Source organism: Mercurialis annua, linkage group LG6 (genome assembly GCF_937616625.2).
Source record: "Mercurialis annua linkage group LG6, ddMerAnnu1.2, whole genome shotgun sequence".
Taxonomy (NCBI): Eukaryota; Viridiplantae; Streptophyta; class Magnoliopsida; order Malpighiales; family Euphorbiaceae; genus Mercurialis; species Mercurialis annua.
In genome coordinates, this window is record NC_065575.1 from 41,947,645 (window position 1) to 42,019,733 (window position 72,089).

The window sequence follows — 72,089 nt, forward strand, 5'->3', positions numbered from 1 at the left end:
CGGAAATATGAAAATGGTTGCATCATTTTCTAAAGAATTGGAAAAGTTTATTGGGCAAACCAATGGTTTTCATATTTTATTTTGAAATTATATACTTTGAAAATATCTATTGTTGTTTTAAAATTATATACTTTGAAAATATCTATTGTTGTTTTAAAATGTTTCACAATTTTTTTTCATAAGTATTTATAATTTATAATTTATAAACCAAAAAAATAAAATTACATTTTGTATAAAATAAAATAAAATTAATGTAATTTTTTAAATTTTAGTACTATTAGTTAAATCTATGTGCTAATTTTTTTTTAGTTTCTGTTGGTCTCTATGATATGGAAATTTTTAAATAAATAATGTAGGGACTACTTACTAACATAACATAAATATAAGGGTATGTTAGAATAAAAAAATAAAACGTCTAAATGAGTTGTCCATTTGCTAACGTTCATGGTCATGTTGTCTTATTTTTTGTGTCAAAGCTGCAGTAATAATTAAAACACTTAAAAATCCGTGTATATTTAATTATCAATAAAGAATGAAGGAGAGGTTATATGTGCAAATAGGAAATTAAGCATAAATCAGCAAAAGGACTCACTTGTAAATTCGGGCCAATTTATGTTCAAGATTTCGGGCCATTTAGCACTGCCCTTTTTTTATTACTCATGTAAACATTTCACGGTTGATGTATATTTTTATCTTTTCGGACAAGCTATATATATGTAGGGTGATATAATATTGTTGGAGACTATTTAAGAGACAATCCCTTAATATTAATAATTTTAAGAATTAATTATCATGAAACAAATAATACAAATATTCTAAGTGTATGTAAGTCAAAAGAAAGAATCCTAACTACTTTGTGACAAAAGTTTTTCACTCTTGAGAAGAATGAGAACTTTGTGGGGAGAAATTTTCAATTTGTGAGGTGAATTTAATTAAATTAATCATAGCTAGCGGGTGAGCTTTAAACTGAAAAAAATCCGTAGGTGTTAACTTTAAGTTCATAAGGAGAACTTTATCTGTTTTTCAACATTCATTTTCAACAATCAATTTATAACAAATGAGCTATATTTTAAATGGTATAAACGCTATGAAACAAACTGTTAGTTGGTGGGTTCAATTTCTCCTAAAAGCGCTCTCTCATTTTCAATTATCAAAACAAAAACAATCAATTAATCAATTTTGTAAATTTTCAAAAACCTGAAATTTACAAAATTTATATTTCTTGATCATCTGGAATCATTTTTTCTTGATCATCTATATTTGGATTCAGCAAAAGGTCTGGTGAGTGAGCTTAAAACACCATTGTTAATGAGTTTGAGTGAATCATTTAAAACGCTTGTTAGGTTTTTGAGTAAACTTGAAAAAACTTTTGTGTAATATGTGAGTTCGCTTAGAAATTTCATTAGATTGTTTTACCAATTTTATAAAATTTATATAAATTTTCAAATGTTTATTTTACACCAATCATTTTTGTTTAGTTCCATCCTGTTATGCCTACTATAGCGATTTTTACTGAATATTATAATACAAATGATAATATATCAGACAATCAATCAATATATATTACTGGACAGTGAGCAAATAATGGCTAAGGTTTTTTTGTCAATGCCTGTAAAATACTGAACATAAGCAGATGAAGGTCGCAAAGAGACACTCCGATGCCCATAACTGTTAATTGTATTTGTATATATTAATTCATGAAGTTGTTATATATTAATGTAAATGAAGAGCATCCGAGAAACACTAGTAAAGCAAAACAAAATACTCACATTACATTTAGATCCACTCGTACTTCTTTTTTTTTTTTTTTTACTCAGTACATGGGACAGTACGACGTGCATGTTCAATGAAAATAATAGGGCTAATTGCAAAAAAAAAAGAAGGCGGATTTGGCTTGGATTGTAATTTTAACAAAAAATATTAACTTTTTTTTTTTAAAAAAGATATCAAATAATTTTTCGTTTAAAAAATATCGATGTGAAGGATGAAACGATGTATATTCTAAAGTCGCCAAATGATCAAAAAAAGATAAATCTTTCATGAAAGTTTCATAAAAATTTAAACCTTTCAATTTTATCAAATTTATCCTGAAATGCATGATTCCGTTTCAATAATGTCCAACTATGTAATTTTGCTCATGTGTCGCCACATAAGTAAAATTATATAGTTGGACATAATTGAAACGAAATCATGCGTTTCAGGACAAATTGAAAAATTTAGACTTTTGTGAAACTTTCATAAAAGGTTTGGCCTTTTTAATCGTTGACATATTTTTTAATTACAAATTTACACATTGTTTGAATTAAAAAAAAAATAAGTATTGTAAATTACTAAAGTTGAAAATTTATGTTATAATTGCAAAATTCGATATGAAATTCATAATTTATTTTACATTTAACCCAAAATCATATTACCATCATTAAACTTTAATATATTTTTTTACTAGTTATAAATATTTCTAATAAAAAATTTGAAAGAATTCGTGCATTCATTTCTGATCATCTTCAAATACTAGATGAGGAAACACCTAAGATTCTCCTTAAAGTAAATATTGAAAAAACAGTGCCACAATAGTAAAAGCAAAATTGTACTATTTCCATGTTTATTTATAACTTTATTACTATCTTTAACACAATTAATAAACATTATGCAAGTTTAATTAATTAATTAATTCTATAAAGATTCAAAAATGAAACGAAGCATCTTCTTTTACTAGCTTGACCATCGCATATTACAAATTGCTTTCTTATCAATGCTTACTTTAGGAGAGTAATGTTTCCACTTTAAAAGTTTCATTTCTTCTGCATAAACATTAAGCTAACTAATTAATAATTAGACCTACTAAATTTTAAAACTTCAAATATTTTTATCATTATTAATTTAACTATAACTTTATAGTTTTTATAATCTTAATTTTTTACGTTTAGTCCACTTCTCTTATTTGTTTAATTCGATATATTTGTTTCAGAATTATTTTTTTAATGTATTTGTTCCATGACAATTAAGTAAATTTTCAAATTGCACTAGAATTACTATTAACTTCTAAAAATGAATTAAAATTACTGATATTAAAATTTTTTGTTGGATTAATTTGTAAAATTTCAAAAAAAAATTGATTTTTAATTACCAAATAATGAGAAAAATACTTTAATCAGAAAAGAGAGTGTTAAACAAGGTTTAATCAAATTTGAAGTTAGTTATGGTAATGAGTAAAAATTAAGTCCAAGTGAAGAGTGTGGAGTGAGTGGTTGGTGGGCAAAAGTAGGTTAGCTAGCCCTTTTGATGATGAGCAAGTGTAGTGTTTAGTGGAACTGAGATTAAGACCCTAACTTAATTAGCATGCAAGATTAAGACCCAGGTTAATTAACATGAAAGATTTGGGGACTTTGGTGTAAGGGTTAAGTGATAATAAAAGAAAATTGGTGGGGTTTAAGTCAAGAACCGTCTTAGATTAGTTACCAAGTTATGCTCTCTAATTATACCATTTCCACCAAATCACGCATTTAGACTTCTTTAATCTTCTAATTATCACCCTAATTAAATGTCTCTCTCTCTTTAATTTACATACACTATGATGTCCGTTCGGTTCAAACTGAAGTGAATCGAACAAGTCGAAAATAATTTAATCATTTAATAATTTAAAATTAAAATTGAACTAAAGTTTTAGAATTAATTGCTTTAAATTCGCTAAGGTTAAGTAAAAATAATTAAGCCTCTCCTAATCTTTTAAAAATTATAATTTTTTCTCATAACTTTTGATATTAAATTCAAAATAATCCAATCTTTCGATAAAGTCAACAAACATAGTTAACTGCATAATGAGATAGCAGTAAATTTGATAGAATATATTTTCCAAAAATAATAAAAATTTAGTTATTTTAATCCAACATTATGGGATTTTAAGTAATGATACCTTAAATTTACTGGTTCAAACTGATAAAAATATTTTAATTTGGTTCGATGCATCACTCTTTAAGTACTTTTGTCGGGCATGTTTTAATTTAATTTGTTCAAAATTAAAAAATATTTAACTTTTAAATCTATTATTTAAATACTTTTTTTTTGAAATATCTATTAACTTATTTTTTATATTAATTTTCATAATGGAGGGGCTTATACATTTTTTATAATTTAATTTAAGTTTATATAAAGTGTGACTCTACTAGCTACAAACAAAGTACTGCAAAAAGATAGCAGGAAGGCAGTTTGGCCTCTACTTCTTCTTACGTAGATTGGATGGTCATATTTCGTATCATTAGTATAAAATGATAAATTTAAATTTAAGATAAATATGATGGTGCATTAGCGGAATCATTTACAGATAGAGTCGTTATGTCCGTTTTGGTCGGAGTTGATCGAAAACACAAATTTACTTTTAAAAATTCTGGCAATAAACTCGGCCTTGATTTATACGAAAAAATTATTTTCTTACTTATATTTTGTTCCATCGACTAAATATTATTTTGGCTATGTTCCTGTGACGGTGAGGAAGCTCGAGTTGAAAACTTACACAATTCTCATAGAATGAAAATATCAATATGATCTGTTAATTTTGGCTAATTTACGGTATGGTTAGCCATAGAAGATGAGGTTTATTATCTGCAGGTGCAATGCATGCATCTCCACAGTTGACATGTCAAATACATAGCCACATATAATTATGATTTTCACCTCAATTTAATACTTGTCCTCGCCACTGCTAGCTGTATAAATTTCCTTGTTTGTAGCAAGAATAATGTAGTTCAATTATAATATAGGTAGATAAGAGTACGAATTTTGTCTACAAATGATCTGAAACTAGGGGTGTAAACGAGTTGGGCTACTCGTGAGTTATTCGAGATCGACTCGAAAAAAGCTCGAGATCGGCTCGAAAAATTCGAGCCGAGCTTGAGCTCGAGTAGCTTCATCTCGAGCCGAGCTCGAGTATCAATTAGTGAGGCTCGTGAGGCTAGCGAGCCTAAACGAGCTTGTATTAAAATAACAATAATAATCTTTATTATCATTATATTAAATTTTTACACCTTAATATTTAGGTATGCATCATAAAAATTGGTTAAATTGCATAATATATAGTAAAAAAATAATTGAAATACAACAAATTTGATTTTATTAATTTTTTTTATTTTTATTAAATTCAACTCGAGCTCGAGCTTCAAAATTTAAACCCGTTCGAGCTCGAGCTCGAGCTTGTAAAACACACTCGAGCTCGAGCTCGAGCTCGGGCTCGGCTCAGCCGGTTTACACCTCTATCTGAAACTAACTCAACTAGTCACTCATCAAACTGATTCAGTACTTTAAATATTTCACTTCCCTGTTACAATTTTAAACTTATTTTTAAATTTCTCATGAGCATATACATACGTTATCATTTTTTATCAAAAAATTCATCAACATATCGAATTATAAAGAATTAGTAATTATTTATAATTTAATTTACATCTCATATTTGTATAATACGTTTTGTTTATTTTCTTGTAGTTCGTGTCTTCGTGAGATGGGAAATTATTAATTTACTTCGATATAATGAATTTGCAAAATAATAAATAAAAATAATTTAATGTTTACAAGCGAAATTAACACTTTACTGTGATATAACAAACAAATAAAATTTTCATGTTATCTTTTGTTGTGAGATAAGTGATGTACGTAATAAGACACTATAAATATATGTAGTTGAAATATTTGTGTGCGATTTCTATTATCTCTGACTCCAAATTCTATTTTTTTTTTAAATGAAATACTCTATGAATGGATGAAACAAAATAGTTAGGTGAATACGATCGTCGGTGTAAATGTGATTTATTGATTTTAGGTATAAATAAGTGAATGTCGCTCAGCAATTGCTGCCTTTTCAATAAGCACATAAATAAATTCTCAGAAATAGAAAAAGAGTAGTAATTATTTAGCCTCAAGTACGAAGGTGTGTCCTATATGTAAGGTAAAGGGCATCCCTACCCACGAAGCTTCCGAGGACAAATTCAGTTATTAATAGGACTGAATTACTCTTGTGAATATCTCTGAACATAATTGAATACCCTCCAAAGGACAGCTACTAAAATTAATTAAATAAACCACTCTAATTTGCTCCTTATTTATGCCTCTCAACCACAAAATCTAGAGCAATTTAGTATTCCCTCCATCTCAATAGAGTTGTCCACTTAGAAAAATTTTTTTGTCTCAAAACTCTTGTCCACTTGCAAAAAGTAATTAACTTTTACACTTAATTTTCTTATATTATCCCTATTTAAAATCTACTAATGAGTAAATTGAAAATGAACCCTATATTTAATAGGGGTATGACAAAAAAAGTAACGAAAATTTTATAAAAGCTATAAACAATAATTGCTTTTTTTAAACTGTGTGATAAAGACAAAGTGGATAATTTTATTGGGACGGAGGGAGTAGTACTTTTTTTCTAAATTGAATAAGTATAATAATAGTAGTAATAATTGGGTAGAATTTGATTATATTTAATTAATTAGCAATTTATTATCTTGTCTATAAATTCGGAATATTTACGGCAGAATTGGGTTGGAATCATTTAATATTGCTATAAAATCATCTTTATTGCAAAGCATAATTAGAAGTAGAGTGGGACACATCTAATATTGATTTTATTTTATTTTATCATCGGATAGGGGAATTTTTTATCATTGTGGAAAAAATTGGACACGCAACCTTAATAGCTTAGTGCCATAAAAATAAAAAATAAAAATTATCTCTATTTTATGTATACTAATTTCGCATTACGTGCTATGCACGTGGCTCATAACGTATCTTCTCAATGAACATATTAGTAAATTTATTATAATTATCTCAATTTTTTATTTATAATTAATATTTTCGGTTAATAAAATTTTTCCATACTTAATTTATTCTTCTTTTGGTTTTATAATAACCATAATTAAATAATTAACTTAATTTTATTAATAATATCTTTAAAAATAATAAGATAAAAATTTAAATAATAATATATTAACCAAATATAATATTTAATTTTGTAATTCAATCAAAATAAAAGATAGGTACTCCTACTAATTTGAAGACAATTTAGTTATTTTTTACATACTAAAAATTAAATTGGAGATAATTTAGCTACCTATTCTAATTAGGATTTTAATTATAATAATGATTAATTAAATAACTAATTAGTTAATGACTATAAAACCTTTATTTAGTAGTAAACTGAAAAGGATTATTCCGTAAATTTGCCTGTCCCCCCCCTATCCGTGCTTTTATATATAGTACTAGTTTTTCGCCACGTGCTACGCACGTGAGCGATATTTACATGACCCGTTATATTAATAAATATAATTTTTTAATCTTTTTAATTATTTTTTATCTAAATTGAAATTGTAGCACGTTACATGGTCTATTAGATATTAAATAATACTAATTAGTTATTAAATATAATATTTTATTTTTCATAAATTATTAAAAATTCTTTATTTTAATAATCAAGTACCCGTTATTAAAATTAAATAGTAATTAAAATAGTCAAACATTTTTTATTTTAAATACATTATTATAACCTATTTTCATCAAATTAATTCAATTATTATTCGTTTTTATTAATTATTTATATGACCCGTGAACTAATTTTATAATAATTTAATTTTTGGTTGTAATATTTTAATTTTATTTATTATATACTAATAACTCATATAACCCATTATACATTAGATAATAATTAAATTATTAATTATAATATTTAATTTCAACATTCATATGCCATGTAATTTTATTTTTTTATTCTTTGAATTACAATCACCTAGTTACCCGTGTAGTGTAGTGTAATGTTAGACAAACATTGGTTTATATAACTTTAGAATTAGACTTCAATTCAAATTTCTACTCTATTTCCTTGTTAAAGGAAAAACCTTTTATCCTCTCCTTTTAATAATTCAATTTTTCTGAATTCACTTTGTTTTCTCCTTTCATATGCTAATTTAAATAATAAAAATTAAAAAATTCACACTATTTATTTGTGTGCCGTTCTTTTAATTGATCTCTTTAGAGAAATTAAACTCTTATTTAAACTCTTCATTTATATTTCTTTATTAAAACTAAAGTTTTATTAGCTTTGTATTCTAATATTAATTATATCCTTAATGAAGACTATTATTATAATTTTGCCTGTCCTCCCCCTTCCCACATATAAGATAGATTATAGATAGATAGATAGATAGATAAAAAAGGAATAATTATACAACGCAACGGTTGCGCCACGTCATTCATGCAACAAACCAATGAGGCGTTAGCCATGTGCAAATATTTAATGATAAAAAAATAAGCAATAAATAAAGATTCTCTATCGCAAAAATTTATTGGCTTGTTGTAAAAATGACGTGGCACATCCGTTGTATGGGATAAACACTCAAAAAAAAAATTACAGCTTCTAAACTAAACATCAAAATTATTTGGGTTAAATGCAAATTCATACACCAACTTTGACCTAATTTGCAATTACAACATAAACTTTGAAACTTGGCAATGTCAGTAACCAACTTTACACTTTTGGCAAATCGATACACCAAACTCAAAAAACACTAACGTGGACATTGTAATAAACCGCCATTTGTCGTTTTATGATTGGTCGGTGTACCAATTTGCCAAGAAATAAAAGTTGGTTACCGACATTGCCAAGTTTAAAAGTTTATGTTGTAATTACAAATTAGGTCAAAGTTGGTGTATGAATTTGCATTTAACCCAAATTATTTTCATATCATATATAAAAAATGTTGTGGCTTTAGTTTTTTAACTCGTTACTTTATGATAATTAATTTTTAAAAAATTACTAAAAGATTATTATGATAATATTACTATAGTTGACTAATTTCTTAATCCTTATATAATACTACAATTTTTTTTATTTAGTTGGCATGAATAACTGCTAATTTTTATTCACTGCTCTAAATTGATAAACAGTTTATGATAAATTTAAATATTAATAAACTATTTTTTAAATGAAATGAATTGAGTTATCTATAGAATTCTTTATATTTATGTATTTGCTTTTTAATATAGTTTACTATTATTAATGACTTTACAATTAACCGTCCGTACTCGTAAACTATAGCTTTAATGCTATAGACGTTATCAACAATGCAATTAGATCATAATAGTTCTATTTTTTAAAAGCGCTCTTTCTCTCTTAATTATATATATAAAAAAACTAACTCTTCAAATAATAAATAATTTGTCTATAATTTGAGATCAAAGCATGATACTTATCAATTGAGACAAAGGCACTATTTATGTCCCGTAAAAATAAATAAAACTGCTATTTTGTGTGTCTTAGATAGAAAATTTACTATTAACATTCTCGTTACAATATATGAATTTTTGTTATCGTTAAATATTTAAAATCATTAAATATCTATTTAAATAAAACTATTCATTGGATACTCAATAACACATCTAAGGTATGCATAGTCCTTCGATTCAAAACAGGCCATAATCACATGTCACAATTGCAAGAATCTTCATGGTGATTTCTCTTATTCTTATTATTATTTTCTTGGCATTTTTAAAATCCAAGTGGAAACTTCTTACAACTGTTGCAAACAAAACAAAATGTGGAGACAAGATTTAAGTTTCTTAACAATGCCGTAGCAGGATTATAACAACAAATCAGTTCCACCCATTTCGCCATGTCCCCAGATCCATGCACACGTGTTATTTATTTATTTCGTCTTCATTAACACCAATTTATTCAATTTAAAATATATAATTTTGACAAGATCTTGTCTCCGTAGATCTTTTTATTTCCTAAGAAGTTCACTTGGATTTCATTTCATTTCACATTTCTTGTCTTTTCCCTCTACTCTCAATTTTGTTTAATAATTGTTAATGCATATAACATTATATTATGGTTTGATTCGTAGAAAATAACTCATTTTTTGATTTTTTTTTCTTTATGATTTTAATTTTTTAAATCGTCAATTTTAATTAATTTTCCTATTTCAATTATGTTCATTTGTTTAAAATTTAGTAAAAAAATTTAAATGTGTCCATTATATTATTTCATATTGTTTCAATTTATCTTTTAAATATAAAAATTCCAAGCATGATGGGCATATTTTAATATTTTTTTCAATTCATTTTAAATAGTGGCTACAAATAAAACTATGAATTAAAAAAATAATATAAAAATTAACGATTTTAAAAATTTGGCTTAAAAAAAATTGAAAAGATTGAGTATTTTTTTACTTCCTGTTCTGTTAATAATTTAGCCTTACATTATATTAAGCAAAAAATTGAGTAATAATTTAGCCTTACATTATATTAAGCAAAATACATTTTTAGACTTCCTTATATTTTTAATTTATTTTATTTTATTTTAGACAATAAATTGTGTTGTGTTCACTTTAAATTTGTTCAATATTAAATGGAAACCCCATGTAACGTGATAAACTTACAAATTAAAAGAAACAATGTTTATAAAGATAGCTAGGGTTTTGCTTTAAAAAAATTCATGGCATAAAGAGAAAGAGAAAAAAAACTTTTGTTTTCTTATAATACTATATAAAGCTATGGTGGATTTGCAGTATCATGAGTTGGTAGTGTCACGAGATTCTAAAATGAGAAGCATACATAACAAAAACGACGAGTAAAACAAAGAACGTAACACACTAAAACCCACATATATATGTTTTCTTGTGTTAATTGTTGCATCTTCTAGCTACAATCTTTATTAACTTTCTTAATAAATTCATTCACCATGCAATATATTAGTACTTTTTTTATCTTTTTTTGGCTTTTGAGGTGACATTGCCTGCAATTTTCTTTTTTTCCCATTTTTTAATGAAAGTGTATTATATAGGATTCTTTATAGTCTTCATAACATATGCCTGCAGAAAATGCTCTAAGAATCTTTGCCTATCAATAGCATGGTAAATACTTGAAAAAACAAGAGGTAAAACAATGCGAAAATAATCAATACTTTTTCTTATTTATGTGATTTTTTCTTATTAAGAAATCTGATATCTAAAATCAAATTTTAAACTCCAATAATTATTCAAATTTATTAGTCGGGTTTAAAAGTGAATAGATGTATCATGTACTATGACACTTTAAAAATGACCGATGTTCACTTAACAATTTCATTTTTGAAATAAATTAATTATTCTTATACGATATAGAATCTCTATAATCTAAAAGGTTGATATGTTTCACCCGACAACTTTCATGAAATTTATTAAAACATTGACGTTTAAAATAAAATATAATATTCATTTAGATCATACAAAGTACATTTGATATTATGAGATTATTATTGTTGTATCATCAATGAGAGAATAGATTATTTGATATAATCCCTCGGTTCCATAAAGCTAAAAATAGTTGTGTTTTCACGAGAATTAAAAAGCAGTTATTTTAATTAATTTATTAGAATATTTTTCTATTTTTTTAAAATAAATCATTGCGAAACCACTAAATTTAAGGCCTAATCACTCAAAAAACCCTCACCTTTAAACTTTTTTTCAATTCCACCCCGACGTTAAAAATTTGTCAATTTTACCCACTTTTAAATTTTCCGTTTTCAATTGTACCCCAATAATTTAATTTTTGTTAATTTTTTTACTTAAATGATGAAATCATTCAATTAATTAAGTCTAAATATTAAATTAAATTCTTTTTTATTCAAAAAAGTACAAATAAGTCCTTTATTTTTAAAAACTAACTAAAAACCATAATCAAATTAACACTAATTTAAATTCTTAATTAATTTAACTAAATTTTAAAATTATACAATTAATTTATGCGAGACATGGAGAATGTTTTAAACAAATTTCCAAACGCAAAAGACGTTAATTTAATTTTTCAGGGTACAATTGAAACACAAAAATGCAAAATAGGATAAAATTGACAAATTTTCAACGTCAGGATATGATTGAAAAGGGGCTAAAAGGTCGGGGTTTTTTTAAAACATTAGGCCTAAATTAAATACTCATTAAATAAAGTTATAAGGATATTTCTTTGTTAATCACTAAAAAGGAGCACTTTTATTATTTAGATAATATTAATGAGACAATTTTTTTATATTTTTATGGAGTATAAAATATGTTTACTTTTCTACAATTTTTTTGTGATATAAGGTGTATTTATCTATATAAATTGATTAAGACATGGTTTGAATTTAGACATTTTAAAAATTTCAATGTATAAAATATAAAGCATAATGTTATATAATTCAATACTTTTAATCCATTTTTTTGTACTCCCTGACATATCAATTAAAAAGTAGATTGATTAAACTTTGTTTTTTGAGATATACATTTTTGGATGAAAATTGGACGAATGAAATCTTCTCATATAAGGTGAATTAAAATAGTTGAGTTAAAGTGTTGGGTTATACATTATTTTTCAAATATAAATTTGTAGACTTAAAGATTCTACCAGTGTTTTAAAAATCGAACCATAGCCGAACCGGTAATGCCACTGGTTTTCAGTTCAACCGGTTTAATAATCGGTTCAATCGGTTTAACAAATTTTAAAAAAATATAAAAAAACTTAGGTTCACCGGTTTTTTACAGGTTTAATATCCGATTTAGCGGTTTAATATCCGATTTAGCGGTTTAATACCGATTTTTTACCAGTTTAATCCAGTTTGATCCGTTCAACTCGGTCCAACAAAAAAGTCCGGTTTTATTGTTTTAGACCGGACCACCGGTCGGATCCCGGTTCGACCGGTCGGTCCGGTTTTTAAAACACTGGATTTTATAGTCTGCACGTCTTCTTGTTTAGATGTAAATTGAAGATCATAGGGATCTATTGCATACCAATTTTTTTATGAAAAGACGCATGGAAATTATGGCTTGTTCATTAAGGTTTCAACTTTCAACCCTACAGAAAGTGACATCGTCAAGGTCTCGAAAATACAAAGAAACATATGCATGTTATTCTGTTCAAAGAATTTCTTGAAATCCCAGAAAAATTAAAGAGATTCAATAACCTTTTGAGGCGTTGAATTTGATGCTTTGGGTCTTGCGTTAAAAATGATTTACTAACTAAAATCTTTTATTCTCAGGCAGACATAAACACTTGGCACACATGCATGCGAAGTCACCAACTATGTGTCTCTCCTGTAAGATTTATTCATAATATAACAACTTGTTCTAATTTTCTTTTGTTTTTCCTTTAATTTCTTGAAAATAATTGCCTCATAATCAAGAAGAAATTCTGCTAGGTGTTTTCTGTTGGTTTCTTGATATATGTCGCAGTATAAAACAAGATTGTGCTATTTAGTTATAAATGTGTATTGGATTAATTTAAGCTTGATTATAAATCTTTAATCAGGATCTGACCACATTTTAAGTACACCAAAAAAACCTACTCCCTCTGTCCCATTTTAGAAGTCCCATTTGACTTTACACACAGATTAAGAAAACATTAATTATTTTTGTCTTTTCATGTTTTTTTCATGTTTTGCCCCTATTAATGATAGTGGAATTTTCCATAGAGCTCCTCTAAGATAACTAAAATAAGGGTAAAATAGGGTATTCAATAGAAAAACATCCTAAAATAGTAATGGGACTTTTTAAATGGGACATCCCAAAATGAAATATGGGACTTCTTAAACGAGACGGAGGGAGTATATATTATGAGAACAGTACTTGATGAAATTAATTATTTCATTGGCGAGCAGGAAACGTACTAGTAACTAGATCCTACTGCATATTTTTATGCTAATGAGCTTGCAGTACTCTGTCATTTTAGTATATTTTTATTTGGAAAGAGTTGCTAAAATGGTGAAATTAAAATATTTATGCATGCATGGAAGGTTATAAATTATTTGTATAATAGGGGTTTGATGAGTTCGAGACAAATTTGATTGACTTTTTTTGTCATTTATGTCTTGAGAGTGAGAGAAGAGTGAATAAGATACAGTCAAGAAGTGGACTCACGAGTCACAAGAGTGATTGTGAGTAAAATTAAAATATTTTAAGAAAAAAAAGACAAAAATCTTGAGCAGTTAAAAATGGCAGCAAATGCGGTGGTGGCGAGGTGGAGGAATCTAAGCTCTACTACAACCACATGTAGTCTATTAGTAACGCCAGCGAACCTTCTTCTCTTCTGCTTCCTTTTTCAACTCCTGCATGATGCTTCATGTTCTGTTAATGAGTGTGATAATATGAAGTACTACTAGTTCATCATTTAATTTTTTATCTTTTTAGAGATTTATGAATATAATTTATAGTAATTGGTAACCAATTTTTTAATGTACTAATATTTTTAGTAATTTGAGATTTGGTATAATTCTCCTTGTCATCATTCTATAAATATAATATAGTTTGGGGTCATATGAATGTGAGCCAGGTCTCCTGCATTTTAAGTGATATCTAATTTTTTTGGATTGTGTATGTTTTGATATGTTTATTTTCTCGGCCTTTTTAATTAGACAAAATGACATCGTATGTTTAAAAAGTAAACAGAATCGCAAAAATATTAATATTAATATATTTTATTCAATTTTTTATATGACTAAAAATAACGACAAAATTATTTATTGGATTAAACTAATTGGAAAAACTATAAGTTATACTCCCTCCGTCCCAATAGAGTTGTCCACTTTGAGAAATTTTTTTGTCCCAAAATACTTGTCCACTTTCAAAAAGTAACTAACTTTTACACTTAATTTTTCTATATTACCCCTATTTAAAATCCACTAATGAGTAAATTGAAAGTAAATTGCAAGTGGGTCCTATATTAAATAGGGGTATGACAAGAAAAGTAAGTAAAAATTCATAAAACCCACAAACAATAATTGTTTTTCTTAAACTGTGTGATAAAGGTAAAATGGACAACTCTATTGGGACGGAGGGAGTAGTTTATAAGAAGCTGGTCGTTGAAGGTGGTAGGGGCAGTGGCCGATGGTGGTTGGCGGTTTTTAGTGGCGACCAAAAGTGGTGGTGGTCCAGAGGTGGCCGGTAATTTTTCTGGTAACTGATAATGGGGGTCGTGGGCCGGTACATGGTCGCAACTTATTAAAGTTCATGGTTTACTTTATTTATAAAAAAATTGCTCTTTTAAATATTTTTATAATTATTGTTGGTCACATAAGTGCTATCTTAAAAAAATTAAGGCGTATTTTTGTAGCTAGTTTTTTTATAGAATATTTTCAAAAGTCCCTTTTAAGTAGTATGATTTTTCTTGGGCTCATTTTGATGCGGGCTTAGACTTTGGGCCGTTTTGGTGACCCATTAAAATCCTCAGGGCTCGATGGCCCAATAATCTTAGCGCATGTAGCTAGTTTAGTACCTGGAGAACTTGGATCTTATGCTTTTGATCATAAGTCATAGGCCCATGTACTCAGTCCGACCCATTCATATCAATGTTTTGTTTAGTCCTTTGGTTGAGGACTTTCGAGTTGGCCTGTGTTTGAGGGCTTTTGTAGGCCAGTCTGTAGTGCTGTTTTGCCTTTTTTAGGCTTGTGCTGGGTGCATCTCTTGTTGCAATAAAATTACTCTCTTTTTGGTGCTTGACCAAAAAATAAATGACAATATGTGAAATCACGTAATTTGTAGTTAATGTATATTAGTTATGTAGTAAAATTTTGTTAACGATTGTTGTTGACATGTTCACTAATTATATTGATGTCTTTTAATATTTATAATTTTTACATACATATATATTAGTTTAATAATAGTATAAATGTACTTAATCTAGTTTTTAATAAAAATAATTTTTTTTAAAAATAACAATAAATTGTTATATATATTAGTATGATAAATAGCTTAATTAACATAAACATTAAATAAATTACAATCACAATGTATTATTTTTAGTTTTTATTTAATTAATCAATAATAAGCTCATGTATACATAATCTAAAATAAAAAACAATAATAAAATTAATGTTAATGTTAATTGTAATTTTCTTTTTGAATATTAAAAAACATCAAATTTGCTATAAACTGATGATGAGGAAAATAAACAAAACATTATTTTCTATATCACCAATTGTTGGGCATTAAAAAGGATAGTATGAGTAAGGGATGTGCTCTCTTTCTATGTTTCCTAAAAGAGAAACGCCATTTTTGAAAAAAGAAGAGGATTTACTCATCAGGTTTGATCTCCGGGTTTTAGATGGAAATCATCGTCACTTCGTCCCTTTTGAGTTCAATTATTATACACAACATTTTTTATATTTTTGATAACTCCTGAAATAAGCTGAGCTTCTGCGCAAGTAATAATATCATAAGAAACCAAATTAGATTAGCCTGAAAACCATCCTGATGATAAAATCAGTGTGGATTGCCAGAGATTAGAGGTAAAAGGTAAGTAAGCGATAGACCTTCGGCTGGTGCAGAAATCAATGTGTTTATAGCCTTGAGTGATCTCACGATCCCATGTCATGTGACTGTACAGGTGACTCGCCTATTTCTAAAACTGGTCTGGTTGCAAAGAATTAGGCAAACCCTCGTTAGGTTCGCCTAATTCTTCATATTACTCGTTATTACACTGATTGGTAATATTTTAAAAAATTATTTATATAAATACTTGATTTGAACTTTAATTATATTAATAATAATCAATAAAATTATATAATTTATATGAATAATATTTTTAAAACTGTGTAACTTTAATTAAATTTATAAACTCAAATAAATATTATAATTTCATACTACTATAGCATACGACTTATGATTTTGCTAATAATTCATTGTGTAGTCCATATGAATTTTATTTTATTTTAGTCAATTTTTCAATTAAATAAAAGTGATTATAATTCATGTAATATACTACAAACATTTTTTTAAATAATCATAAAAGATTCCATACAAACAATAGTATACAAAACCTTTTGACAGTAATAATTTTCAAAGGACAAAAGATTATTTTACCCCCTAAACACAGAGTATTAAAAAAGTTAAACATAGAAAAAAAGATCACTTTTCTCCTAAATCTAGAAAATTAAAGTCGAAAACCTCCCCTCTTCACTCTTATCTAAGAGAGTGAGACACACTCTTCGGTTTGAATGGTGTTTTTTTTTTCAAACTGATTTTTGATGGGCAAAAATTTAAAATGGTCCCATTTTTTTAAATATTTTAATGGATTTCTTTGGAATAAAAAAACTGTTCCAATTCCAATACTCATGAAGAAAGAGTCGTAATAAATGCAAATTAGAGGGGTCTTTCACCCAATAGAGAAGGATTTGAACCGATTAAATTAATACATAATTTTTTTTAAATAATGTAATCCTTTTAATCTGATATCTTACATATCAAAATAACCCCCATAATTTAACAAACAATAATAATTTTTTTATTTAATTTATATTAATTATTAATTATTTTTTAAAATAAAAAATGAAAAAAATACCTTTTAGACAAAACAAAGACGGTTTGCGTAAAAGACTAAACCTTTTGCCAAGAAAAGAATCAATCCCTCAGAATTGACCCATTGGGTCTGTTCATTGTTTTCTTGATGATCAGACCCATTTGGGTCTATCCATCTTTGGCGAGGAGCATATCCTCGCCTCGGGAGTAAATCGCTCCTCAGACGAGGAATTGTTGTTCCTTCTTTGAGAACAGGAACATTAGCTCCTCTACCCAGGTGATGAAGCTCTTCCTCCTCGCCAAAACTGAAAAAAATTAATTAAAAAAAAGACTTTTAGATTAATTAGAGTTTAGTTATGATTAACTATTATATAAATATGATTAATTAGAGTAAATTATGATTAATTAGAAATTCACTTTCCAATTAAGGTGCCATGTCAGCATGAATTTTTTTTTGAACTGGTTTTTACAAGTTCACGGTATAAGTGATCAGATTTTTCATCTTTGAATTTTTTTAATACTTTATACCAAGTTAAGCGGTTAAAATGATCCTTTGTTCATTTTAAAAAGTTTTAATTTCTTAATATTAATATGGATTAAGGAAAGGGCATAGACAATACTTTGGAGCAGGCCATTGCTATCAAGCCAATCAGAACCACTGATCCAATTCCAACAGAGCGTAAATGGCGCGCACGTTGTAGTTTAAAATTTCATAACCGCCCAAAGGCGGGAACGCAAATTAATAATTACTACAAGAAATCTAAATGGCGGGTCTTACATTTCAATCCCCCTCCACCTCACCCTCCCTAAAACTAAAATCCAATTTTTCAATATTTTTATATTAACAAAAACTTTGCCTTCATTTCCTTAAAAACAGAAGAAAAACAAAATAATATAACTCACTCTCGCTTTCTGTTCTCTCTTCCCCAAATTACCCCTCCCATCACCACATGGATCACCGAACAATCACCACCAGACGAAGCGTCAAGAGGAAGCTTGAGCAGGAATTCCACGAAGAACGAGATCCTGCTCACAAGCGTACTGCTATTTCCATAGATGTGGATGATGTTGTTGATGACGATGTTCGGGAGGATCTCGCGCGTGAAATCCATGCGCATGTTGATGTTCTTAACTCGAATTTCTCGTCTGTTGAAGCCGATCGCGGTGCTGCTAAACGCGCTGTTAATTTGCTCGCTCAGTTGGCAAAAAACGGTAATCATTTCTAAAATATAAATCCCTCGGCTTCCAGTTTGTTTGTAACCGCTGTGAATATTATGTTGAAATTTAGTAAGACTGTTTTTAATTGAATAGATACGTTTTTTTGTGTTTTTAGGTTTGATTTATGTTTTATAGATTGTTTTAACGTTTTTTTTTAATGTGTAGAGGAGGTTGTGAATTTGATTGTTGAGTGTGGTGCTGTGCCTGCTCTAGTAACGCATCTTAAGGCGCCACCGCCGCTGAGAGGTGAAAGCGTACCGAAGCGCTACGAGCATGAAGTGGAGAAAGAGAGTGCTTTCGCGCTTGGACTTCTTGCAGTTAAAGTAACTACATATGCTTAAATTCCTTTTCAAATTTTTATTTTATTTTAAGTTTATGTAAATTTAATTTGTTTCATTTGGTGCAATATCATATATTGCTCTAATGTGACTGATCACATAATTCTGTTATAATTGTTTTTTTGTTATTTATCTGATTTTGACTTCCTTGTTGAATTTCTTTTAGTTCTTGAGTGTTTTTGTTGTTTCATATTTATCATGTACATGCCTATTAATTAAGTGATATGCCTAGATATGTTTTAAATTTAGTGTCTGTTTGAAAAGTTTAAGATGCAAGAAGTAGTTGATTACATCTATTTTCGACAATAGTGTTTGGATCCTTCCAGTTGATATTTAAGGCCTCAAATTATCCCTATGAGTTCTATTTAAATTTTATTATTCATCAATCAGAGTGGCTTTAGGATATTGACAGTTCATCTTGAATCTTGATGTTGATTGTCTCTCTTATGCTTTATTTCTTTCCTTGACTTTACTTATAAATGTTATTTTTTTTAAACTAATGAAAATAGTAATATTTCTCTTATTAGTTCCTAACTTTTTGATTTTTTTTCTATCATTTACTGAATAGCCTGAGCATCAACAACTCATAGTGGATGCTGGAGCTCTATCGCATCTGGTTGACCTGTTGAAGAGAGATAGAAGAAGTGGTAACCCTCGAGCAGTCAATGGTGTTATTAGGAAAGCAGCTGATGCAATCACTAACCTTGCTCATGAAAATCATGCCATTAAAACACGTGTCAGGTTTGTCTACTTCTATATTACACGTTTGCTAGAGCCTTGAGTTTCTTACTATCACAATCTCTGTAATATTGGATTATACATTCAGGATTGAAGGTGGCATCCCTCCTCTTGTTGAACTGCTTGAGTTTGTTGATGCAAAGGTACAGAGAGCAGCTGCAGGGGCCTTGAGGACCCTCGCATTTAAAAACGATGAAAATAAAAGTCAGGTAAATGAGTTTTGTTTCTTCTTTTTACTAATTGCTTATCAGGATTCAGGAATAGTCACGAGGTGGAATGTTGGTGAGCATTATTGCTGATAACGATGTGAACTTGCAGATTGTAGAATGTAATGCTCTACCAACTCTTATACTGATGCTTCAGTCTGAAGATACTACCCTACATTATGAAGCGGTTAGTTCATTTAATTTTTTTTAATATGTATGCAATCTCTTTGTTTTACGTTGTGTTGATTGTTAAGCTTTGGTAGGTTGGTGTGATTGGAAATCTGGTCCACTCATCTCCAAGCATAAAGAGAGATGTTCTTCAGGCTGGAGCTCTACAACCTGTAATAGGTTTGCTGAGGTCAGAATTATGTTTTTAATAGGTTTGCTTAGGCGAGAAAATTTAGTTTTTTAGTTGCCCATTTATGTTTAATATATTTTTTATTGGCTGCTTCATATTTTGGTTATTTTGCTTGTTTTAATTGTTCACTGCAAATGTTTTGGGGACTTTAATATCTGAGGTTCTATGCATTTTGACAGCTCCGACTGTATGGAAAGTCAAAGAGAAGCAGCTCTATTATTGGGTCAATTTGCTGCTGCTGATTCAGATTGCAAGGTAATTTGTTTATAGAAGAGGGTTGTATTTAGGGAGCATTACTTAAGATTGGCATTGCATATATGAATCGATCAGAGAGAGTTGTGCCTTGTGTTTTATTGAGTTCAATTGTTATGACAATGAGGCTAATGCAGGTGCATATTGTTCAAAGAGGAGCAGTCCGACCGTTAATTGACATGCTGGAGTCCTCAGATGCACAACTCAAAGAAATGTCAACTTTTGCACTTGGGAGGTTGGCACAGGTATTAAATCTTTGATCCTTTGCATGACGATGTCTTATCACATGCACACATGCTAATGCTCTGTATTTGATAGATGGAAGCATTTATTTGTGACTGAAAGTTAAATGGTTTTGCCATATGTGTCATTCTATTTTATTTTAGTATTTAGAAGAAATGCTTCACATAGCAAACTATTGATCATTTGCGTGCTGTAAGATATGTTACATTTTAAGAAAAGACTGCCAATGAGAATGTATCTATGAGGATAATTGTTCAAAATATTAGGATTCTCTCAAGTTGATTGAGCATGACCTATCATGTTCAATGAATCTATAATGAATGGTGTAAATTAACTTAACTTAATTTTCCCCTTTCAATCTAGACCATTTATTTTACAAGGGAGTGTGTAGATGGATTGAACATGATGAGTCATATTCAACCAACTTTGATCCGTGTTCAATAGCATGTTCAACAAAAATCTTAAGCATAGGGAACGTATTGATAATTTTAAATCTAAATCCTTAGCATCTTCAGAAAGAGATCGCTGCCTTTTGCTTCCGCTGCTTGTCTGACTTTATTTTGTGACCTTGCATCTCTCTTGATTTTTTTTAATGTTTTTTAGAAGGTAATGGGATGGGTATTAAACACTTGATGTGCTTGTAAGAAAACCTTTTTTCCCGTAATCATTACTTATAATAATAACATTTTTAGGAGACACACAACCAAGCTGGCATTGCTCATGAAGGTGGGATAGGTCCATTACTTAAGCTACTTGAATCAAAGAACGGATCCTTGCAACATAATGCTGCTTTTGCATTATTTGGCCTTGCGGATAATGAGGTAGGGGTTAATTTATTGTTTGGCCAATATACTTTAAAATGCCATTAATAATTTATTGTAATACTAAGTGGTATCTGGGTTATTTCTACAGGATAATGTCACTGAACTTGTCAAGGTTGGCGGTGTTCAGAAACTCCAGGATGGAGAATTCATTATCCAAGTATGTTAACTTTGAAATCAATTGCAGTAGGCTATTAGGCACTTTGTGCTAGAGCTAGCTCATTCACTCAGTTTTGCATATGATAATACTAGAATATTATTGCTGTCTTCCTAGCTGACTCAGTTTATAATATGGTTATGATAATTACAGCAAACAAAGGATTGTGTTGCAAAAACATTGAAAAGGCTCGAGGAGAAACTTCATGGACGAGTAAGTTGTCTAATTTTATTTTGTTTAGTGATATCCAATTCTTCACTTGGCAGTTCAATAACCATAAAATTTGGTATTTGGGCATAACCTTCATTCCTATTACTTTATTTTGTAAAAAAAAATTCCTTTTTTATATAGGTGTTGAGCTACCTCTTATATTTGATGCGGGTTGCTGAGCGAATAGTTCAAAGACAAATTGCTTTGTCCCTTGCTCATCTTTGTGCTCCTGATGATCGAAAAACTGTTTTTCTTGATAACAATGGTAGATTTCTTGCATTGTTTAGAGTTTTTTATTGCTTTCATTTTTCTTATTGATTGCATTTATATGGTATTATAAATTATTTATTATTTCCTTCTCTGTTTCCCTGCAGGTTTGGAGTTACTATTGGATCTTCTGGAGTCTGGAGACATAAAGCAGCAAAAGGAAAGTGCATCAGCTTTATATAAGTTAGCCACCAAAACTACATCATTTTCACCAGTGGATGCTGCTCCTCTCTCCCCAACTCCCCAGGTACTTTACTTTTATGATATCCTTTTGATTCATGCATGTTTTTCATTTTCATTCCTTACAATACTTTGAGAATTCCAGCATATGGCAGTTCAAGCTCTTAATTTATTGTTTGCCTACTTTAATTGGAAGTGCCATTAATATGTCTTACTTATTCTTGTACATGGTATGCTCTTGATGCTCTTGAACAGAGTGTTTCACTCTCTATTCAGATCGAATGCTGGCTCACCAAATGATAGTTTTGCTTGTTTGTTCAGTTCCTCTCTACTGATTAGGGTCTCCTTAGCCTCCCATCCCATGTTTAGGCTAAAAACAGCCACTTGAAAACTGACATTTTCTTATTGTTTTTCTGCAGGTATATTTGGGAGAGCAATATGTCAACAATCCCACTTTGTCTGATGTTACATTTTTGGTTGAAGGTAAGAAGTTCTTTGTACATATAAACTTCCAGATTTCATTATTTTGTGTTATTTTTATTTGTTATCATTTTATTGATTGTCATCATAATTATGTTTACCAGGTAAACGATTCTATGCTCATAGAATTTGTTTGCTTGCTTCTTCGGATGCCTTTCGTGCAATGTTTGATGGGGGTTACAGGGTGAGATTTGTAACTTCTTAAAAGCTCACTTTTGGTGTAAAATGCTATGTATTGAAGTTGCAAATCTATTCATATCTAATTTCCTTTACCGACCTGCCCTCAACAAAATTGCAGGAGAGAGATGCTAAAGATGTAGAGATTCCAAATATCAGATGGGATGTTTTTGAGTTGATGATGAGGTGTGAACTGTGGCCTTTGCTTCATAGTTCTATATTGAGACTTGCCTCTTTTTTTCTCGTGCTTTACTGGTGGCATGTTCTGTTTATAGGTTTATATATACAGGGTCTGTGGATGTTCATATTGACATTGCACAAGATCTCCTTAGAGCTGCTGACCAATATCTTTTGGAAGGTCTAAAGCGTCTTTGTGAGTGCACCATTGCTCAGGTATTGCATATTTTTGTAGCTCTTCAATGGAGAATTGAAGTTTGTCTGATTAAATTATTTCCTTCTCTTTTAGGATATCTCTGTGGATAATGTTTCACTTATGTATGAGTTATCCGAGGGCTTTAATGCTACATCATTAAAAGAAGCATGCACTCTCTTTATCCTTGAGCGATTTGACAAATTGAGTTCCAAGCCATGGTATGTTATATTCTTTCAAGTCGTCCATTATTTCCCCAGGTATATATAGTTTGATTTTTAAAAGGCAAAACTCATCTTAAGGTCTTTGTACTGTACAAATTTTGCTTGGATTTATAATATCCAACTTTGAGTGTTATATAAGCACACATTTTTCACCATCTAGACTAGCGTTAGTTTGATTTGAACTGGTTTAGATTGATCTATAGAGCGATTTGACAAATTGTGTTCTAAGCTGTGGTATACATTAACTCTCAATTTGCCAATGTTTCCCCAGGTTAATACATATAGTTGATTTTTGCAATGTATATTTTCATATTTTAGTTAGTTTCAAATGTTAAATAATAGTTATGTCCTTAAAAGTGAAATTTTATAGTATTATTTTGATTTGAACTGGTTTAGAACGAACATCTGTAAATTGAAAACCTTGGAATTTGCAGGTGTTCTGATTTGATCCAACAAATTCTGCCGGAGATGGAGAACTACTTTACAAAAGCACTTGTGAAGCCCATCAAGCAAACTTGAGGCAAGACAGCTATAGACTAACTAACTACGTGAAGGCAAAGGCGAAAGGATGTACAGAAATTTTTGAAGCTAATGCTGCTAATTTTCTTAGAATATTCATAGTGTAGTGCCCTGCAATAATTCTTCTAAACCAGTTCAAATGGCAGAGTTATTCTTTTAACAGCCAGTGGCGTATCAGGTCAGGTGCTTAATTAGCACTCTCAGTCTCAGCTTCAGTGCGCGGTTGATATGTCTAGCAGATTTATGAGAACACAATGTAACCAACTTTTGATATTAGATTTTTTTTCTTTCCATTAGGACCATCTAATGGTTTTGGTTTTGAAAAGTTTTGAAAGGGAAGTAAAGGAAGTTGCCGCACAATTGTTTTCTGTAACAGACATCTCACAGTATATCCAAATTAAAATGCTGCTCTCTAATCTAATTGTATGATTACATTCTGGTTAGTACCTTTTAAATGTATTCTTATTTGGAATTTGAATTCAACTGAATGATGCCAAAGACTAAAACAACAATTCTAATAATGGAGAAAAAGATAAAAAAAAAACATTTTAAACTTTTTTTTTGTTTATACCATGACCTTGTAAAAAAGTCATTTGTATCCAATTTTGTGTTTTTATGTTTCATTCCTACCCAAAAGTGTACTAAAATTGCCTCTTTTCATTTGGAAAAAAGTTTAAGATATTCCTTCAATTTATATTTATATACTAATTAGATGTATGATATAACTCTTCATTTAATTATTTTTAATGTTTTCATCCTTTAACTTATTAAATTGTCGATTATATTATTGTATTGGGTAGAGATGAAACCTAAAAATCTAAAATTGGGTACAAATGACTTTTTTACAAAGTCAGGGTATAAACGAAAAAAAAATTTAAGGTGGAGTTTTTTTAAGTAATTAAGCCTTTTAAGAAACTAGTTTCGCATTACGTGCTACACACGTGGCTCGTAATGTGACTCGTCAATTTATGTTTTAATAATTAGTATTTAGTAGAAATATTAAGATACTTTAAAATAAATCATTTTCAATTCTTTTATTAATAAAATAAATTTTTCATTAGTACATCAGTTCATTGCTAAAAATTAATAATTTTAAATGTTAGAATATAAATGTTTAGTTTGTTGACTATATTAATGAAAAGAAGTTTGAAGATATTTGTACTTTTTTGGTTGATTTTTTTTAAATTTTTTTTTTAATTGACTTATAAAATGTATTTTATAATTAATTAACATTTTTATTTTTATGTCTGAAAAACAATAGCGTGTTCCAATATTTTTTATAGCTGTGGATATGCTTTTGGTACATATTTTTTATATATATAATAAATTATTACTAATAAAATAATACATTAAATCATGAATATATAAGTAAAAATAATTAAATAGTTTAATTATATATTAAAAAAACTAACTATGTCTAATATACAAAAAAATTAGTGTTACAAATATTTTCTCTATTGTTTTTACTACTATTTTAACTATTAATCTATATGATCGTACAAATAAATTGTCCGTTTAATATTAGAATTAGCTAATTTAAAATACTAAGAGCATCTCCAATTCTAATAAAAATAGAGTCCAATTTTAATTAAAGACAATCTAGTAGGTTTTTTAGGGTTTTCCTTTTTCAAATTTTATAATATTGCTGTTATAATCTCTTTAGGACAGTTTCGCACTCCCAAACTGTTTTCTGCAATCCTCTATAATTTATAGTTGACTATATTACCCTTTCTCACATTAGCAATTGGGTTAATTCCATATAAAATTATCATCTTTACACGTTTTTTCATTTTAATCACGTCCTTTAAAAAGTGTCAAATTAAATCGCCACCTTTTATTTTTTTTTGCAAATCACGAATGTGAAAAATCGGTATCTTTGTTGACTTGACAACCGGAATCAATAAAATAAGAGTAAGAGGAATGTATTTTGTGTGTTATTAGGACATTAGTCAGATTAAAATATTTATTTGGGAGGAAAAAGACATCGAATTTTACTCATCGATGATTGATTTGTAAAAAAATAAAAGATGGTGATTTTATTTGACACTTTTTAAAGGACTTGATTAAAATGAAAAAACGTGTAAATGTGGTAATTTTATATGAAATTAACCTTTAGCAATAATATTTTCCCTATTCTCGTAATTAACCTCTAGAACTAATATGATCATTTTTTTTGCCATTCGCATTTTTTGTCCGACATTACCATTGATGTCTCACCAAACATCGATTTATTTTAAAATTTCAAAATTATTGTTGCAATTGATATTCAACTTGCCTTATATCTTTTAAATAGAGCAATGGATATTTTAAGGGAAAAAATACAAAACAATTTACACATTTTTGAGACACGGAAAATAAAATTTAAATATTTTAATTGTTTGATCTAAAATAAAAATTGTAGAATTAGTTATGAAATTTTCAAAAATTACAATTATTCATGCGGAATTTTAATATTATATCTCTTTCTATTTTATTAAAAAATAACCTTGTTCCTGATAAATTGGGAAAAGAATACTGATCTAATACGTGTCCATTGATTGAATCTCCATCTTTTTTTTTTCTAGATTAACGTTTTCAGTTAGGAAAAAAAGTTTTTAATAGTGATTACGGTGGCTAGTACAACTCATGAATACTTAATTAGCAAAAAAGAAAAACTCAAGTAGAAGAGAAAGACACATGCAATTTAGCTATTAAACAATATAGTGGAGTACAAAAATAAAATTGTGAGTGCTAAAATCCCAACCCAACTCTTTAATGTTAATGGTTTAATGAACAATTTCGTTTAGAAAAGTATATTAGATAGTAAAAGAATAGTGTTAGTTTAGAAAAGTATTTTAATTGTAGTAGTATATAATATTTTTCCTTAATTATCATAACGTCAATTAAGATGAATATTTTTTTTGGCTATAAAATAGAGTGTTTATTTGATAATTATGTCTAGAGTCCTTATTTTAATTTAATTCTTCCACAATAATTAATATACTAATTTAATAGTAAATGATTTTAAAACCTTGACTTATATAGTAATTGGTAATAAAATAGAAAGGGTCATTTAGTAAAAGTGTCTGTCCCCCCTCCATCCGTGCTTTTATATATAGTATTCTAGAGTCCTTATTTTAATTCAATTCTTCCACAATAATTAATATACTAATTTAATAGTAAATGACTTTAAAACCTTGACTTATATAGTAATTGGTAATAAAATAGAAAGGGTCATTTAGTAAAAGTGTCTGTCCCCCCCTCCCCCCATCCGTGCTTTTATATATAGTATAGATATACAATGATACTCTTTTAGAATTTCCCCTCTTTATAGTATATAACATCTATCGTAAAATATAGAATTTAATTTTTAGTTTTCTTTTCTTATAAATTTAATTAACTATTAATCTTATTTCTAGTTTACTTTTTAAAAATTTATGTTGAAAAAGAAAACATGTTATTCTCTTAAAGAAAAATAATCAATTTGTTTTATAAGCTAAAATATTATTAGTTAAATATGAAAATAGAGTGATTTTGATTCTACATGTAGAGAATTAAATTCTCTATCTCCTCTAAATTTATATAATAGAGTCTATTGGAAATGTATCAAAGGATGAAGTTTGATTTTACACCTATTTTTTTTTTCACTTTGTACTAATTTTTTTTAAGCTTCATATCAAAAATATATCAAAGATGTATCGATTATGTTCTTTTAATGTACTAGTTTTTTTGACCACGTGCTACGCACGTTAACGATATCTATATGACCCGTTATTTAATATTATAATTGTATATTTTTTTAATAATATATTATTATTTAAATTTTATTAGACTTGTATATTTTTATTTGTTTTGTTGAATTATTTTATAAAATTTTAAATTCTTTTATTGGAAATGTTAAAAGTTAGAATTAAGCAATAGATTTAATTTTTTTTTTTTAACAAAGGCTAAAACAATAGATTTAATTTTTGATATTGTTGTTAATAAAAAATGATGATATGATTGAAACAAATTTATATTATTTTTCATAATAAATAACTAATTAATAAATATAAAAAATATCAAAACATTAACACAAATATTATAATATGATTATTTAATATTAATGAAACTCGTCATATTCTTTTATATATAGTTATATATCTGTGCAATTCCTATTAGGATTAGGAATTTAACACATAATGATAGTTGTTGCACAATTCCTTTTAGGATTAGAAATTTAATATGTAATGATAGCTACTGCGATAATTATTTTTAATATATTTTCTTTATGGATTAGGAATGTTATCTTTCTATTTGTTAAGCACAAATATTCTTATATGTCACAATTAGGAATATCAACTTGGATAAAATATGTAGAGGGTATTTTTGTCCGTAAATGGAAGTGTTCCCCCCGCGAATACACTTTTATATTTGTTATAGATATATATATCAGTAAAAATAAAACATAAAAAGTGAAAAGGTATATTTTTAGGGAAAAAATATTTTTTTTTAGCTTAAATCGTATATTTCAAAATTAAAAATTACTATGGGCTAATTTTTAGGGAAAAAATAATCTTTTTTTAACTAGTTTAGTGTTTTTCTCGTAATCTATAATTTGAAATATGGGCTCACAAATAATATCAAAGGCCTCAATAGATTTGGATTTCAGGCCCATAAGTAGTTCTGTAGCCCATACAACCAAACAAAACCTTATCCACAACTTTCTCACTAATACCACCTTGGCATCTTCCAATTCACATTTTTCTACTCTTCTTACTAGTTACTAGTACATTAGTAGCTTTCATGGCGACTCAGTCTTCCACAACGTCACCGTTTCGAGCAACCTTCCAGTCCAATTCGAACCCTCCCAAAACCCTCCTATCACTTCCAGGTCTCCCTCTCTACAAATTTTCATTTCCTTTTTGAGCTGCATTTTAATCCAAAGCAATTATAGTTTTATTCCCTTCAACAGGTTCATTTTGTAGAGTTGCCCATAACGCTAAGAGTCGCTGCACCAGTGCCAGCTGGCGGTTATCGGCTTCTTCATCTAGCTATGGAGGCGCCACAAAACTTTCTGCCAAACCTGTTGTCAAACAATTGTTGCAGAAGAGGCTAGTGAATTTTTTTATCTCTGTTTTTACTGTAGTTTTTACTGCCTTTTTTATAATTACTAAATTATTAGTTTTGTTTTCTTCTTGAAATGCAGAAGAGGAGTGGTGAGGTGTGCAACTATGGAAGAGATTGAAGCTGAGAAATCAAATATTGAGAAAGATGCTGTGAGTTTTTTTTTTTTAATTTTTGGTAATTGTTGAGTTAAAGTAGTAATTCAGAATGTTAAATTTGGTTTTGTTTTTAACAGAGAGCAAGGATGGAGAAGTCGATTGATACTGTTAAGACAAATTTTAACTCTATAAGGACTGGCAGATCTAACCCTGCAATGCTTGATAAGATTGAGGTATTCATATATAATACTTGTGTTTATTTTCATTTAAAATATGAACATGTTTAATTCCTTATGACTTATGTATGTTTTTCCGTCCAATTCGAGTGAAATGTGCCGAGCTGAGTGTTATTACAAACAATGAGGTTTTGTGTGTAGTACTTGTTATGAAGTGTCATCTAGTTTTGATTTATAGCTTTATTAAGAGTTAATTTTTGTTAAAAGGTATGAAACTATGCATTTACAGGTTGAATACTATGGAACTCCGGTCAGTTTGAAGACCATAGCTCAAATCAGTACACCTGATGCAAGTTCTTTATTGGTCCAGCCATATGACAAATCCAGGTATTTTCAATGAATAGAGAAAGACTATGCTCACTGATCATGTACTCTTCTGGAATAGACATAAGATGCATACTACTTATTCCTATTTTTATTTATGTACAAGAGAGTCGGACTTACAGTTTTCACAGAATTTTTATTTACTTAAGGCGAAACAATGTTTTGTGGAACTGTAGATGGTACTAGAAACATTTCTGACAATAGAGTTGTGTTTTCTTGGGTGTTTTATCCAGTTGAGAATGTTTGCCTGTTGTTTTGAGCTATATGAATTGAATGCTTGCGACAGCACCTGTTTACATTCATTCTGTCCACTTTGCTAATTTGTGTTATTCCTTGACATGCCAGTCTGAAGTCTATAGAGAAGGCCATTGTAAACTCTGATCTCGGGTTGACCCCAAATAATGATGGAGAGGTTATAAGGTTGTCCATTCCGCAACTGACATCTGATAGGAGAAAGGTATTCGCTTAGTATTTTAGGATGCAGCAAAATTTAAATTTCACCAAAAGATCCTGAGTCCTTTAGTCCACCACATTACTTTGTGCGTTTACATAGTAACACGTAAAAGTTGGACTTTGTATTGCTGTACTGCTTTGGATTTTACAAGAGTCACTTCTGCATGCTGTTTATAGTTCCATGCCTCATGTAGTTCATGATCTTTTTTTCATCAAATGAATATTCCTTATCCCACAAAAAATTATCTCTCTTGCTTACACTAATGTATGCACTCACAATTCTACAAAAAAATTTGATTATGCTCGGATGAATAAATAAATGTCATTCTGCTTTTAAATTTATGAAATCGATTATAGCTTGCTGTCTTCTGTATTAGCTCAAGCTATGCTCAGCTGATTTAAGCAAATGTTCTTATTTGAGAAAACTTCCACATTTCTTACCGGCTATAATGAAAAATGAATTAAAGTGCTTCTGAAGATTATTGAGTGTGTTTTTCAGAGGCTCAGAGAGATCTTTTGATGGATTTATAATTTTTATTTAATTTATTTTTAAAATTTGCAGGAGATGTCAAAAATGGTTGCTAAACTGACTGAAGAAGGGAAGGTACATATGGTTGTTGGTTAATGGTTTGAATATCATGCTATAGCTTTTTATCACATCTTGTATGTATAAGTTGTGGCAGTTTCTTTGATTGAGTTGGTTCAAGTATCCAATTCTTATTAGAAACAGAGGGATCTATATCTAAATTATTAATCAAATTTCCTTGTATGGAATCACCAGAAATACTGATGTGAGAGTAGAAGCTTCACAAGTTTCTTCTAGCTGTTTGCCGTATCAGCTAGTTTATTTATGGCCTTATGGAAAATGGAATACATTACAGCGGTTAACATTTTCCATATCTTGATTCCTGATCTATCATTTATAGGTGGCATTGAGGAATATCAGAAGAGATGCTTTGAAAGCTTATGAGAAACTTGAGAAGGTTAGAGTTTTAGATAGTCTTATTTTGACTTTTTCTCCTTACTTTTCTCTAAACTTTTCTTTTATCCTTTGATTATTATTATTTTTTTCTTTTTTTTGTCAACGACAAAAAAAATTTAAAGCAAACTTATACATTCATGCATGTTCTTTACAAGCTTTATTTATTTTTGACACTTTAAATTCAGGAAAAGAAGCTGTCAGAAGACAATGTGAAGGACTTATCTGCTGATTTGCAGGTAACTTTATGCTTTACTTTGTGCTGTTCATTGGATGGATGATTTAGGATGTCTTCCGTTAATCGCTATGGTTAAATCCACCGTTGTTTTAGTATCTATCGAACAAATTGCCTCAGTAGATTCCTTTTAAACCTTCATGTTCTTGGAGAGTTGTAAAATTCTTAACCCCATTCTTGCAGTCATGACTTCCGTAGTTGCATTTGTAAAAAACAAATTATTCAATAACATTATGAAATGATGCAACTGTTTTTGCATGAATTACCCATAGCATTTTGTCTACATGATGTAGTTTCCCATTCAAACTTTTCGTTTCAGTCGTAACTCCATATCTTTTCGTCCTTTTTCCATCATTGAAAAAAAGAAGTAATTTTCATAGATTCTACTTTCTATCTTTTTTTGTGGATTCTATGTTAATGTTGGTTTGTGCTTCCAGAAGCTGACAGATGAGTATATGAAGAAGATTGACACAGTCTTCAAACAAAAAGAAAAGGTATTTCTTTTTAATGAAACTGGTAGAATGAAACTACTATTTGTTAGTTTCTAAATTGCGAATTCACAGCTTTATTATCATTATTTTCAGCCTGCTTATTTTCTTGCATTATCTACACACGACGCCTTGTCTTGAATATATTGGAGAATTTCAATACCATTTCATGGTTATCAAAAACTGACCTTGAGCTATTTATCTTTATCAGGAATTGCTGAAGGTTTGACCGAGGCGTTCGATCAGAAATGTAAATGAATGAGCTGTAAGTCTGTTTTGAGCTGCACAAATTTCTGCAACCGTGCATAAAGGCATTTGGGAAAGTAATATTCATACGGTTTGCTTTTGAAAATGAAAAATGAGAAGTATTTTGTACAGCAATATTCAAGAATCAAAATTTTACTTGTTATTTTATGTCAATATAGGAGTTCCTCAATTGCATGCCATGTTGCTAATTTAGCATTCTGAGAGTGTGCTATGCTAATTATTGGTATGGTATAAAATTATTTTTCTTAAATTTTAGAATTACAATGTCAATAAATTAAAATATTTATAATTTTAGTAAAGATTATACAATTTATTTCATTTTAATAACGTGATCAAAGCTTATTTAAATATCGTCCCATATTGATCACTTTTGGATGAGACATGCCAATTTGCTTTGAATGTCTTCTTTGGCCTGTTTATCAAATGGATCCTCACCAATATATAAATCCATGATTGATCGACAGAGGAGTTTGCTTTGGATGCTTCCAACCTCCTTTCCATCAACTACAAAAATTAAATGTCAGTGAATTTAAACATTCTTCACCTTATATAAAATGCCTAATCACCAATTAAATTTAAAAAATAAATTCACTGTAGTACTAATTCTAAAAGAAGTTTTTAACTGTGTCCCAATTTCTATCAGGTTATAGTTGGAAACCGATGTCGGGAAAAATCATTGACTTGAAATTTTTTGCTGACCGTGGAAAACTTTTGCGACTTGTTTCAATTTCAACTAACTTTTAATTTTAACTCAAAGTGAACATAGCTTTAAGTTTGAAGTTTTGACAATATTAATCATATCGTGGATAAATAAAAAGAGATGATCAGGTTGTAAGGTAATAAAAAAGAAATATAAGATCTTACTTGATGTTTGCATCACATGGCCATTCTCTTTTGAGAGCTCTATGACGGTACCACGAGATATTTTATATTCATCCTTAAACTGAGAAATGAACCTACAGATGATTTAATTTAGAAGAATATAAATGCATTATGTCGATGATTTAATTTAGAAGAATATAAATGCATTATGTCGATGATTAATCAGCCAAAAACATACATAATCAACGAGATAAATTAACACAAGGCACTAGTTTCTACTACTTCAGTAGGAATGCAAGGAATGAATGTGGCAACATTACAGTATGGGAGAGGCCAACATTATTTATTCATAGAAAAATTATTGCACGAACACACTGTCACGTAAAATTATAGAACCCTCCCTCTAGCGTACGTATAAAGTTATAACATTTGACAAATTTTATGATCAATGAAAAAGTGGAGTGAACAAATTGCTTTAGTTAATCAATTCAGGAGCTAGAACATTGTAATATATCAAAATTACTTGAGCATTACGAGTTGGGAAATTTACCTTTGAAGCAATTCCTTGTTTTCTTCGCCCCCAAACTGTTTCAATCGGCTTCCTATAGATTCTGCGAAAGTATCTCGTATTGAGCGACTGCTTAACTTACCACCATAGACTATCTGAAGCCTAACAGTCATGCAAAAATCACCTTCCGCAATATCACCTTTAAACTCCTTGTTATCGGTAAGTTCAGAAATGGATAGTTTCCCAAATTTCTCACCCAAAACCTTTTTCACTTGATCATCATCAGCATAAACACCTGAAGAAACACAACTTTGTTAAAACCAAGAAGAGCTGCAAATTTTCCCCATTGATAACACAATATGATTTACATAAGGCTCCTATTTCCTAATAATTGCACTTGACTAATACAAAAGAGTTCTTTAAAACTGTAACTATCTTCCATGTTCCAATCATGAATTTATGTCTACCCATCATAGCATCAACTAGTATGCAATGATACAACATAGACATAATTAGTAACGGTTAAATCATTCAAAAATATCCGACTTTTTCAAATTTGTTTATATATGAACAAACTTTTCAAACGTCAATTTTTTTCTAATTTCCATGAGTAAGTTTTCAATTGTAGCCAACTGCTCAATTTTTTTAAAAATAACAAACCTTTTCGAATTTTTTATTTACGACCGGACTTTAATTTCATCAATTGAAACCTAATTTGAGTATATTTCGATTAAAAAAAATTAGGTTCAGTCATAAATGATCAAAATTGAAAAAGTTTTTTTAACCAAATTAAGTCTTGAAATCACTGAATTACCCACTAGAAAAATCATTCACTTATCTTTTAGAAATTCAACATCCAACCCAGCAGCTCAAAATAATTACCCAAATTCACACTACAACACTCAAATTCTTATCTAATTTAAGCAATGCACATAATCAAAAGAACAAAAACTTAATTAAAAAAAAAGAAAAAAACTTTACCAAATGCATAAACATCAATGTTCTTCAATCCAAACACACACTTCCTCCTTAACCCAGTTCCCAAAAGTCTCCTCGATTCATAAATTACCGAAGCAAACGACACGCCGGTTTTCGATTCCACAACAGTCCCAGTAGAAGCATCAGCTAAAGACAGTGAAGCCCATGGATTTAAATTATTCAGTGTAAATGGGTGTTTTTGATTACCAGTAGTAGAATTATTTGCTGCTATTCCAGCAAATGTGGCTGCTCCGGCAGCAATCCCACATGCCACGACGGTGGTTGTTGCGGTGGCGAAAAAATGGCGGGCGGTGGTGGGTTGCTTTTTGGGCTGAGAAAACGAGAATGGAAAGCGCAGAGATACCATTTTTTTTTCTATTTTTTGATGAATATTTTTCTTTCTTTTCTAATCGGACGTTAGTTAATTGTTAGGTGTTCATAACAGTTAGGAGTGTCACGCGTCTTGCATGTGATGTTGTTATGCTGAAATTGCGGTTTCGAAATGGACTGGGCTCATGCACTGGGCCAAGTATCTGAGTCCAGAGGCACATAGGATTCATTTTCATAAAAGGGAAAGTCCAGTGGCAATAATATCCAAATTGCATTTTTTTGTTGCAATAATATCCAAATTGTATTTTTTTGTGCAATAATAGTTAAATTGATGGCTAAACTTGTTGTTTTCAATTAAGATATTAGGCTATTATTATGTTTTGATGTATAATAATATAGTAAAAGTCCCAAAAAATGGCAAAAAATTCAAAAAAATTCACATAAAAAGTGCAATTTGGATATTATTGCAACAAAATAATGCAATTTGGATATTATTTCAAAAATTAAAAGGTTTGGATATAATTGCAACAAGTCGTAAAGGTTTGAGTTTTTTTTTGCCATTAAGCCTTAAACAAAATACTACAATACGTGAATTTAATTATATTATTACGCTGCTATCTTTCATTTTTTATAATTAAAATTTATTCTTTTTTTTTATTTTATTTTTAAGCTTTTTATTTTAGATAAGTACGGTCATCTCTTCATCTCTCTCTTTTGTTCTCAGCCAAATCTAATTCTTCACCATCTCATTTTAATCTTTCTCTTTTTTATCTACAATCGACAGATCTATCTTTTCCAACTCAACCTCTTGCTTCCGCCGGGTGTTTCTTCTCCACCGTGAGTCCACTTCTACTGTTGCTACTGCGATTTCCGATCTTTTTTTTATTTCCGCCACGAGTCATCTTCATACTCTCCTCGTCTTCAGTCACTAGCGCCGCCGTTGCACACCATCGCCACAAGCCCACTGCTGCCGCAGTCGCACACCATTGTTTCAGTCAAGTCTTTTTCAAATCTAAAATCGAATCAATATTTTGGGTGTTAGTTAATCCATTTCTTGTTTTTTTTTTGTGAACGACGGCGATAATGTGGTTGTGGTTCGATTTTTTGGTGCTGCACAGCCTGCACTTTAGGTGTTTGAAAAAATGCTTATGAGAATTTTAATGTCTTGGGTGTTGGGTAACCAATGATTAATATTGGATAAACCGTCGGGTAACTTGTAATAAAATTTATTTTGAATATATCATTAATAAAATCGTGAGTAAACAGGTGTTAATATTATTTTTGTTGCTAGTTAACTAATGGTGTGCTAATGGTATATCAATAACCTTGTTTTTAGTACAATGTTAGTAGACGTTGGGTTAACCGTTGGTAAATGTGCAATAATTTTTATTTTGATTATATGGTTATAAGTTGCAGTATTTTGTGTAAAAATCTATTGGCCTTTCTATAATTTTTATAATTTTGTTTTCAGAATACCGTTAGTGAACTGTGAGTAAACCATTAATAAACTTATAGTTAATTAATTTTTAGTATATCGTTAATAATTTTTAGTAAACTAAAATTGTGCATATAAAATATAAATTATTTTTCAGTATACCGTTAGTAATATGTTACTGCTGGTTAATCAAAATCCTATTTCTGAGATTAAAAAATATTAATTTTTGAGAATAACAAAAGTCAGTTTTGCAAATTAAAGATACAAAAGTTTTTAAAAACAAACTTCAACGTTGTACTTTTGAAAATATTTTAGCTTTTTATAGATACTTATCTAAAGAGGCCTAATATTGATAACATAATTTAATTAGGCTTTCTTACAGAAATAATGAAAATTTTCATTTGGTTTAAAAAAATAACCTTCATGTATACCCCGTATCTCTCATTGACACCTCATGTATTTATATGACCCTAATATTATAAAAAGGTATGAAAAAAATACAAAAAATGGACGGCGTTAAACAGAATTGTGTACGGCGTTAAACGGAATTGTCTTGACAAATGGCCTAACAAAAAGCTTTCTAGCATAAGCCACAATTAATGATCGGGATACATGGATTACATCTACTTCGAATATGACATTCATCCAATTCATACGCAAACTCCATTTCAGAACTTCTTTAAGAGCAAGAAATTTAAGTATGCCTAGGCTGCGGATGAATTGGAAAATAGTTGTAAATTTTCCAATCAGACCCCTACCCATACAAAATTCCATGGATACATTTAAAATTCAATTCCATGAATTTCAAAAGATGGTGACATTAAATATGTATTCCTTTCTTCATATTCATGTGCCAACGACGACTAGCCCAAATATATAGGTTCTTTAAATGTATTTCTGAATTTTTGACTTTGAATTTCAGTATAGTCAAATGATTTCAAGCCAATAATGACAAACAACTGATTTAATTTAATTTTATCTATTGACAGAAAAAATATATTTATGTATAGCCAAATTTTAAATACCGTCAACTCTGTAATAATTAATATACATGTAATTTATTGAATTTGTATTATTAAAAATTTAAAAAACATAATATATATAAAATAGCCACTCTTCTCAGATGTCGGTTTTGATTAATGATTTTTTTATTACTAAAATTTCATTTTTTTTTTAATTTTGATATTTTTCGGCGAAAAATATTTAGGTGGCAGCCGAAAATTATTTATTTTTACCTGAAAATTTGTTATGTATGCATAATTTGACCTAAAAACTCCTTTTCAAAATAAAATTATGTATGTGTAATAAATTTTGAAAATAAAATATCGAAATTCGGCAGCCACATGTCAAATTCTGGCTGTCATCTAATAAAATAAAATATAATAAAATAATAGTTTATTAATAAAAAATAAAATAAAATTTAGTAATTAATATAAAAAAAATAAAGTTCAGTAATTCTAATTTTTTTTCTTTTATATATACCCTCTCCATTAACATTATGTGACATTTTAAGAATATACACAAAGATTAAAAAAAATTAATTAATTTATGTGTAAGATGCTATACTATTCTCTTAATGATTCAGTCATTTACTTATTAGCTTTATATATTTCAAAAAGTTGTGAGTGATAAATAAGGGTACCATGAAAAAAAAATGGCTTAATACATTTGACCCTCAACCTATACAATTTTATTTTTTACGACTACTAAACTAATTTTGTATTTTATTTGATCTTTTATTTTTTTATTCTATTTAACCCTTCATTTGAAATGTGATGTGGATAAAATTGTTGACATGGCTTCGCTGGTATGGCGTTAAATAAAACTAAAAAAAAAATTAAGAGGTCCAATGAAATATTAAAATAATTTAGAGGTCACAAGAAACAAAAGAGTAAATTTTAGGCGTCAAAAAATATATTAAGCCTAAATATATTTCTTTTATTTAGGGTAAAAAGTGATATATTTTATATATTATTTGAAAAAAACATTTCATGTTTAGTTACTTTAAAAATTATAAAATTTAGTGTGTTTCCAATTTTAATATAAATTTCAAAAGTTCATAATTGATTTAAAAAATTTGAAATTACAAAAAATTAAAAACTAGTATATTAAAATTTTTAAAATTAGAAATTTGTGAAACATACTAAAAATTATAATTTTTTGAACAATTAAACCTTTAGTTAATATTATCACAGGTAGGGGTGAGCAAAAACCGAACCGGACCGAAAAACCGAGTCGAACCAAACCAAAAAAACCGAACCGAACAAAAATGTGGTTACTATGGAGTGGTTTGGTTTTAAAATTATAAAAATCACGGTTTTCGGTTTCGATTTGGTTTTGGGGCTCGGTTAACCGAACCGAACCGAAAAACCGAAGTCAATACGACGTAGTTTTGATTATTTATTAATACCACTATAAATAGTCCCTTTTAAGAAGAAAACCCTAATTGTTGAAGTGTCTCTCTTTTCTCCTCCCTCGAGCAGCTTTCTCTCTTCTTTTCTCTCCATTCCGTCCTCTCTCAACCATGAAATCCTAACCGTTTTCTCATGTTTTCTTTGTAGTTTTTCAGTTTCGTCTTCCTCTTCAATGGATTCTCGGTATCGTTCATAAACTAACAGATTAATGGTAATTTTTTTGAAAAATCCGAACCAATCTATTCTTATGTTTAATTGTTTTGTTTTTTCTCCATAGATCTAACTCTTTTCCTTTTTTTCTTGTTTAGTGTTGGATATATGGAATCAAAAATAAATTTCTATTTAATTTTTTGTATAAATTCTTGGAGGTATAATGCAAATCTTTAAAGTTATGATAATCTTTGGTTATTTTTTTGCCTTTTTAATGTGTTTATAATTTTTCATTTTATTTTAGTTACTGATTTCAATTTCTGGGTTTTTTTGTTTTACAGTACCATCACAGATTGAACTCAGTCAAGGTTTGTGTTTGGCCTAATTTGTTTATTGTGAATTGAAAAACTAAAATGCATTTCATGCTTTGTGTTTGACCTAATGGTTTGTTAATTTCTTGGTTTTGTTTATATATATTTGTTATTTTTCATTTAATGACAATAATAATATAATTAATTTTTTGTTTTGCAGGAGATTTATGGAAACAACAAGATTTGTATTAATTGATTATTTTAGATTTAGATGTTGACTAATGTAAAACATTATATTGTAAAATCATATAATGCAATTACACCATATTTGTATTCCTTATTTGAAGTTTAATTAAAATTTTGTGTATTTATTTTTTATGGTTAACCGACCGAACCGAACCGATAAAAACCGACATTTCGGTTAACCGAACCGATAAAAACCGTAGACCGAATGCAGGAATTTGGTTTTGATTTTTATAGGGGTGGTTTGGTTTGGTTCTGGAAATTTGCAAACCGAACCGAACCGAACCGAACCGTGCTCACCCCTAATCACAGGATAGTAAATTTATATACTCCCTCCGTCCCATTTTGTTTGTCCACTTCTTATTTTCACACATATTAAAAAAAACATTGAATACTAACAATTTTTCCTTTTATACCCTTTTTTAGTTATTGAGTTAATTTAGAATTACTACTATAAACTATTTTATAATATCATTAAAAACTGATAAACTCCCTTTATCATTTTTAAAATGTAAACATATATTTACATGTATAAGAAGTTATATCATATAATTATTTGACTGAATTTCAATATTTTTCTACTCTTTTTTATTTCTATTATTGTTAACAATTAATAAAAATATTATAAAAATTTAAAATAAATTTATTTTTAAAAAATTTATATGTCATCGTACATAAATTAATTTATATGCTTCTAATCATTTATGCTAGACATAAAATGATTGAAAATTAAATAATTGTATTTTTGAGGAGTTAAATGGGTAGAATTTATAAGTTTGAATGTCTAGTAGAATAATAAAATAGTTTAGGGGTCAAATAGAATAAAATAGTATAGTTTAAGGGTTAAATAGAATAATTTGTGCATTTTAATTATCCTTCATGCGCTTTAAAACGTTTGAAAACACGCGTTTTTACCACGTTGGATAAAAATGGTCAGATCGGCAAAAAAGTTGAAGTTATGAGGTTAAATAGAACAAAAAAACGCTAAGAGGTCCTATAAAATATAAAATTAGTTTAGGAGTTTCAAAGAATAAAAGGATATAATTTTAAGGTCAAATGATGTATTAAGCCAAAGACATTGTTTAATAACATTGGACTTGAAAACAACAATTAAATTGAAATATATATTTTTGTTTGCTTGAAAAGGTCATATAATTTAAAATGGATGGAGCATTGAAAGATCTTATAGGGTGTGACAAACTGGGTTTCGAGTTGTGAATCGAAAGTTTAAATTCTTTGGATTGCGGAATAAAAAATTAGAGAAAAGTTTGAGGGATAAAGGATTGACACAAGAGTTTTAGAATGGTTCGGATCATAAATCGATCCTACTTCACTACTCAATTAAAGATTGAAATTTAGAATCCAGTAAATGAGATTCACAAAAAGTTTTCTAAGCTAACTTCAAATTTTGTTTTAATATCTAAACACTATCGATGAAATTTTTCAAAACTAATCTCTAACTTACATTAAATTTTTATAAGCCTAAACTCTAACTTACATAGTAGTTTACTCCAAAACTACAATATAATAAATGTAATTTACAAATATGTGTTTGTTGTTTTAAGGTTTGAAAATCATTAATCTTAAAATATTGCAAATCAGTTTATATTTATATCCAAAGCAGACTACAAGCAAAACAATAACAAATAGAAGAAACTTTGATGGCAGGACAAAGTTGCGCCCGGGATGCTTACAATCGCACCTGCGACATATGCAAGATGCCAAAACTCTTCAACAACTAGTGCCACATGTCATCACGCGCTAATGCCAACTTGTAATAGAGTGGACTATAAATTCGGGTTGTCTAACCCACGAGGACAATAATTTGATGAGAATGAATCAATTCTAAGTCTTAATTCGTTTAGCATAAAAAGGTAGAGGAATTGTAAACAATTAAACAACTAAAATGCAACCAAATTATAACTAATAAAACAAAAACAAACAACTAAACACTAAACTTGCAATTAACAACGATAAGGTAAAACGAAGATAACAATAAGATTAAAGCGTTAGAAGGTAGATACTAACTAATTAACATTGCAATAAACAGAAATGAGCATCATGACATTCAACAAGAACCGAATTGTTTCTAAAGCATCGTTCCCGCTCTTTCGAAGCTCAAAGAACAACAAAATCACCTATCAAGCAACCAATTAAAGCTACTCACTCTCGTGATACTAAACATAATCAATTAAACAACAAGCAATGATTAATCCAACTCAATGGCTACCTAATCCCTAATCCGATCTCACTGTGTTATGACTTAGACTTCCAATCACATATGTCTATCTATTGAACCCTCTCTCAATGCATTAAACAAACACTAAACATGTTACTCAATCCATACATACAAATCTATTCAAAGCAACATTTAGAGGTCATATCAACCCTCAAACATGGGGATTTAGCCAACCATGCTAAATATCACATTAACTGCTAAATAAAAAGAAATAAAAGATAAGAAACACTTACTTAGAATAATAAGATTCAAATTAAGCACTTGCATTTAAAGATAAATCTTGTTCTACAGTAAGTAAAGCTTCACAAACACCAACAATGGTGTAAATGATGGAGGGACAAAACCCTAAAATTACTCTACTCCTAACTAAAAGAGACAACTAAAACTAATAGAATAATTGTTATAGAGTATATGTTTTAACCTAAAAAGATAAGATGCCTTATATAGGCAATACAAAAGAAGAAATAAAAACAACCGTGTATAGTTGTGTTTGGCCAAAAATGGAAGTGGGCCTCCATCTTGTTTCATTTGAGTTCTCAGCCCCATTTTACACTAGGGCTCGATCGAGCCCCTATGATTAAATGAATGGCTCGATCGAGCTCCTTAGCCGAGAGCAAAATGCTCATTTTTATGCCTAGGGCTCGATAGAGCCCTTATTCCGAAGGGAGAGCTCGATCGAGCTCTTGCTGATTTTCTATTGCGCTATCACTAACTTCAAAACTTCATAACTCGATGTAGAAACGTCTAAATGAGTTGGTTCTTGAACCCCTGGAAATTGGATGTCTAATTTATTTCTTATGAAGAACACAAAATCGTTAGAAGCCTCTAATTAATCCAAAATTGTCAAATAATGCAACGGGGTCAGATTCTCAAATGTGTTTTCAACGTCTCTTTACTTCAAGACTTCACCCTATCTCCCATTCGTTGAATCTTCCCTTTTTTAGGGCAAAAAGACTCCCCTTTGCTCCATTTTCCCTACAACACACGCACACGACGCAATAAGGTATACAAAATTACTGAAAAGAATGGTGAAACACGTAAAAACATATGGAAACAACTAGAATATACAAGAGTATTTTACTCCTATAACCCATGACATGAAAAGTCGCCCCCGCGACTTTGCTGCTGGAACTTCAAAATCTCAAAAACTCAATTCTTGTTAAAAGGCTCCGAATTGACTCCCGATGGTTTTTATGAGTTCCTATTCACTTATAACAATATAATATCACTCATAGTTGATTGTCAAAATTAAAATAAAAGAGTATGAAAGGACAAAGGTCCAACAAGCATGTATGTGTTATTTTAACCAATAATTACTATCTTCCTTTTGATAACTATGGCCAATCAATTTAAAAAATTAGGTGTTCATTGTAATAATAATTACCATCTTCCATTTGATAGTTATGACCAATCAGTTTAAAAAATTTGGTATCAAACCAAAATTTGAAATAAAAATTAAATAGAATATAAATAAAAAATAATTAATTTTATATGCTCCCTCCGTCCTATTTAGAAAGTTCTATTGTTGTTTTTCACACATATTAAGAAGACATAATTTTTTTTTTGTATTATCCTTATTAATTGTGCTTTGGATTATGCATATCATTAATGACCTTGTAAATGAAATTTGCTATTAACATAAGATAAAGGGTAAAAATGAAAAATTATACTAAAAAAAATATAATGAGACTTTTTAAGTGGGACATAAAAAAAATGACAATGAAACTTTCTAAATGGGACGGAGGGAGTAGAAGATGTTTGATTCAACTGTTTCTTGTAACTAGTATGTTTTAGTAGAGATAATTTTATCAATTGACATACTATAACAACAGTTGTTGGAGATTCAAAAAGCAAAAAACTTTTAAAATAATTTACCAAACATTCAAGTGAATTTAAAAAAAAAAAACTAAAACCCCAATCAAAATTTGAATCAAACGCCCCTTCAGTTGAGTAATAAAAATGAAATAAACAAGAATTAAATTCATTTTTAATTTTTTATGGTATAGAATAAAAGTAAACACCTTTTATTTAAAAACATGAAAATTACGTTACTGTTTAATTTTTTAACAATTAATACAAATGATAATATGATAGAAAATAAAAATAAACACCTCTTATTTAAAAATATGAGAATTAAGTTACCACTTCAAAACTTTTTACAATTAAATACAAATGACAAAACATATTTTTATTCTCATTCTTATTTATTTAAAAATGAAATAAAGCCATAAAATAAATCACCATAATAATATGCAAGTAAAAGTGTTATTGTAGCGTGAGCATGCATTCGACGACTAAGAAAAAGAAAATATATATACATGACTAGTGAGTAGCAGTACCAAGTAGACTAATATTTAATGTAATATTAAAATGCTAATCCAAGTTTACTTAAATAACTTTTGTCTTAGCATTGTATTGTGTGCTCTTGGACCTAAAATTAGTCAACTGTTTTCTATTTATTTTGTCATTGAATTTTCTCATTGATTTTCTCATAAATAGCCCACCAAAATTTACTTTCATACACCAGATCGACTAACTTATACTGCAACTACTATTCAGAGCACCATATTTTTCTTTGTCGTTCTTTTTAATAAATTAGCAATTTCTACTATTATCTTTAAACAAACGGCAAAATGTAAACTAAATTCAACTTGAAAATATGAGATACTTATATATTTGTGTTTTAAAATTTAAAAATAAAATAATAAATAAAATAGTCATAAGTTTTTTCTTTTATATTTCGTCTTGCATTGAAAATTTAAATTTGAAAATATTAAGGGTTAATGTCATAAAAATTCACCAACTTTATACGTTTTCTCATTTTAATCATGTCGTTTAAAAATCGTCATTTCCATACTAAAAATCATCATGGGAAAGACGGACCGGGCCTGGTTCAGACGAACCGGGTTTGGTTCAGACAAACCGGATCTGGTTCAGACGAACCAGATCCGGTTCGTATTCCCCATGACGAATCCGAAGCGGGTTCGTCACGAGGAAGACAAACGGGATTTCTGATAAAATAATTTTTAATTTTTTTAAATTAAAACTATTTAAAATTTTGTATATATCAATTCATTAATTATGAAATATTATTTATTTTAAATATATATCGGGGTCGTAAAAAACGGTGAGTGTTTCCGACGGCCGTAGAGATTTTCGAGATTATTTTAAAATAACAATTAGTTAGGCCTAATTTTAAAATTTTGTTAATTTAAAAAATTAATTGTTTATATAAATTTATTTATATTTAATTAAATTAATTAGACCTAAATTAATTTGAGAAGAAGATAACTTTTTTGTACTATTTTTAACTTTAGTGTATATTCAGAATATATCTTAAATATAAAAAACTTATTTGAATGTTATGCAAATGAAAAGAGATTAATTTGATGTTTCAAGTACAATTGAAAACAGAAAATTGAAAAATGAATCAAATTGATAACTTTTCAATGTCAGGGTGGAACTGAAAATAAGTCTAAAGGTCAGTCGTTTTTCATTGATTAAAACAATTTTTAAATAATCAATAAACATAAAAGATGAATAAAAATATAAATTTCATCTTTTTAAATAGTGTAAAATAAAATTAAATTTCTTAAAAGAAATGGAATAAATAATAATTTAAAAGACTATAATATCATTGTAATATAAATGAGTCAGCGATAAATTTAATATTCATATCGTAATATTAAATTAATAATCAAGTTAGTGGAAAAGAAAAATATAAAAATTTAAAATAAAACCGAAGTCTATAATTTGTTTACAGACAGGGACGAAGCCAGAAATTTATTTTGGAGGTGCAAAAAAATTATATCTATCATTCATAAAAATGATGAATTTTTATGACATTAACCCTTTAGAATAATATTTATAAAAATGATGCTAGACATAGAACATGTTATTCGAAATAACATATGATATGTATGCATCGAAATATATATAGTTTTTCATTTTGATCAATATGGGTGTTTTGATAAAAAAAAAATCAATATGGGTGTCGACAGACCTTTTCAACCCAAAAGAGAGGTTTTTTGTGCTTGACTTAATTGGGCCACTGTAAATAGTAATACTACTGTTCTTCAATTCTTTTCCATTATAATTAATATTCATAATTATCATAATCAATCTCACTGGATATTTTGTATATACATATATTAGATAGCACTTTAAATAGAAAAGACTTATGCACTTTAGTCAAGTTTAGTATTCAGAGCGTGGCCAATTATAGAAATATTATTATATTATTAGCATTAATCTTAAGTTTAAAAGTCAGAGGATCTGCCAGAAACATTGTTGCAGCTGCTGGGTTCCAACAGGCCTCGTGGTTATCTGCAAACTCCAAATCTGGAGAGATTCGCATGGCGGAAGTGAGTTCCGGAGATGGTGCAGTCCGGTGGTCCTTACCGGAGCGAGGGCGATTGAAAGTGAACGTCGACGCCGCAGTCTTCTCTGGCAAACAGGAGATTGGGGTGGGAATTGTGGTCCGCGACTGCTCAGGTAAGATCATTCAAGCCAGACATATCAATTTACTTGGCTCGTTCTCTCCTCGCCACGCTGAGATTATTGGAATCAGAGAGGCTTTGAGCTGGCTGAAGGGGTCGGACCATCTTGTTATTGAGTCTGACGCCATGGAGGTTATTCTGGAGCTTCGAAATCGTGACTTAGCTGAACCAGACTTGCTGGTCGATGATTGTTTACATCTTGCGAGGCAGTTTCATAACGTTTCTTTTGTTTTCGTGAGGCGATCTGCGAATCAGGCCGCGCATATTCTAGCGCAAAAGGCTCGGTACTTGTCAGGTCATCAGGAGTGGTTTAACAACTTCTCTGAATTTCTCACATCTGTAACTGTCTCTGATTTGATTTAATGAAATCATTTTCTCATCAAAAAAAAAAGTTTAAAAGTAGACAGAAAGTCTAATAACAGCAGCCATATAAAATTAGCGAAACTGTCTTTAAATGTGATTTTAAAAAAAAACAATAGTACAGGCGGATCTAAGTCCCCTTTCATTGAATTGTAAATATCAGAAGAGCCTTTGAATATACAAGAATATATCGCTCTTTGTTTCACAAAAAACACATTTTTTCTTTTAAATTTTCAGTGTTAGAAAATACCAAAAAATAAATTAATTTAATGGAAAGTAACATTTCTTTTCAACATAATGCTAATATGATCTAATTTTTTATAAGTATATTTAATTATAGCCAACTAAATGTATTAAAAATAAAATAAAAGCCTTTTGTATTTTTCTATTTATAATCAAATCTAATTATGTTAATCAAAAAATAATTAAAATTAGGTTACAATTAATTAAATTTAAAAAGTTTTATCATAAATAAAAGGTCAAATAATTTAAAAAGACCAAACCTTTCATGAAAGTTTCACAAAAATGCAAACCTTTTAAGTTTATCCAATTTGTCGTGAAACGTCTGATTTCGTTTCAATTTTGTCCAACTATATAATTTTGCTTATGTGACGCTAATGTGCGGTATGTTACAGCAGCGCCACATGAGCAAAATTGTATAATTGGACAAAATTAAAACGAAATTATGTATTTCAAGATAAATTGGATAAAACTAAAATGTTTGAACTTTTATAAACTTTCATTAAAGATTTGGCTTTTTTTGGTTATTTGGCCTAAATGAAAAAATGGGAAATTTTTGCACTTTTAGAAAAATAAACAATTGACTACAATTGAAATATATTTATTAAAATTAATCTAAATTTAATATTTTTAAAGATTAAAACATAAATAAATTTTTTTCATATAATTTTTTTAAAATAATTAAGCCGTCGATTATGATTTTTTTAGCCCTTCTCCTTGGTCAAGTGATTGGAATTGTATATGAATTATTCGATGAGACTTGCCAACATTCTCCCAATTTAAGTCAAGAAAAGACTTTAGACAAACTATGAAATTAAAGCTAAATTAGTCATTACTTAGGTAAGTTGTATTCTTTTTAATTGATACTCCCTCCACACTTCCATTTCAGAATTTTTTGTATTGGAAGTTTTATTTTTTAAAAATAATTTTAGATATTTTTTTATCTTTATTTTTAAATTAAAAATAAATTCCATAAAAAATTTCATTAACATTAATAAAAATAAAATAGGAGATATATTTATATTTTTTTTACATAAATTTAAAATGAGAGTTTATATTAGAATGGTATTATCGAATATTCGAAAAGTAGCTCAAAAAAAATTCTTAACATATGAAAAAAACAATTTTAAAAATTAAAAATCTGATTACCCCCAAAGCAGGTCTAGGGAGGGTCGGCCGACCCTCCTCGCCGGGAAAAAAAAATTAAAAAACCATAAATTTTTTGGGTATTTTTCTTATAGGGCGATTATAACCGCCTCTAGAAACAGCCCCTATATGTATTAGATGCGGTTTTACTGTAAATTAACACTTTTACACTGTATTTATAGCCGTTTAATTTTTTTAAATAATCGGACCTAAATAATTTGACCTTTTTTAATTGGAATTTTGGTTCCACCACCGGTTATCCTCGTAGTCTTAAAGTCTTGAAAACTAATAAGGAAAAATATAAATCAAATCAGCAAAAATGTAAATTTAACAACAAAAAATGGAAATGAAATCAGCAAACATGTAGAAATTTTATACATGGCAACCAAGGTGGGGCCACTGCATTTACCACCGCCTTATCTATCCAACACAAGTTCTTTTTTATTTGGAAGTTCCATGAGCTGTACAATTTCAGGTATAGAAGTTAAAAAAAATATGTATATAAAAATATCTGTTCTGTTTTTTATCAATTTAAAATTTAACACACAATTAAAAAAAATACTCTTTATATATTAAATTATAAAGATAAACACTAATTTAACCATGTTAATCAATAAAAGTTTTGTTCACTATGAAGGTATAATTATGAAGAGGGTAAATTTGAAAGATGAATGGTAAAATTTATCTTAAAATTTTAAATAAATAAATAATTATAAACATATAAATTAGATTAGATGAAATTAACAAGTAAATAAAAACAGATGAAACATATTATAAAAAAGGCCTAATCTCTTATAAAACCCCGACCTTTTAGCCCCTTTTCAATTATACCCTGACGTTGAAAATTTGTCAATTTTACTCTATTTTGCATTTTTGTGTTTCAATTGTACCCTGAAATATTAAATTAACGTCTTTTTTACTTGAATTTTTTTTAAAACATCCTCCATGTCTAGCATATATTAATTGTATGTTTTTAAAATTTATTTAAATTTAATTAAATTAATTAAGAATTTAAAATAGTGTTAATTTGATTATGGTTTTTAGTTAGTTTTTAATAATAAAGGACTTATTTGTACTTTTTTGAAGAAAAAAGAATTTAATTTCATCTTTAGACTTAGTTAATTAAATGATTTCATCATTTAAGTAAAAAAATTAACAAAAATTAAAAAATTGGGGTACAATTGAAAACGGAAAATTCAAAAGTGGGTAAAATTGACAATTTTTCAACGTCGGGGTGGAATTGAAAAAAAGTCTAAAGGTGAGGGGTTTTTGAGTGATTAGGCCTATAAAAAATTGTAGCACCTTCACATAAAATTTTATTTAAATAAATTTAACCTATTATATAGAGTAAAATACGTTTTACTTAAAAAATATTAATTTAAATTAATTATTTTACTCTAGTGTGGCAATGGCAAAAACAAACTCTTTTTAAATGATTTCAACTATATAATACACCTCTGGTCTACCAAAATTTTACCTTAACTTTTCTTCCATTCCAATTTCACAATAAATTTTATATTATTTTGCTAAAAAGAGTTTACGACAGCTCGAACTAGAGTTTATCCAAATTTAAAAGTCGTTATGTCTGTGGGTGTGGAAGCGGAAATTGATACTTTAATTATTACTCTCTATAAAGAAGCTAATCGATATTTTATAATTTCTGTTATTTTTTACCGTATTTCCAAATTTTTAGACTAAATAAAAAATGTATTTTTAAATAAAAACATTTGACATGTTCAATTAAGACGATTTATGCAGAGTTGATTATAAAATCTTTTTTTCAGCCCAGAAAAAATAATTTCAACCATTTTATCTACCTCTGATTTAGCGACGAATTTATCTTAACTTTTCTCTAATTCCGGTTTCACAATAAATTTTATATCCTTTTTCTAAAAAGAATATACGACAGCTCGAATCAGATCTTATCCAAATTTAAAAGTCGTTATGTCCGTGGATGCGGGAACGGAAATTGATAGTCCAATCATTTATATTACTCTCTATAAAAAAGCTAATCGACATTTTATTTTTTTCTATTTTTCTTATTACATTTTTTCAAAATTTTAGACAAAATAAAAAAAATTAATTTTTGTACTTTTAAATAAAAAAAATTGACATGTTCAATTTTGACAATTTATAGAGAGTTGATTATTCCACTCAACAATGCTCACAAATGAAAACTTAAGTGGTCTACCAATACATTTAATTTTATTGGAAAAAAAATAGCAGTTTATGTTGAATTTACTTTTCTTACTTAAAATTATTAAAAAATAGAGAAAAGGACAATAAACTTTATAAAAAAAACGTTCAAATTAGTTTTTTATTAAACAAAGAAATGATCCCATGCACCTATTAGCGGGAATCTCTTGGGAAGTCGATTCTGTCTGCTTCTTTCGTTTACCTTTAAATACCACACCCTTCACTTATCTCTCCTCACATTTTACTTCTCTAACTCGCCAAACTCGTTTTTATATTTCGTTTTTTAGCCTTAACTCGCCCGTTTTTAGTCTTCGATTTTCATCATGATGTCTTCTCAATCTCTGCATCTTTTCTGTAACTTACCGTCCACTGCCCCCCCTCGTTCTTCACTTTTCTCTGGTAAGATTTTATTTTTCTTGATCATTTTTTATTGCATGCTTCTTGATTTTAATGTTTTTTTAAGATCAGATTTTGATCTTTTGTTTCCTTTGATGTTGAGCAGATCATGTTTGTCAAAAAAAGAAAAATCTTCTTTATGATCATGTAGATTTTTTTTAATGATCAAGATACTGTTTAATTGCTTTCTTTATTTTTTTTATGGTTTTTTTTGTATTAAATTAAATTAAAAAAAACATTTCTAAACCATTTTTAATACGGTCTACTTTAATTTTGTTATATATGTTGGATTTTATCGAATTTGCAGATCATTTAAAATTCTTACATTAATTTTTCATGTATATTTTATAAGAAGTGAAAAGGACTACTCTAAAATAGAATTCTTAGATAGAATTATAATATAAACTGCCGTTACGCTGAATTTTTATTTTCTGAACTTTATACTAAAATTATTAACTTCCCAAAAATGTTTTTCTGATGGGTTAATTATGGTTAGGTGCATGTCTGAACGGCGCTAAATACAAAAGAGTTAACTTTGATATTCGGACAAGATGCAGCGCTGTATCCAATCCACGAACTCAAGGTAAAATCCATACAACTAATGTAATTAATTAACTTAATTAAAATTTTACTTAATTACAAAAAAATCATGCAGATTACTCCGATATCTTTCAAAAAAACGGCATGCCATCAGTGACAAAACGACAAGAGGTTGTCGAAAACGGCATAGAAGAGAATTTTTCGCAGGTTCCGGTATCAAGAGAGATCGTAAAAAGTGTGGAAAGCGTAAAATCGATGCTGAAATCGATGGAAGATGGCGAGATAAGTATTTCAGCTTATGATACAGCTTGGGTGGCTCTTGTTAAAGATGTAAATGGAAGTGGTGCTCCTCAGTTCCCATCTAGCTTGGAATGGATTGCTAATAATCAGCTTTCTGATGGTTCATGGGGTGATGAACAAATTTTTACTGCTCATGACAGGATTTTGAATACATTAGCCTGTGTTATTGCCTTGAAATCATGGAATCTGCATCCCGAGAAGTGCGAAACAGGTACTCGTTATTATATTATATTTGTCGATTATTACTCATTCTGTCTTAAACTGATATAAATCAAAGATAATTAGAATTATAAGTTAAAATGGTATCAAATTTTTACACCTTATTTTAAATTAGTATTGTAATCAGTCACCAACTTTTATGCTTTGTCAAATAAGTACAAAATTATTTTTTGTGAAAAAAAGATATTGACGTGGACATTATAATACATATTGTTTTGGATTTTTTTCAATAAAATTGTTTGGTTCCAATACATTAAAAAAATAAAAGTTAGTGATGGGTTTCGCCAAGTTTTAAAATTCGTATTTTATTTACATGACATATTAAAATTGTTATCTTTTTCGCAATTAACCCGAGTTTTAATTTGTATGTTTACGATACCGTTAATATCCTTAGAGCATCTCCATTGCATGTTGTATTTTTTATGCTATTTTTAGCATAAAATAAGATAAAATGCTACATATAGCACATATTATTAAAATTTGCTCCATTGCAAAATGCTAAACTAAATGCTAAATTTATAGTTTTATAAGTGATTATCATTATTGATGGCAAATCTGTAAATAATTTAGATATAATAAAATTTAGCATATGCTAAACTTTCTAACAAATTTGGCACAAAGTTTAGCATATGCTAAATTTAGCACATGAAATAGAAGTGCAATGGAGATGTGCTTTTTATACTAAATGCTAAATTATAGCATTGTGAGGTATTTTAGCACTAGAGTGGAGATGCTCTTATCTGTAACTGTATCATTTTAACGGTTATCACGTGAGTTTCAAGTTATCTCAAATTGTTAAATATTTTAATCTTAAACAATAATTATATTAATAGACATAAAAAGATGCGGTACCAAAGATTTGATACCATTTAGACTATAATTTAAAACAGACGGAGTATTAGTATTTATTTATTAATAAATTTAAGTGAATATTGAATGTTTCTAATGACAAAAATATGAGCAGGAATGAAGTATTTTCTAGAGAATTTATGCAAGCTTGAGGACGAGAACGCCGAGCACATGCCGATAGGTTTCGAAGTAGCCTTCCCTTCACTTCTCGAATTAGCTAAAGATCTAGACATTCAAGTTCCCGAGGATTCACCAGTCTTGAAAGAGATCTACGACAGCAGAAATCTAAAGCTAACAAAGTAAAAAAATTTAAAATTTTTAATTATACAACTCAAAATTTAATGATTATGTTTGGGTTTGCTTTATAAAATTAATGATGTTAATGTAATAATTGTGTAGGATACCGAAGGACATAATGCATAAAGTGCCCACTACACTACTCCATAGCTTAGAAGGAATGCCTGGTTTGGAGTGGGATAAGCTTCTCAAACTTCAGTGTCCTGATGGCTCTTTTTTGTTCTCTCCTTCTTCAACTGCTTTTGCTCTCATGCAAACTAAAGACCAAAATGCCCTCGCTTATTTGAATAAGATTGTCCAAAAATTCAAAGGAGGAGGTAATTTAATTAACCTTAATTCATTAATCAAATCAAAAGAGTTCAAATCCGTAATTATGGACAAACAAACCTACAGCCTGTCAATTTTGGATCAGTTTACACCATAATTTGAAATCAGAGTTGATGACAAAAGGTGTAAACTGACTAAAAATTGACAAACTATAGATGTTTTTATTCAAAACTGCAAATTTTGGCTTTTTTGATTTTTTTAAATAAGTTTGTTATCTAAATTTGGATATTATTCTTTTTTTTCAGTGCCAAATGTCTTCCCTGTCGACTTATTCGAACATATATGGGCTGTCGATCGCTTGCATCGCCTCGGAATCTCGAGATACTTTGAAAATGAGCTTAAGGAATGCATTGACTATGTCGCAAGGTACACCTATAGCACGGAACGAAAACGCTGAAACCGAAAAACGACAAAATAATATTCTTTATATAGATTTCTCGAGTTTTAAAACCGTTTCCGGAAACAGAAACGAATTTCCGCGACTCGAGCCTCAAGACATGCAACATAGACAACAGATAATGCCTTTTTAATCAGAAATATTAATTAAAACAATCTGTTAATCAGGAAACTAACAATAAATTCTAATTAAAACGAATAAAATAATTAATATTCAAATTTATTCAGATATTGGGAAGAAGACGGCATCTGCTGGGCTAGAAACTCTAAAGTTCACGACGTTGACGACACAGCCATGGGATTCAGACTACTGAGGCTATACGGCCACGAAGTTTCCTCTGGTAATTAATTAAAATCTATAGCCAAAAAAATTGACTAACTAATAATATATTCAAAATTTAATAAAACAGTCAAATTTGACTAATATATATTTTATTGACAGATGTTTTCAAGCATTTCAAGAAAGGTGACACGTTCTTCTGCTTCGCCGGACAGTCAACACAGGCGGTTACCGGAATGTACAATCTATTCAGAGCATCTCAGGTTATGTTTCCCGGCGAGCAAATTCTTGAAGAGGCCAAAGAATTTTCTTCCAAATACCTCAAAGAAAAGCAAGATGCTAATGAGGTACTCGACAAATGGATTATCACCAAGGACCTACCAGGAGAGGTATATAATTATTATTTAATTAATAAATTAATATTTGATTAATTCGATTTGTTATCAAGAAAAATAAAATAATGGTAAGTTGATTAATTAATTAGGTTAAATACGCATTGGATGTTCCATGGTACGGGAGCTTGCCTCGAGTGGAGTCCAGGTTTTACTTAGAACAATATGGTGGTGAAGATGACGTATGGATCGGCAAGACTCTTTATAGGTATATTTATATACACCAACTTTATTTTATTGGCACGTGACTAGTAACGTGACTTACTATGAATAAAATATCAAATAATTTATATGATAAATTAAAAATATTCTTTTCATTTTATTTGATTTATTAATTCTTTTTATGTTCCAAAATAAAAAAAATTCATATTACTAATGCATTTTTCGTTGTTATTTTTAAAATTAATGAGTTTGATATATAAATTAACATATAAAATTGACGATGTATTTGGTTATATAATATTTTTAAAACAAAAACTTGGGTAAATATGTATAAAAATAAAAGTGTGACAGATAAAATTACTCTATTGGAATTTGGAACGGATGGAGTAGAATAAAGAGTTATTAATTGAATATTTTATTTTCATTTACAGAATCTTATGCTAACTTTCTGTCCTGACTCTGTAACTCATGTGGAATGGAATGTCCGCGAAAATAATTGATTTTATAATACATAAAATATAAAGTCAATTATTCTTGCAATTTTCACTGTTCTGGAAGAATTAATTAAATTTAAACTCAATTATTGCAGTATTTTAAGTGAACTAAACCTTATAATCTCCATGGTTTTACTTACAGGATGCCATTTGTGAACAATAATGAATATCTAGAATTGGCAAAGCTTGATTACAACAATTGCCAAGCATTACATCGATCGGAATGGGAAAAATTCCAGAGGTAGTTAACTTAATTAATTTATCTCTAATCAAACAACTAATTAGCTCTAAATTCTCTATTTTCTGACATATATTTACATTAAATTATACAACAGTTGGTTTCAAGAATGTGAACTGGAAGATTTTGGAATAAACAGAAGAGAATTACTATTATCATATTTCTTAGCAGCAGCAAGTATTTTCGAACCAGAGCGATCAACTGAGAGACTTGCATGGGCCAAGACTACTGTATTTCTCCAGGCAATCAACAACTTTTTCGACGACAACAACAGTTCCATTGAAGACAGAACAGAATTTGTCCAAGAATTCAAAAACTGCGCCGTTTCAGAAGTCCCCATCAATGGAAGGTACATAGCTTATAATAGTAATCATTTGATTATCTCCAACACGTAACCATTATTCTTAATTTGTCCGACATAGTCCAACTTACCGAACCTTCATGATTCTTAATTTGTCCAACGTAATCATATGATTTAAAAAATGGAATGAGACAGTTTGTCGAGTGCATGCATGACAGACAATTTCAAAAAAAAAAAAAGAATGCTAAAGGATAATATGAGTTGAAGTGAGTGTTTAATGTTTGTCACTTTAGGAAATTAAAAATATTCATATCATGTTAAATTGCAGGAAGTTGGAAGAAAAGACAAGGCAGGAGCTTGTCAGAATAATGGTTGGAACCCTAAACGATGTCTCATTGGACACACTAATGGCTCATGGGAAAGACATTAGCCATAGTTTACGTCATGCTGTGAGTTTTAGTTTAGCTGCTTGCAATTATTTCACGTTCTTATCCATTACTGTCCATTCATTCACTCTGTTTTTATGATTAAATATAGTGGGAAAAATGGCTCTTGAGCTGGCTGGAAAAGGATGAGAAGACTCGAGGAGATGGAGAATTGATAGTGAAGACAATAAGTCTGGCAGCTGGGAATTTGGTGTCTGATCCTTCAAGATTTGAACAACTCTTTCAACTTACTGACAAGATTTGTTCTCAGCTTTCTCATTACAGAAACAACAAGGTTAGTTTTAGTTAAAAAAAATTATTACTATGGTCGAAAACGAGATTTTCGGATCGAATCACAATAATTTTATCCCTTAGAGTTAGAGTTGTTCGCTAAATCGGACTTCAAATTATTAATATTAAGCTTGAACCGGGTTAAAAGAGTCAATCCGATTTCATTCAAACCCGACCACCATGAACAAATATGATTAGGGGTGTGTATCCGGCTTAAATTAAACCGAACCAAACCAAAGTGTTCTATTCCTTTTGGATCGAATAGAACTGAATTTTTAATAAATTATTTTTTTAAATCGAACTGAACTGAATTGGTCGGTTCGGTTGGTTATGTTTGGTTTGATTTATATAATTTAACTGAAATTTTTTATGTCTAAAATCTAATTCTTTTTAATATCAAATCGAATCGAGGTTGCTTTGCTGATTCAATTTTGGATTGATTTGATTCTATTATTATACGTCCTTAAATATAACTATATAGTATGATTGTGCTTAGTGGCCAAGCCACCTGAATCACAAGGTGGGCAATTATCCACCTTTTTCCTATCTTTTTTTAACTTATTAATTGATTTAAATTACATATTTAACTCTCTTTTTTGTAGTATATACTTTATCGCCCATCTTTATAATCAATCCAACTTCTTTTTACCTCATTTTTACATTATTTCTCCTGATTATGCTTGTGGGATATGTTGGTTTAGTTTTATTAATCTTTTATATAAAGAATCACAAAGTATAGTATCCAATTATGACAATTTTATTAATTATCTTTATATATGGCAATAAAAAATATGAGGTGACATTTAAAGGTGAATATATTCCTTATAATGCTAGGGCTCTCTACATTATGACAATGCTTCCATTGTCATAATTAATGGCTTAATTAATGACCTTAATACTAATTTTGTAATAATTATTTGGCCTTTTCAGGTACATGACACTCAGAAAAGCACAACTCCTGAACTAGAGTGTGACATGCAAGAACTTGTGCAGTTGACAATCAAAAAATCTTCAGATGATGGACTAGATTCGCATATGAAGGACACATTTCTTACAGTGGCTAAAAGCTTTTATTACCCTGCAATTTGTGATCCTGGGACGGTCAACTACCATATTGCTAAAGTGCTCTTTGATAAAGTGTCTTAGTTTTAAGTTTTAGTACTTAATTGTACAAGAATTAATGCAATCCCAACTACATGTGCATATTCTTGTCTAGTAATAATGTAATACAGTTATCCATCAATAAATTCTTTTGTTTTTTAAAGGCTTTGAGTAATTTTTTTATTTATTAAAAATTGAGGATTCACCTTTGTTTTGACTAGGAAATAAGAATATTATTATTTATTATCATTTAATAAAGGCTTAATTACTTAAAAACCACCCACCTTGAACTTTTTTTTCGTTTATAACCTGACCTAGAAAAAAATTCATTTATACCCTGACGTATGTATTTATGTTTCATCTCTACCCCGAAGCACTAAATTAACCTCTTTTTATTTAAAGAAAGTTTAAAATAGTCTTTCATTTAGAGAAAAATTCATTTCTAATTAAACTATAATTAGTTTAGGTTAAAAATGAAAAACAATTTTAAATTTTTTTTTAAATGAAAAGAGGTTAATTTAGTGCTTCGGGGTAGAGGTGAAACATAAATACATATGTCAGGATATAAATGAATTTTTTCCTAGGTCAGAGTATAAACGAAAAAAAAGTTCAAGATGAGTGGTTTTTAAGTAATTAAGCCTTTAATAAATTAAAAAAATATTACTTTTTGTAAAACTAATAAATATATTAAGTATCTTTAGGATAATAACTTTTTGAATAATTGACCCACTAAAAGTATATAATTTTCTTTTAAAAGATATATAGGTTTTTATTGCAACACTCAGCATTACAATTCAAGTATATAATTTGATAAAATATATTAATAGACAAATAAATAATCAAAGTGTACAATTCTCTTTATATGAATGAATGCGATAAAATTTACCAATAATATCAATATGAAATTAAAAATTAAAAATTATTGACCAAGTATTACAATGTCTTTTGCAATTAACTGACATGAATTTTGTAAATTGGACATTATATTCAAATTACACTTTGTCAAGAACACAATTTGCAGTTATAACAGATTCAACTTGAATTGCTCAACTGAATAAAAATTTGTATTTTTTTCCGCTATTTTGATGAAATTCTTTTGGTGTGCATTTCAATAGTCTATCCATTCTATTTGATGGTTTGTAAAGGTTAATTACAAATAAAATCACCATTTTTACACGAATTTTCAATAACACGACCTTTAAAACGTGTCAATACAGGGCACTTTTCATTTTTTTCAAAAACAACATGAGCATATTTTTAGATAAAATTTTGCTGACGTGGACACCCGATGAGAGTGCCACGTATCATGCCACGTCAGAAAAAACGCCACTAAAAATGTGCCCCTGTTATTTTTGAAAAGAAATGAAAGGTGGTGCCGTGAATTGCCACGTTTTAAAAGTCGTGTTATTTTTGCAATTTCGTGTAAAGGTGGTGATTTTATATGTAATTAACCCTTTTGTAAACCACATATCTACTATTTTATCTTTGCATGAATTCGACTGAAAAATTAATAATAAAAATTCCACCATAAACGAGTTAAATTTGCACTGCATTACAAGATTTATAAAAAAAATCAAATTTCATGAAAGGTAATACAAAAATTTCCACAGTGAAAAACATAACTTCTGTATAAGAAAAGATAAAAGTAACTAGGGGTGAGCATCGGTCGGTTCGGTTAGAATTTTTTCGGTTTGTAAAATTCTTAAACCGAACCAAACCGAACCGAACTTTTAGTTTGGAGGTGAAAAATCGAACCGAACCAAACCAAAAATTTCGGTTTGGTACGGTTCGGTTCGATTAAATAATTAGAGTCTAATAAACTTTCATATATGTTTAAACAACAATTATTAACTCATATATCAATAATAATTAAGATATAAAGACAAAAAAGATATAAATATAAGTATATATATATATATATTATTTTTAAAAATATATATATATTATATTAAAGTTCGGTTAATTCGGTTTTTCGGTCGGTTCAATTTTTCAGACATCCAAACCAAACCAAACACCAAACACCAAATTTTACCTAGAGTAGAAACCGAACCAAACCGTTTTCACCGAAAACCGAACCAAACAACAAATTTTAGTTCGGTTCGATTCGGTTGTTCGGTTTGATTCGGTTCTTGCTCACCCCTAAAAAAAGTAACCATAAACAACAAAACGATCACTCAGTTTAAATAAAGAAAAATGAGACCATCGCGGTCAAAATATTGATCCGCATTGGCCTTAAGGAAAACAAAGAAAAGTAAAATTGATTTTAGGCAGCTAGGTAAGAAAAGTGTTCTTTTAAACAACATGAATAGTACTGGAAGTGATGTAATAGCAACTCCACATTATTAGAATAAGCCTAATCACTCAAAAGCAACTCCGCATTATTAGAATAAGCCTAATCACTCAAAAACCCCTCACCTTTAAACTTTTTTTTCAATTCCACCCTGACGTTAAAAATTTGTCAATTTTATCCACTTTTGAATTTTCCGTTTTCAATTGTACCTCAATATTTTAATTTTTGTTAATTTTTTACTTAAATGATGAAATCATTCAATTAATTAAGTCTAAACATAAAATTAAATTTTTTTATTCAAAAAAATACAAATAAATCCTTTATTTTTAAAAACTAACTAAAAACCATAATCAAATTAACACTAATTTAAATTCTTAACTAATTTAACTAAATTTAAATAAATTTTAAAAAATATACAATCAATATATGCGAGACATGGAGAATGTTTTAAACAAATTTTCAAACGCAAAAGACGTTAATTTAATTTTTCAGGGTACAATTGAAACACAAAAATGCAAAATAGAATAAAATTGACAAATTTTCAACGTCAGGGTATGATTGAAAAGGGGCTAAAAGGTCGAGGTTTTTTAAGACATTAGGCCATTAGAATATAAAGATCAGTCAATTAACCAACCAATTCTATTTAAATCACATTCATCAATCAATCAATTCAACTTCTAGTCAATTATTTCTAAATCAACAATTTATAGTGGTTTTATCTAAAATAATCCCCCATCCATTCACAAACTTTCTCAATATTTTTCCAATTATAATGACAATTGTGTCCTAAGCCTCAATTGAAAGAAATTAATTACGTAAGTTATGTATAAATGAATCATTATTACTTAATCTAACAACATCTTAATCTTCCAAATGGAAAATAATTTAGCTTTTCATTCCTTTACTTTCCATAACAACCAGAATTTTGTTCAATTTTGGAGGTCAAGAAAAGGGCATGAAATTATAACAATAAGGAAATATTATTATGTATACTCAACCCACCACATCATTTCAATCACGTTATAACACATCATCAAAACGATGACGATATTATAGTATCACCATTAAAATATGTACACATTTATTATAATACTAGTTTCGCATTACGTGCTATGCACGTGGCTCGTAGCGCAACTTGTCAATGAACATATTAGTAAATTTATTATAATTATATCAATTTTTTATTTATAACTAATATTAAATTAGTTAAAAAATTTTGTAAAAGTAAATATAATATGTTAGGTTATTAAATTTTTTTTCATACTGAATTTATTTTTCTTTTGGTTTTATAATAACCAAAATTAAATAAATTTTATTAATAATATCTTTAAAAATAATAAGATAGAAATTTAAATAATAATATATTGATCAAATATAGTATTTTAATTTTGTAGTTCAATCAGACTAAAAAATAGGTATTCCTACTAATTTGGAGACAATTTAGTTATTTTCTACATATTAAAAATTAAATTGAAGATAATTTAGCTACCTATTTTAATTAGAACTTTAATTACAATAGTGATTATTTAAATAACTAATTAGTTAATGATTATAAAACCTTTATTTAGTAGTAAACTGAAAAGGGTTATTCAGTAAATTTGCCTGTCCCCCCCTCCATCCGTGCTTTTATATATAGTATAGATTATCATTATTTTAACGACGTGTTATAATATAATTGACTCATTCTATGGATGACGTAATAAATTCAATTTGCATAAGAATTTTTCGAACAAAAGACAATCCAATTAGTAAAATCATTATCATCCAGCTTTTTTTTTGAAACATTTGGAATAAAAGTATATTAGCTTGATTTTTTTATTCATTAGAGGCTCAATATGTCCGTATGAGCTATACAATCTTTTTATTTTTTTTAACCATATTGTTAAACTTGTACATATAACAAATGAAAAACTGAGATTGTATATATTTCTGACACAGAGGTTCATTTTTAATATGAACATCTTACATCGTCGCGTTCGTGTCTAAATATTCCGTGTTAAATAGTCCAGCAGCATGCTATAAAACTTGAATGGAACATAAAAGGGATTCCAAAATTAGAAAGAACATTCGGCAGAATGGTCAGAAATGGAGTTTAGATATCAGACAAGAATCATGAGGCAACCCACTTGGACACATGAGACACACTTCTTATGAATGGCTGTCGAAATAAATAAACAGAGAAATCGCATAAATGTAGTTGAGTGGGTATATATATAGTAATCCACATTAATTTACTTTTGTAAAGATCATATCTTTTTAAAGCTGTTGGCGTACATAATGATATTTTCTATAACTGAATTTTGATAAACTAAAAAATGGCAGACATATATAATGCCACCATCAAGTCTATGTAACAAAAGTTTATGCCCCCTTCACCAAGAGATGAAGATTTGTCAAATCCCTTATCTTGATAAGGTCTCCTATTTTGATGAGAATCAAGTTAGTTCATCCTACTTTTCTCCACTTCAATTTTCTTCTCTTGGATCAACCACTTATATGGTTGGACATCTTTATTAATAGGACTTAGTTGACTAAAAATTACACTAAAATGTACTTAATCAAAGATAATAGATATAAGAATGGAATTCAATCTTTTCCATCATGGATAAATGGAGGTGCTAAACTCCTATGTTGATGTTCAATTGTACAATTCTGTTATATTTTTAGAAAAATGTAGTCATGTTTATGGGCCGGGCTTTATTATTTTTTTATGTAAGTCCAAATTTGATCAGAACCCGATTTGTATGTCATATTTGCTACCCAATTTCAGCCTTTACACTCTATATATGCAGTTTCAAGCCGTACTATTTCAGACTTACATAAAAAGTTATACAAAAATGAAAGATCGAGTCCGCCCATAAAATAACACGTTTTCTTGGGCTTGGGCCGGAATTGAGACAAATGAATTGAGAAATTATACCTTATACCCTTTTTTTTGAAATTCTGTAAAAATACCCCTTTTACCAAGAACCTATCAAAAAAAAGTATATTTTTGCAAAAATTTCAAAAAAAAATGTATTTTGAAGAAAAAAATCCAAAAAATTATCCAAACACGGCCCAAGGAGAACAAGGCTGGACAGGTCAGACGGATACCTGAACTCATAAACAGGTCTAGGCGCAGGGAACGTTCTATTATATTAGTGTTACAGTCGAGCTAATTCTAGATTGTGTGTGTCTTTGTGAACTATATTATATATTTAGTTATTCGTAGCTCGATATAATGAGCTTTGTCGTACTCTGAATGATACTTCAATCCTCTGCAGCAATTCATTGTGGATTTATTCTCTTGCGTTGATCGGGTTTGATTTACCGGATTTAGTATAAAATTTTAAAAAAAATCACATTGATATTTATTAATTAGTCTCATTAACTAAGAACTACTATCTAATAACACTCGGGACATGAGAAAATAAATAAAATGAAAAAAAAAACTCCAGCCGAAAGCTGAAATACAGTCATTAAAATTCCTAGGGTTCAATTGATTATGGACGAGGTCCACACTATAATAATTAAAATACTTCTGCAAATCCCTAAACACATAATTTGAAGAGAGATATGTTGTTAATTCATCATGACAATGCATGGCTTGAGATTCGAATGTTTCCTTTAAACCTTCAAATCATGATGAAAAGTGTTGGAATATCATACATTTTTGAAGGTGGGGATCAATGCAATGCCCTCCATCACTTGATGCCTTATCCTTTTGACATTGTCACCCACACTTTAATCTATAACTTGCGTACTTCAATGAAGATGATCAGTAATAATAATTCCGACGTGATGTATCGCATAATTATTTTCCATAACCAAATATTCTTGAGATCGAAGTGTGATTTGTTGAAATCTATCATGCTAAGTGATAAGAATTCTACCAAGTCGACTTCAAGATTTTTCTTCTCTATATGTAGATAAGACATCGTCTCTTTTGTAATCTCAATTAAGACTCTTATTATTTATTGGCCAAATAATTAAAAAAATCCAAACTTTTTATGAAAGTTTTATAAAAATTTCAATCTTTCAATTTTGTCCAATTATCCTGAAACACATGATTACGTTTTAATTTTGTCCAATTATGTAATTTTGCTCATGTAATGCTTACGTGGCACTGATGTGGCAACGCCATACATCAGCGCCACATAAGAAAAATTGTGTAGTTGGATAAAATTGAAACAAAATCATACATTTCAGAACAAATTGGATAAAATTGAAAGGTTTTGATTTTTGTGAAATTTTCATGAAAGGTTTGGCCTTTTTAGTCATTTAGCCTACTATTTTAAAATTTATTTAACATAAACATGATCAATTATAGGCTTAGTGGCAAAAAATCTCAAACCTTTACGACTTGTTGTAATTTTATCTAAATCTTTTAATTTTTGCGATAATATACAAATTGCATTATTTTATTGCATTAATAGCCAGATTTATGTGAATTTTTTTGGGTTTTTTCTATTTTTGGGAGTTTTACTATATTATTATAAATAAAAAATAATAATATTTTAATATCTTAATTAAAAACAACAAATTTAGCATCAATTTATCTATTATTGCAATAAAAAAATACAATTTGGATATTATTGTAAAAATTAAAAATTTTGGATAAAATTATAATAAGTTGTAAAGATTTTAATTTTTTTTACCATTAGGCCTCAATTATATAAAACTCCACAAATAAATGGATAACTTCTGCGCAGTTTTTGTTTTTGGACTAACCTCTCTTCGAACCTTCCTAAGCTTTAACTTTTATCCTAATTAGTTGTCCCTTACCATTACCGTCAACTTTTTTGATGAATCAATTTATATGTAAAGTCACAAGAAATGGCAAAATTCTACAATCTAAAATTTTCGCATAAAAAATAGCTCACAAAAAAACATATTAAAGGCTATAACTTTTAAAAAAAAAAGGTAAAAGAGTCTATAAGACAGAAACAGTATAAATATCTATAAAAAAAAATCCAATCCAAAAAAAAGAAATTTATATTACAACTTTTAAAAATAAAAGTTGTCTGAGAAAAACAATTGAAAATCACATTCTCTTTCGAAATTAATTTTCCCTAGAAGACTCTTTTGTTTCTACATTACCGTCAATTTCAATAATGTAACGAGATAAATGAAGCCGTTTTCCAATTTTAATTACCCCATGACGATTTGTGGCAAAATAAAGATTTGTGACTATATAGGACTACACTTAGAGACATTATATAGTCACTATATAATTTTTTAAATAAATCAAAAATACCTATATTCATTTTAATATAAATTTTAGAAAAATTAAGGATTAATTGCATATAAAATCACCACCTTTACACGTTTTTTCATTTTAATCTCGTCTTTTAAAAAGTGTCAAATAAAATCACCATCTTTCATTTTTTTGCAGATCTATCACGAATGTGAAAATTCGGTGTATCTTTGTTAACTCGACAACCGGAATCAACAAGAAAAGAGTAAAATGAATTTATTTTTTGTGTTAATAGGGCATTAGTCATATTAGAATATTTATTTGGAAGGAAAAAGACATCAAATTTTACTTGTCGATGATAGATTTGAAAAAAAATGAAAGATGGTTTTATTTGATACTTTTTAAAGGACGTGATTAAAATAAAAAAATGTACAAAAATGATGATTTTATATGAAATTAACCCAAAAATTATTTAAATTCCTTTTAACCCAATACACCATAGAGTTTGTCGGAAAAATCCATCCACGGGACGGAAGTGTTATTCTTGGTTAGAAGTTAAATGGAAGAAAAAAAAAAGAACAAATAAAAGAGAGGATAAGAAATACTAATGCATGTAGATTTGGAAGAATTGCTTCCTTCTTTTTCATATTTCTCTTTCTAAAAATTCCTCGCAAGTTTATTCATAGACGCTTGGTTTTGACGTGGGAAAGTGCTGGTTTTCGATCTTAGACTAAAAATGCATTGTTTCTTCATCAAAATATTTATAGTTTTTCCTATATATGTCAGTTTGCTTCAAAAAATTACTCCATTTTGAAAATTGGTTTATATTTCGATGTATTTTACAGTGTTTTTAATAATTTTAGTTTGAATTGTTTGAGTCAATCCTTGCCTCGATCATTACCGTCCAGTGTTTATTCGAGCTGCAATTTTAAATTTCTTAACCAATCGAGAGTATAATCCAATCATTAGAATGAAACATATTAAAAAATAAAGTAATGGGAGTATGAATAGTGCTTAGAAATTTTTAACACTTAAATTCTTTTTTTTTTTGAGGGAAATTAACACACTTAAATTCTATGAATATTGCATCGTATAAAATTGTATTTCTTTTTTCTTTTTGATTCAGATATATCAATTGTTCAAATTACTTTATTTCTAAATATTTTATAAGAATTCTAATTTTTTGAATAAAGTCAGGAATAAAAACCTGAATAAAATCCAGAAATATATGTTGTTATGAAAAATAGAATAAGAAAAGAAAAAGTAAAGTGATGGGCACACTATTTATGGAGAAACAGACATATTTTCTCTTTACAGATTAAGACAGTCACATGAGGCCCTTCTGCTGTGGCTTGTGTTGTCAGGATTCAGGATCCCACTCCCTAACACAACAATGGCAATACACATCGAACTTATGGTCCAGTCTACCACCAACCAAGCTGGCCTTTCATTTAACCAATCAATGAACAAGTACATATTTGCTTGAGGACATCAAAACTTTAACATGGAAAAACAAAATTTGATGACACCGAAAATAAATGGTAACAGCTCCCTTCAAGTATAAAATTCTTCCTTTTTTCAAATACACTTACATGGATGACACTTAATTAATTTTTAATTTAGTATAATAATCTTTTTATTACTTTACTTAATTTTCATCCATTTTAGTGAAATTGAGATTCATAAAAAAAAAAGTGAAATTAAGAAAAATGGAGAAAAAATTAAATTTAAGGGGGGCATTTTCGTTATAAAAGACACTAATATCATGGTCAGTGGCGGAACTACGGGAGAGTCGGCCGATCCTCCTCGCCGCCGGATAAAAACGGGGGACTGGTACTATTCCACCAGTCCCTGCTGATCGACTTTGACGTTGTTGAACGCAACAGTTCTTTTGCATTTAGCCCCGGCTGCGCAGTCAGGAAAAAAAAAAGAAGAGCTCATTTTTTTACATGTTGTGTTTGATTTTTTTAAAAATTTGGAAGGCCAAACGGGCCTTCATTAGCTAAAATTTGTCATTAGGCCTCTCAGGGCATCTTTTGAATATATTGCTTTATTTTAATATAATTAGAAAATGGCTTAGGGACAACCATACAATTTGAAAAACAACATTTATTTCAATTTTTTTATAGATAACCTTTATTTCAAATTAATTATTCTTTCTTTCAATTTATATATTAAGTGTTCTAAAATTTGCAAATATTCTTTTATCAATAAAATTAATTTGAAAGTCATTTTTTAACTTAAATTCTCCTTCTGATTTCTAACTTAATCTAATTCTTTAATATAAATAATTTTTTAATATTTATCTTTAAAAATCAAACAACCTCCATTTTTGTGTAACTTTTTTTTTCATTTAAACATATTAATTTAAATTATATATTTATACATAATTATTTAAATTTATGTTTCTAGGTTATTTAAATTTATTTATTTAGTTGAAAATTGAATGTATATTATTAATAGTTGGCAAGTAATATTTCAATTTTTTGTGATTTTTATATATAAATACTTGGTGAAAATTAATCAAATTAAATTAATCTAGAAAATGAATGTATTCGTTGTTAGAACATAAAAAATACCAACTCTTCTGATTAAGTAGGTACTCCAATCATAATTTCAGAACAAAATTATTTGTTATTCACATATAGTTTACCCTGGGTTGGACAAAAAATCTTGAATCCGCCATTAAATTTCGACCACCCTAATTTGCAATCCTAGTACCGCCCCTGATCATGTTAAGTAATAATGAAAAGCACTCTTATCACGGTAAGTCATAACAATTTTATCAAGTATATTCTTTTAATTTGAATTCAAACGCTTACTTTTTACTTATTTAATTCTATATTAAATTTTATCTCATGCACAACAGAGTTTATTTAGTGATTTATTCGACACAAACACAATCAATTTAATCAGTTTTTAGAAAAATTTGTACATAAGTTTTTAATAAATCAAACATAAATATATTTATTTACAAATACACCACTAAGTTTCTATCCACAAAAGTGTTAGTCTCGGTTAGAACTTAAATAAGAGAAAAATAAAAGAGAGGATAAGATGCAAAAATAAGGCTTAATCAACAAAAAAAAAATTCCATCTTTTAACCCCTTTCTAAATACACTCTGACGTTGCAATTTTGTCAGTTCACCCTAATTTGCACATTTGGTTTTTAATTCCACCCTCAAATGCTAAATTGATTTCTTCTTCATTTGAAAAAAGTTAAAATAAGTCATTCATTTTTAACTTTTTGTGTGGAAAAGAGTTCAAACAAGTATTTTATAAGGGTTTTTATGAATTTTTCCCGAGTGAAAAAGAATCTAATTTAATTTTGAAGGTGGAATTGAAACTCAAAGGTGCAAATTAGGGTGCAACTGACAAAATTACAACGTCAGAGTACAACTGAAAAAGGGCTAAAAGGTGGGGTTTTTTTTATGATTAAGCCTAAAAATAATAAGTGAACAAATGGGAACAATATTTATGGAGAAACACACAATTTTATTCTTTCCAGATTAAAAAGGAAGTCACATGAGCTACTTCAGAAGGCGAACATCTGGTTTCTATTGCGAGGTTAAGTGTATAGTTTTAGAATCTGACACCAAAACCTAACAATGGCAATACCCACATCAATTTTATCAAACTGATGGTTCAATCCAACCAGCAGCCAAACTAACTTTTCATTCAACTTGCTGATAATAATTTTATGAGTAGGATTGCAAATGAGTTGAGCTATTCGCAAAATATTGACTTTGTATGTAATGGCCAATTAACATAAAAATTAATTTTATGTGTAAATGAGTATATAAATTTAGTGATTATGGGCAATTTACTTCATTTTGGCAATTTGCCCTTTCAATTTGTAAGTCAATAGTTCCTTCAATTGGCAATTTGCCCCCTTAATTTATAAGTTAATTTGCCAAAATGGGGTAATTGCCTATAATCACCAAGTTCGTGTACTGATTTGCCAATAAAGTTAATTTTTGTGTTAATTGTTCATTGCTTACAAGTTAAGGGGGAAAATTGCTATTTAAGTCCAAAATATTCGTTAGTGATCCGAAAAAAGTTGAGCCGAATTTGAGTATGAAATAAAGAGGCTCGCGAGTCTAAAGGGGTATCTTATATATGAGTGTATAATATTCGGATATAGCCAAATTAACCGACCAAAGCAAACTAAAAGTTTAATTTGATTCTGTTTTTTATTAATTCGGTAAAGTTATGGATGATAATTAGTAAAAGAGGTTGTTAATTTGTTCCGGTTAAATTTTTAAAATAAAATTTCTAAATTAACCAAACCGATTGAATTAACAAAAATATATATACATAATGTTATTTCTTTAGAAATTTTAGGTATTATATATAACGTTAAAGAAATAACATAATGATATTTTTAAGAAATATTAAAAAGTAAACATTTGATTTTTAAAAGTCGCGGGAGAACTGGCAATTATAATCTAATGTCAGGAGAAATTAGTAATTATCCCTAATATTAATTTACCCTCTAAAGTGGTATATGATTCAAAATTGACAATAAAATTAATTTTTTAATGAGTATAAATTTCACCCTTTTCTATAATATAGTTATTGAAATACATTTAAAGTTTTTTTAATACACTTTTTAGGCCAAAGGTAAAAAAAAGATCTCATAAATCCTTGAAGTTATTTCTTGGCAAAAGATACAAAAAAAACCTCGACTCTTTTTTAAAAGTACAAATCAGCCCTTTTATTTTTTTGGGTATAATTAAGCCCTTTTTGTTTTTAAATAGAACAAATAACCCCTTTCGTCTAACACCATTAGAAACACTCGATAATGGCTGACATGTCTCTCGTAATCATATAGGAAAAAAGTTCAAAAATAATTTTAATATTTAAAATATTTAGCAAAAAATTGAGGGGGTAAGTGTCCTAAAAGTAAACTAAAACGGTTTATTTGTTCGATTTTAAAACAACAAGGGTTTAATTGCTCAATTTTAAAAACACAAGGGCTTAATTGTGCCCAAAAAAATAAAAGGGCTAATTTGTACTTTTGAAGAAAAAGTCGAGTGTTTTTTTTATACCTTTATTTCTTTAACTAAATAGCTAAAAAAATGGGAGTGGTGGTCTAGCTGCGGCATGTGGTGATCCGACAGTTGCAGGCGGTGGTCCGACAGCAGTGGACGGTGGTCGAGCACTAAAATTTTGTTGGTTAATGGTGGTCCGACGATAGAATGTTCTTTGTTAATTGTCGACACATAGTAACATTATTGAATGTGGATCTTAAGTGAATTTTAGATGGATTTTAGGTGGCTATTATCGCTTGACCGGTTAATCAATATTATTACATTAATCTAATGATCAACTCTTTCTCAAATTATCATAAAATTCACTAAAATCACATGAAATTGTGATCGACATAAATACAACAATTTAAAATTTATCTAAGTGCACCTAAAATATTCTACATATGTCCATCTAAAATTTATGTAGTTCCACCTAAATTCACGGCCATGTGAATACAATAATATAAAAAGAACAAAGGGCCAATTCACCCCCTCAACTTGGCACTAAATATCAAAAAGGTTATTTTGGACGTTTTTAGATCAAACAAACCCGCAACTTGCGTTTTTTGGTCAAAAAGCCCCTCCCCCACTCTCAGCTAAGCAAGTGTGTTACACTCTCCAGAAAAAAATAAAAAAAGTTTGAACAAACCCTCATATTTTATTTATCTCTTAATTTAATACTTAATAATTTTTTATTTTCAATTATATCTTTATAATTTTAAAAATCTAATAATTTATTTGTTTTTTAATAAAAGATAAAGGACCTTTTTTTCTTTTTTACTTTCTTCCTCACCTTTCCTTCTTCTTCCTCCCTTTCCTTTCTTCTTCTTAAAATTTCCGACCACCATCCACCGCCACTCACCACCGTCCATCGCCACCCACCACCGTCCATCTCCACCCGCCACCCACCACGGAACCCCATCCACCGTCCACCTCCTCAGGCGAGGAGCAGCAAATCTGCTCTAAGCAGATCTGCTTTTTCAGGCGAGGAGCTGCTGCTTTCCACGGGGAGCAGCTGCTGCTCCCAACAAGGAGCAGCTGATGCTCCCAACGGAGGATCAGTTCCTCAGGAGCAGATCTGTTTCTCCTCAGGAGCAGATCTGTGGAGGAACAGATCTGCTCCTCCTCAGGCGAGGAGCAGATTGCTGCTCTTCAGGCGAGGAGCAGCTCCTCGCCTGAGGAGCGGTTTCCGACCATAAATTTTGTATCGGTGGCGGTTTCTGGCGGCGGTTTCCGGCGGTTTAGATTTAGGTGTTTAAGTAAAAAATTAGACTAATTAGGTTTAATTAGGATTTTAATTGTATTTAATTAAAGTTATAATTGTGATTAATTAAAATTAATTAGTTTAATTAGCAATTTTACTCTCTTTTTGAGGTGTTTTTGTGTCAGAGGGGCTGATTTGAGCGAAAAACGCAAGTTGCGGGTCTGTTTGATCCGAAATCGTCCAAAATGACTAATTTGATATTTCGTGCCAAGTTGAGGGGGTGAATTGACCCTTTGTTCAATATAAAAAACACCAAAACTTGCATCAAATCCACCACCAGAATCCGTCAGACCCACACTAAAATTTAAATAGTGATATGACTTAAATACAATAATATTAAATCCATTGCCCAACTCCGGTGTCCGAACTTTGGCAGCGGTTTCGAAATGCAATATTTTTATAACAATATTTTTTGGTTAGTTTTACATTTAAAATTTGTTTGAAGTATTTTCCTGATTAATTTAAAAAAAGTAGTAGGTTTGTAATATCTTTTTTTTTAAATAATTAACAATAGCAAAATTCACTTTTTCAATTAACCGAGAACCTGATAGTAAGTTTATAATATCCTTTTTTTAATAATTAACACTAACGAAATTCACTTTTTCAATTAACCTGATCGAACCAAATAATTATTTCGGTTCAATTACAATTAGGTTATATTTACATAAAATAAATTTATTTTCTTATTATATTGACTTTTTATATTCCTAAATTTAGGTGTGTATTTTCTCAAAAATAAAAATAAATTACGTGTGTATTGTTTTAATTGGTTGAATTTCTTATTTATCTATATCTATGCCATATATAAAAGTGCGGAAGGAGGAAGGACATATATTTACTATAATATATCCTTTTTACTTTTAAAATATTAATTAAAATAAATTATGTATAATAGAAAATATTCTGTAATATTAGTTAATAAGTTGATGCCAAATTAGAAAACTAGGTTGTCCATGAGGCATTAGATGGTTTTTTTATAGGAAGATTGACTTTAACTAAAACTAGAAACTCGCTTTAAAACAAAAAAAACTTAAATTAGAAACTAGGTTGTCTGATCTAGATTAGAAAATCAAGTTGCCTGTAAGGTTATTTCTTGTGGCTAATTAAATAATCAATTTATAGATGTTAGAAGTAAAACTTAATTATGGTCATTTACTTACACTAGTGTTATTTTGCATGTTTCACACGTGATTTATAGTGTGACTCGTCAAATTATTATAATTATATTTATTATTGATT

At 28.9% G+C, this 72,089-nt stretch overlaps 5 protein-coding genes and 1 long non-coding RNA gene across 6 annotated transcripts; 5 read left to right on the plus strand and 1 right to left on the minus strand.

The window, feature by feature from the left end:
* Window positions 1–18,067: 18,067 nt before the first annotated feature.
* Window positions 18,068–24,464, plus strand: LOC126686468 (ARM REPEAT PROTEIN INTERACTING WITH ABF2-like). The gene is made up of 19 exons (XM_050380522.2): window positions 18,068–18,497; window positions 18,669–18,826; window positions 19,410–19,582; window positions 19,668–19,788; window positions 19,898–19,972; window positions 20,049–20,143; window positions 20,323–20,398; window positions 20,533–20,640; window positions 21,331–21,459; window positions 21,551–21,619; window positions 21,770–21,829; window positions 21,968–22,091; window positions 22,201–22,340; window positions 22,693–22,756; window positions 22,858–22,937; window positions 23,052–23,116; window positions 23,206–23,323; window positions 23,397–23,521; window positions 23,959–24,464. The coding sequence occupies exons 1-19, from the start codon at window positions 18,236–18,238 to the stop codon at window positions 24,041–24,043; spliced, it is 2,127 nt and encodes a 708-aa protein (XP_050236479.1). The 5' UTR covers window positions 18,068–18,235; the 3' UTR covers window positions 24,044–24,464.
* Window positions 24,465–28,750: 4,286 nt separating this feature from the next.
* LOC126686470 (ribosome-recycling factor, chloroplastic) lies at window positions 28,751–32,377 on the plus strand. The gene is made up of 11 exons (XM_050380525.2): window positions 28,751–28,895; window positions 28,977–29,115; window positions 29,211–29,280; window positions 29,364–29,459; window positions 29,692–29,789; window positions 30,132–30,243; window positions 30,802–30,843; window positions 31,166–31,222; window positions 31,407–31,457; window positions 31,891–31,947; window positions 32,153–32,377. Exons 1-11 carry the CDS (start codon window positions 28,808–28,810, stop codon window positions 32,168–32,170), a joined length of 828 nt encoding a protein of 275 aa, XP_050236482.1. The 5' UTR covers window positions 28,751–28,807; the 3' UTR covers window positions 32,171–32,377.
* A 57-nt stretch (window positions 32,378–32,434) lies between these two features.
* On the minus strand, window positions 32,435–34,930 carry LOC126686469 (fatty-acid-binding protein 1). Its single transcript, XM_050380523.2, has 4 exons — window positions 34,520–34,930; window positions 33,581–33,833; window positions 33,073–33,164; window positions 32,435–32,712 (listed from the first exon to the last, which is right to left on the minus strand). Exons 1-4 carry the CDS (start codon window positions 34,881–34,883, stop codon window positions 32,573–32,575), a joined length of 849 nt encoding a protein of 282 aa, XP_050236480.1. The 5' UTR covers window positions 34,884–34,930; the 3' UTR covers window positions 32,435–32,572.
* Window positions 34,931–38,716: 3,786 nt separating this feature from the next.
* Window positions 38,717–39,496, plus strand: LOC126686261 (uncharacterized). Its single transcript, XR_007643863.2, has 4 exons — window positions 38,717–38,906; window positions 39,004–39,063; window positions 39,187–39,213; window positions 39,377–39,496. It is a non-coding gene; the product is annotated as an uncharacterized LOC126686261 (long non-coding RNA).
* A 6,497-nt stretch (window positions 39,497–45,993) lies between these two features.
* On the plus strand, window positions 45,994–46,500 carry LOC126687897 (uncharacterized). The gene is made up of 2 exons (XM_050382450.1): window positions 45,994–46,317; window positions 46,393–46,500. The coding sequence occupies exons 1-2, from the start codon at window positions 45,994–45,996 to the stop codon at window positions 46,498–46,500; spliced, it is 432 nt and encodes a 143-aa protein (XP_050238407.1).
* Window positions 46,501–50,264: 3,764 nt separating this feature from the next.
* On the plus strand, window positions 50,265–57,250 carry LOC126688258 (ent-copalyl diphosphate synthase 1). Its single transcript, XM_050382891.2, has 14 exons — window positions 50,265–50,478; window positions 50,972–51,058; window positions 51,131–51,526; window positions 52,499–52,682; window positions 52,783–52,997; window positions 53,253–53,373; window positions 53,632–53,744; window positions 53,846–54,072; window positions 54,168–54,283; window positions 54,874–54,972; window positions 55,067–55,318; window positions 55,599–55,719; window positions 55,808–55,990; window positions 56,917–57,250. The coding sequence occupies exons 1-14, from the start codon at window positions 50,403–50,405 to the stop codon at window positions 57,130–57,132; spliced, it is 2,406 nt and encodes an 801-aa protein (XP_050238848.1). The 5' UTR covers window positions 50,265–50,402; the 3' UTR covers window positions 57,133–57,250.
* Window positions 57,251–72,089: the final 14,839 nt, after the last annotated feature.

Coding starts and splice junctions, on each gene's coding strand:
- LOC126687897 (XM_050382450.1), top strand. CDS start 45,994: ATGGCGGAAGTGAGTTCCGGAGATGGTGCAGTCCGGTGGTCCTTACCG. Junction 46,318..46,392: donor TAGCTGAACCAGACTTGCTG/GTCGATGATTGT, acceptor TCTGCGAATCAG/GCCGCGCATATTCTAGCGCA.
- LOC126686469 (XM_050380523.2), bottom strand. CDS start 34,883: ATGGTATCTCTGCGCTTTCCATTCTCGTTTTCTCAGCCCAAAAAGCAA. Junction 33,834..34,519: donor CATTGATGTTTATGCATTTG/GTAAAGTTTTTT, acceptor GTGTTTCTTCAG/GTGTTTATGCTGATGATGAT. Junction 33,165..33,580: donor AACAAGGAATTGCTTCAAAG/GTAAATTTCCCA, acceptor AATCATCTGTAG/GTTCATTTCTCAGTTTAAGG.
- LOC126686470 (XM_050380525.2), top strand. CDS start 28,808: ATGGCGACTCAGTCTTCCACAACGTCACCGTTTCGAGCAACCTTCCAG. Junction 29,281..29,363: donor CAAATATTGAGAAAGATGCT/GTGAGTTTTTTT, acceptor TGTTTTTAACAG/AGAGCAAGGATGGAGAAGTC. Junction 31,458..31,890: donor ACTTATCTGCTGATTTGCAG/GTAACTTTATGC, acceptor TTGTGCTTCCAG/AAGCTGACAGATGAGTATAT.
- LOC126688258 (XM_050382891.2), top strand. CDS start 50,403: ATGATGTCTTCTCAATCTCTGCATCTTTTCTGTAACTTACCGTCCACT. Junction 51,527..52,498: donor TCCCGAGAAGTGCGAAACAG/GTACTCGTTATT, acceptor AAATATGAGCAG/GAATGAAGTATTTTCTAGAG. Junction 55,319..55,598: donor GAAGTCCCCATCAATGGAAG/GTACATAGCTTA, acceptor GTTAAATTGCAG/GAAGTTGGAAGAAAAGACAA.
- LOC126686468 (XM_050380522.2), top strand. CDS start 18,236: ATGGATCACCGAACAATCACCACCAGACGAAGCGTCAAGAGGAAGCTT. Junction 18,827..19,409: donor TTGGACTTCTTGCAGTTAAA/GTAACTACATAT, acceptor TTTACTGAATAG/CCTGAGCATCAACAACTCAT. Junction 22,757..22,857: donor TGTTACATTTTTGGTTGAAG/GTAAGAAGTTCT, acceptor TATGTTTACCAG/GTAAACGATTCTATGCTCAT.